This window comes from Phyllobates terribilis, unplaced genomic scaffold (genome assembly GCF_046119375.1).
Source record: "Phyllobates terribilis strain yellow unplaced genomic scaffold, ASM4611937v1 Scaffold_593__1_contigs__length_1005967, whole genome shotgun sequence".
NCBI classification, from domain to species: domain Eukaryota; kingdom Metazoa; phylum Chordata; class Amphibia; order Anura; family Dendrobatidae; genus Phyllobates; species Phyllobates terribilis.
Genome location: NW_027363353.1, coordinates 512,562 through 584,650, shown reverse-complemented (window position 1 = coordinate 584,650; position 72,089 = coordinate 512,562).

The window sequence follows — 72,089 nt, the reverse complement described above, 5'->3', positions numbered from 1 at the left end:
CCAAAGACAACCGCTTAACAGGCAATGCCATAAACCAAAGACAACTGCTTAACAGACAACACCATAAACTAAAGACAACTGCTTAGCAGACAACGCCATACACCAAAGACAACTGCTTAACAGGCAATGCCATACACTAAAGATAACTGCTTAGCAGACAATGCCATACACCAAAGACAACTGCTTAACAGACAATGCCATAAACTAAAGACAACTGCTTAGCAGACAATGCCATACACCAAAGACAACTGCTTAACAGGCAATGCCATACACCAAAGACAACTGCTTAACAGGCAATGCCATACACCAAAGACAACTGCTTAACAGGCAATGCCATACACCAAAGACAACTGCTTATCAGACACTGCCATACACCAAAGACAACTGCTTAACAGGCAATGCCATACACCAAAGACAACTGCTTAACAGACAATGCCATACACCAAAGACAACTGCTTAACAGGCAATGCCATACACCAAAGACAACTGCTTAACAGACAATGCCATACACCAAAGACAACTGCTTAACAGGCAATGCCATAAACTAAAGACAACTGCTTAGCAGACAATGCCATACACCAAAGACAACTGCTTAACAGACAATGCCATACACTAAAGACAACTGCTTAACAGGCAATGCCATAAACCAAAGACAACTGCTTAACAGACACTGCCATACACCAAAGACAACTGCTTAACAGGCAATGCCATACACCAAAGACAACTGCTTAACAGACAATGCCATACACCAAAGACAACTGCTTAACAGGCAATGCCATAAACTAAAGACTACTGCTTAGCAGACAATGCCATACACCAAAGACAACTGCTTAACAGGCAATGCCATACACCAAAAACAACTGCTTAACAGACACTGCCATACACCAAAGACAACTGCTTAACAGGCAATGCCATAAACTAAAGACAACTGCTTAGCAGACATTGCCATACACCAAAGACAACTGCTTAACAGACAATGCCATACACCAAAGACAACTGCTTAACAGACAATGCCATACACCAAAGACAACCGCTTAACAGGCAATGACATAAACCAAAGACAACTGCTTAACAGACAACGCCATAAACTAAAGACAGCTGCTTAGCAGACAATGCCATACACCAAAGACAACTGCTTAACAGCCAATGCCATACACCAAAGACAACCGCTTAACAGGCAATGCCATAAACCAAAGACAACTGCTTAACAGACAACACCATAAACTAAAGACAACTGCTTAGCAGACAACGCCATACACCAAAGACAACTGCTTAACAGGCAATGCCATACACTAAAGATAACTGCTTAGCAGACAATGCCATACACCAAAGACAACTGCTTAACAGACAATGCCATAAACTAAAGACAACTGCTTAGCAGACAATGCCATACACCAAAGACAACTGCTTAACAGGCAATGCCATACACCAAAGACAACTGCTTAACAGGCAATGCCATACACCAAAGACAACTGCTTAACAGGCAATGCCATACACCAAAGACAACTGCTTATCAGACACTGCCATACACCAAAGACAACTGCTTAACAGGCAATGCCATACACCAAAGACAACTGCTTAACAGACAATGCCATACACCAAAGACAACTGCTTAACAGGCAATGCCATACACCAAAGACAACTGCTTAACAGACAATGCCATACACCAAAGACAACTGCTTAACAGGCAATGCCATAAACTAAAGACAACTGCTTAGCAGACAATGCCATACACCAAAGACAACTGCTTAACAGACAATGCCATACACTAAAGACAACTGCTTAACAGGCAATGCCATAAACCAAAGACAACTGCTTAACAGACACTGCCATACACCAAAGACAACTGCTTAACAGGCAATGCCATACACCAAAGACAACTGCTTAACAGACAATGCCATACACCAAAGACAACTGCTTAACAGGCAATGCCATAAACTAAAGACTACTGCTTAGCAGACAATGCCATACACCAAAGACAACTGCTTAACAGGCAATGCCATACACCAAAAACAACTGCTTAACAGACACTGCCATACACCAAAGACAACTGCTTAACAGGCAATGCCATAAACTAAAGACAACTGCTTAGCAGACATTGCCATACACCAAAGACAACTGCTTAACAGACAATGCCATACACCAAAGACAACTGCTTAACAGACAATGCCATACACCAAAGACAACCGCTTAACAGGCAATGACATAAACCAAAGACAACTGCTTAACAGACAACGCCATAAACTAAAGACAGCTGCTTAGCAGACAATGCCATACACCAAAGACAACTGCTTAACAGCCAATGCCATACACCAAAGACAACCGCTTAACAGGCAATGCCATAAACCAAAGACAGCTGCTTAACAGACAACGCCATAAACTAAAGACAACTGCTTAGCAGACAACGCCATACACCAAAGACAACTGCTTAACAGACAATGCCATACACCAAAGACAACTGCTTAACAGGCAATGCCATACACCAAAGACAACTGCTTAACAGACAACGCCATAAACTAAAGACAGCTGCTCAGCAGACAATGCCATACACCAAAGACAACTGCTTAATAGGCAATGCCATAAACCAAAGACAACTGCTTAACAGACAACGCCATAAACTAAAGACAGCTGCTCAGCAGACAATGCCATACACCAAAGACAACTGCTTAACAGGCAATGCCATACACCAAAGACAACTGCTTAACAGACAATGCCATACACCAAAGACAACCGCTTAACAGGCAATGCCATAAACCAAAGACAACTGCTTAACAGACAATGCCATACACCAAAGACAACTGCTTAACAGGCAATGCCACACACCAAAGACAACTGCTTAACAGACAATGCCATACACCAAAGACAACTGTTTAACAGGTAATGCCGTAAACCAAAGACAACTGCTTAACAGACAATGCCATACACCAAAGACAACTGCTTAACAGGCAATGCCACACACCAAAGACAACTGCTTAACAGGCAATGCCATACACCAAAGACAACTGCTTAACAGACAATGCCATACACCAAAGACAACTGCTTAACAGACAATGCCATAAACTAAAGACAACTGCTTAGCAGACAATGCCATACACCAAAGACAACTGCTTAACAGGCAATGCCATACACCAAAGACAACTGCTTAACAGGCAATGCCATACACCAAAGACAACTGCTTAACACGCAATGCCATACACCAAAGACAACTGCTTATCAGACACTGCCATACACCAAAGACAACTGCTTAACAGGCAATGCCATACACCAAAGACAACTGCTTAACAGACAATGCCATACACCAAAGACAACTGCTTAACAGGCAATGCCATACACCAAAGACAACTGCTTAACAGACAATGCCATACACCAAAGACAACTGCTTAACAGGCAATGCCATAAACTAAAGACAACTGCTTAGCAGACAGTGCCATACACCAAAGACAACTGCTTAACAGACAATGCCATACACTAAAGACAACTGCTTAACAGGCAATGCCATAAACCAAAGACAACTGCTTAACAGACACTGCCATACACCAAAGACAACTGCTTAACAGGCAATGCCATACACCAAAGACAACTGCTTAACAGACAATGCCATACACCAAAGACAACTGCTTAACAGGCAATGCCATAAACTAAAGACTACTGCTTAGCAGACAATGCCATACACCAAAGACAACTGCTTAACAGGCAATGCCATACACCAAAAACAACTGCTTAACAGACACTGCCATACACCAAAGACAACTGCTTAACAGGCAATGCCATAAACTAAAGACAACTGCTTAGCAGACATTGCCATACACCAAAGACAACTGCTTAACAGACAATGCCATACACCAAAGACAACTGCTTAACAGACAATGCCATACACCAAAGACAACTGCTTAACAGGCAATGCCATACACCAAAGACAACTGCTTAACAGACAACGCCATAAACTAAAGACAGCTGATTAGCAGACAATGCCATACACCAAAGACAACTGCTTAACAGACAATGCCATACACCAAAGACAACTGCTTAACAGGCAATGCCATACACCAAAGACAACCGCTTAACAGGCAATGCCATAAACCAAAGACAACTGCTTAACAGACAACACCATAAACTAAAGACAACTGCTTAGCAGACAACGCCATACACCAAAGACAACTGCTTAACAGGCAATGCCATACACTAAAGACAACTGCTTAGCAGACAATGCCATACACCAAAGACAACTGCTTAACAGACAATGCCATAAACTAAAGACAACTGCTTAACAGACAACACCATAAACTAAAGACAACTGCTTAGCAGACAACGCCATACACCAAAGACAACTGCTTAACAGGCAATGCCATACACTAAAGATAACTGCTTAGCAGACAATGCCATACACCAAAGACAACTGCTTAACAGACAATGCCATAAACTAAAGACAACTGCTTAGCAGACAATGCCATACACCAAAGACAACTGCTTAACAGGCAATGCCATACACCAAAGACAACTGCTTAACAGGCAATGCCATACACCAAAGACAACTGCTTAACAGGCAATGCCATACACCAAAGACAACTGCTTATCAGACACTGCCATACACCAAAGACAACTGCTTAACAGGCAATGCCATACACCAAAGACAACTGCTTAACAGACAATGCCATACACCAAAGACAACTGCTTAACAGGCAATGCCATACACCAAAGACAACTGCTTAACAGACAATGCCATACACCAAAGACAACTGCTTAACAGGCAATGCCATAAACTAAAGACAACTGCTTAGCAGACAATGCCATACACCAAAGACAACTGCTTAACAGACAATGCCATACACTAAAGACAACTGCTTAACAGGCAATGCCATAAACCAAAGACAACTGCTTAACAGACACTGCTATACACCAAAGACAACTGCTTAACAGGCAATGCCATACACCAAAGACAACTGCTTAACAGACAATGCCATACACCAAAGACAACTGCTTAACAGGCAATGCCATAAACTAAAGACTACTGCTTAGCAGACAATGCCATACACCAAAGACAACTGCTTAACAGGCAATGCCATACACCAAAAACAACTGCTTAACAGACACTGCCATACACCAAAGACAACTGCTTAACAGGCAATGCCATAAACTAAAGACAACTGCTTAGCAGACATTGCCATACACCAAAGACAACTGCTTAACAGACAATGCCATACACCAAAGACAACTGCTTAACAGACAATGCCATACACCAAAGACAACCGCTTAACAGGCAATGACATAAACCAAAGACAACTGCTTAACAGACAACGCCATAAACTAAAGACAGCTGCTTAGCAGACAATGCCATACACCAAAGACAACTGCTTAACAGCCAATGCCATACACCAAAGACAACCGCTTAACAGGCAATGCCATAAACCAAAGACAGCTGCTTAACAGACAACGCCATAAACTAAAGACAACTGCTTAGCAGACAACGCCATACACCAAAGACAACTGCTTAACAGACAATGCCATACACCAAAGACAACTGCTTAACAGGCAATGCCATACACCAAAGACAACTGCTTAACAGACAACGCCATAAACTAAAGACAGCTGCTCAGCAGACAATGCCATACACCAAAGACAACTGCTTAATAGGCAATGCCATAAACCAAAGACAACTGCTTAACAGACAACGCCATAAACTAAAGACAGCTGCTCAGCAGACAATGCCATACACCAAAGACAACTGCTTAACAGGCAATGCCATACACCAAAGACAACTGCTTAACAGACAATGCCATACACCAAAGACAACCGCTTAACAGGCAATGCCATAAACCAAAGACAACTGCTTAACAGACAATGCCATACACCAAAGACAACTGCTTAACAGGCAATGCCACACACCAAAGACAACTGCTTAACAGACAATGCCATACACCAAAGACAACTGTTTAACAGGTAATGCCGTAAACCAAAGACAACTGCTTAACAGACAATGCCATACACCAAAGACAACTGCTTAACAGGCAATGCCACACACCAAAGACAACTGCTTAACAGGCAATGCCATACACCAAAGACAACTGCTTAACAGACAATGCCATACACCAAAGACAACTGCTTAACAGACAATGCCATAAACTAAAGACAACTGCTTAGCAGACAATGCCATACACCAAAGACAACTGCTTAACAGGCAATGCCATACACCAAAGACAACTGCTTAACAGGCAATGCCATACACCAAAGACAATTGCTTAACACGCAATACCATACACCAAAGACAACTGCTTATCAGACACTGCCATACACCAAAGACAACTGCTTAACAGGCAATGCCATACACCAAAGACAACTGCTTAACAGACAATGCCATACACCAAAGACAACTGCTTAACAGGCAATGCCATACACCAAAGACAACTGCTTAACAGACAATGCCATACACCAAAGACAACTGCTTAACAGGCAATGCCATAAACTAAAGACAACTGCTTAGCAGACAGTGCCATACACCAAAGACAACTGCTTAACAGACAATGCCATACACTAAAGACAACTGCTTAACAGGCAATGCCATAAACCAAAGACAACTGCTTAACAGACACTGCCATACACCAAAGACAACTGCTTAACAGGCAATGCCATACACCAAAGACAACTGCTTAACAGACAATGCCATACACCAAAGACAACTGCTTAACAGGCAATGCCATAAACTAAAGACTACTGCTTAGCAGACAATGCCATACACCAAAGACAACTGCTTAACAGGCAATGCCATACACCAAAAACAACTGCTTAACAGACACTGCCATACACCAAAGACAACTGCTTAACAGGCAATGCCATAAACTAAAGACAACTGCTTAGCAGACATTGCCATACACCAAAGACAACTGCTTAACAGACAATGCCATACACCAAAGACAACTGCTTAACAGACAATGCCATACACCAAAGACAACTGCTTAACAGGCAATGCCATACACCAAAGACAACTGCTTAACAGGCAATGCCATACACCAAAGACAACTGCTTAACAGACAACGCCATAAACTAAAGACAGCTGATTAGCAGACAATGCCATACACCAAAGACAACTGCTTAACAGGCAATGCCATACACCAAAGACAACTGCTTAACAGACAATGCCATACACCAAAGACAACTGCTTAACAGGCAATGCCATACACCAAAGACAACCGCTTAACAGGCAATGCCATAAACCAAAGACAACTGCTTAACAGACAACACCATAAACTAAAGACAACTGCTTAGCAGACAACGCCATACACCAAAGACAACTGCTTAACAGGCAATGCCATACACTAAAGACAACTGCTTAGCAGACAATGCCATACACCAAAGACAACTGCTTAACAGACAATGCCATAAACTAAAGACAACTGCTTAGCAGACAATGCCATACACCAAAGACAACTGCTTAACAGGCAATGCCATACACCAAAGACAACTGCTTAACAGGCAATGCCATACACCAAAGACAACTGCTTAACAGGCAATGCCATACACCAAAGACAACTGCTTATCAGACACTGCCATACACCAAAGACAACTGCTTAACAGGCAATGCCATACACCAAAGACAACTGCTTAACAGACAATGCCATACACCAAAGACAACTGCTTAACATGCAATGCCATACACCAAAGACAACTGCTTAACAGACAATGCCATACACCAAAGACAACTGCTTAACAGGCAATGCCATAAACTAAAGTCATCTGCTTAGCAGACAATGCCATACACCAAAGACAACTGCTTAACAGACAATGCCATACACTAAAGACAACTGCTTAACAGGCAATGCCATAAACCAAAGACAACTGCTTAACAGACACTGCCATACACCAAAGACAACTGCTTAACAGGCAATGCCATACACCAAAGACAACTGCTTAACAGACAATGCCATACACCAAAGACAACTGCTTAACAGGCAATGCCATAAACTAAAGACTACTGCTTAGCAGACAATGCCATACACCAAAGACAACTGCTTAACAGGCAATGCCATACACCAAAAACAACTGCTTAACAGACACTGCCATACACCAAAGACAACTGCTTAACAGGCAATGCCATAAACTAAAGACAACTGCTTAGCAGACATTGCCATACACCAAAGACAACTGCTTAACAGACAATGCCATACACCAAAGACAACTGCTTAACAGACAATGCCATACACCAAAGACAACTGCTTAACAGACAATGCCATACACCAAAAACAACCGCTTAACAGGCAATGACATAAACCAAAGACAACTGCTTAACAGACAACGCCATAAACTAAAGACAGCTGCTTAGCAGACAATGCCATACACCAAAGACAACTGCTTAACAGCCAATGCCATACACCAAAGACAACCGCTTAACAGGCAATGCCATAAACCAAAGACAGCTGCTTAACAGACAACGCCATAAACTAAAGACAATTGCTTAGCAGACAACGCCATACACCAAAGACAACTGCTTAACAGACAATGCCATACACCAAAGACAACTGCTTAACAGGCAATGCCATACACCAAAGACAACTGCTTAACAGACAACGCCATAAACTAAAGACAGCTGCTCAGCAGACAATGCCATACACCAAAGACAACTGCTTAATAGGCAATGCCATAAACCAAAGACAACTGCTTAACAGACAACGCCATAAACTAAAGACAGCTGCTCAGCAGACAATGCCATACACCAAAGACAACTGCTTAACAGGCAATGCCATACACCAAAGACAACTGCTTAACAGACAATGCCATACACCAAAGACAACCGCTTAACAGGCAATGCCATAAACCAAAGACAACTGCTTAACAGACAATGCCATACACCAAAGACAACTGCTTAACAGGCAATGGCACACACCAAAGACAACTGCTTAACAGACAATGCCATACACCAAAGACAACTGTTTAACAGGTAATGCCGTAAACCAAAGACAACTGCTTAACAGACAATGCCATACACCAAAGACAACTGCTTAACAGGCAATGCCACACACCAAAGACAACTGCTTAACAGGCAATGCCATACACCAAAGACAACTGCTTAACAGACAATGCCATACACCAAAGACAACTGCTTAACAGACAATGCCATAAACTAAAGACAACTGCTTAGCAGACAATGCCATACACCAAAGACAACTGCTTAACAGGCAATGCCATACACCAAAGACAACTGCTTAACAGGCAATGCCATACACCAAAGACAACTGCTTAACAGGCAATGCCATACACCAAAGACAACTGCTTATCAGACACTGCCATACACCAAAGACAACTGCTTAACAGGCAATGCCATACACCAAAGACAACTGCTTAACAGACAATGCCATACACCAAAGACAACTGCTTAACAGGCAATGCCATACACCAAAGACAACTGCTTAACAGACAATGCCATACACCAAAGACAACTGCTTAACAGGCAATGCCATAAACTAAAGACAACTGCTTAGCAGACAGTGCCATACACCAAAGACAACTGCTTAACAGACAATGCCATACACTAAAGACAACTGCTTAACAGGCAATGCCATAAACCAAAGACAACTGCTTAACAGACACTGCCATACACCAAAGACAACTGCTTAACAGGCAATGCCATACACCAAAGACAACTGCTTAACAGACAATGCCATACACCAAAGACAACTGCTTAACAGGCAATGCCATAAACTAAAGACTACTGCTTAGCAGACAATGCCATACACCAAAAACAACTGCTTAACAGGCAATGCCATACACCAAAAACAACTGCTTAACAGACACTGCCATACACCAAAGACAACTGCTTAACAGGCAATGCCATAAACTAAAGACAACTGCTTAGCAGACATTGCCATACACCAAAGACAACTGCTTAACAGACAATGCCATACACCAAAGACAACTGCTTAACAGACAATGCCATACACCAAAGACAACTGCTTAACAGACAACACCATAAACTAAAGACAACTGCTTAGCAGACAACGCCATACACCAAAGACAACTGCTTAACAGGCAATGCCATACACTAAAGACAACTGCTTAGCAGACAATGCCATACACCAAAGACAACTGCTTAACAGGTAATGCCATAAACCAAAGACAACTGGTTAACAGACAACGCCATAAACTAAAGACAGCTGCTCAGCAGACAATGCCATACACCAAAGACAACTGCTTAACAGGCAATGCCATACACCAAAGACAACTGCTTAACAGGCAATGCTATAAACTAAAGACAACTGCTTAGCAGACAATACGATACACCAAAGACAACTGCTTAACAGGCAATGCCATACACCAAAGACAACTGCTTAACAGACAATGCCATACACCAAAGACAACTGCTTAACAGGCAATGCCATACACCAAAGACAACTGCTTAACTGGCAATGCCATACACCAAAGACAACTGCTTAACAGACACTGCCATACACCAAAGACAACTGCTTAACAGACAATGCCATACACCAAAGACAACTGAATAACAGACACTGCCATACACGAAAGACAAATACTTAACAGACAATGCCATACACCAAAGACAACTGCTTAACAGACGATGCCATCCACCAAAGACAACTGCTTAACAGACAATGCCATCCACCAAAGACAACTGCTTAACAGGCAATGCCATCCACCAAAGACAACTGCTTAACAGACGATGCCATCCACCAAAGACAACTGCTTAACAGGCAATGCCATACACCAAAGACAACTGCTTAACAGGCAGTGCCATACACCAAAGACAACTGCTTAACAGACAATGCCATACACCAAAGACAACTGCTTAACAGGCAATGCCATACACCAAAGACAACTGCTTATCAGACACTGCCATACACCAAAGACAACTGCTTAACAGGCAATGCCATACACCAAAGACAACTGCTTAACAGACAATGCCATCCACCAAAGACAACTGCTTAACAGGCAATGCCATAAACCAAAGACAACTGCTTATCAGACACTGCCATACACCAAAGACAACTGCTTAACAGGCAATGCCATACACCAAAGACAACTGCTTAACAGACAATGCCATACACCAGAGACAACTGCTTAACAGACAATGCCATACACCAGAGACAACTGCTTAACAGGCAATGCCATACACCAAAGACAACTGCTTAACAGGCAATGCCATACACCAAAGACAACTGCTTAACAGACAATGCCATAAACTAAAGACAACTGCTTAACAGACAATGCCATACACCAAAGACAACTGCTTAACAGACAATGCCATACACCAAAGACAACTGCTTAACAGACAATGCCATCCACCAAAGACAACTGCTTAACAGGCAATGCCATAAACCAAAGACAACTGCTTAACAGACAATGCCATACACCAAAGACAACTGCTTAACAGGCAATGCCATACACCAAAGACAACTGCTTAACAGGCAACGCCATAAACTAAAGACAACTGCTTAGCAGACAATGCCATACACCAAAGACAACTGCTTAACAGGCAATGCCATACACCAAAGACAACTACTTAACAGGCAATGCCATACACCAAAGACAACTGCTTAACAGGCAATGCCATACACCAAAGACAACTGGTTAACAGTCAATGCCATAAACTAAAGACAACTGCTTAACAGGCAATGCCATACACCAAAGACAACTGGTTAACAGTCAATGCCATAAACTAAAGACAACTACTTAACAGGCAATGCCATACACCAAAGACAACTGCTTAACAGACAATGCCACACACCAAAGACAACTGCTTAACAGACAATGCCATACACCAAAGACAACTGCTTAACAGGCAATGCCATACACCAAAGACAACTGCTTAACAGACAATGCCATACACCAAAGACAACTGCTTAACAGACAATGCAATACAGCAAAGACAACTGCTTAACAGGCAATGCCATACACCAAAGACAACTGCTTAACAGGCAATACCATACATCAAAGACAACTGCTTAACTCACAATGCCATACACCAAAGACAACTGCTTAACAGGCAATGCTATACACCAAAGACAACTGCTTAACAGACAATGCCATACACCAAAGACAACTGCTTAACAGGCAATGCCATACACCAAAGACAACTGCTTAACTGGCAATGCCATACACCAAAGACAACTGCTTAACAGACACTGCCATACACCAAAGACAACTGCTTAACAGACAATGCCATACACCAAAGACAACTGAATAACAGACACTGCCATACACGAAAGACAACTACTTAACAGACAATGCCATACACCAAAGACAACTGCTTAACAGGCAATGCCATACACCAAAGACAACTGCTTAACAGACGATGCCATCCACCAAAGACAACTGCTTAACAGACAATGCCATCCACCAAAGACAACTGCTTATCAGACACTGCCATACACCAAAGACAACTGCTTAACAGGCAGTGCCATACACCAAAGACAACTGCTTAACAGACAATGCCATACACCAAAGACAACTGCTTAACAGGCAATGCCATACACCAAAGACAACTGCTTATCAGACACTGCCATACACCAAAGACAACTGCTTAACAGGCAATGCCATACACCAAAGACAACTGCTTAACAGACAATGCCATCCACCAAAGACAACTGCTTAACAGGCAATGCCATAAACCAAAGACAACTGCTTATCAGACAATGCCATACACCAAAGACAACTGCTTAACAGGCAATGCCATACACCAAAGACAACTGCTTAACAGACAATGCCATACACCAAAGACAACTGCTTAACAGGCAATGCCATACACCAAAGACAACTGCTTAACAGGCAATGCCATACACCAAAGACAACTGCTTAGCAGACAATGCCATAAACTAAAGACAACTGCTTAACAGACAATGCCATACACCAAAGACAACTGCATAACAGGCAATGCCATACACCAAAGACAACTGCTTAACAGACAATGCCATCCACCAAAGACAACTGCTTAACAGGCAATGCCATAAACCAAAGACAACTGCTTAACAGACAACGCCAGAAACTAAAGACAGCTGCTTAGCAGACAATGCCATAAACCAAAGACAAATGCTTAACAGACAACGCCATAAACTAAAGACAGCTGCTTAGCAGACAATGCCATACACCAAAGACAACTGCTTAACAGGCAATGCCATACACCAAAGACAACTGCTTAACAGGCAACGCCATAAACTAAAGACAACTGCTTAGCAGACAATGCCATACACCAAAGACAACTGCTTAACAGGCAATGCCATACACCAAAGACAACTACTTAACAGGCAATGCCATACACCAAAGACAACTGCTTAACAGGCAATGCCATACACCAAAGACAACTGCTTAGCAGACAATGCCATAAACTAAAGACAACTGCTTAACAGACAATGCCACACACCAAAGACAACTGCTTAACAGACAATGCCATACACCAAAGACAACTGCTTAACAGGCAATGCCATACACCAAAGACAACTGCTTAACAGGCAATGCCATACACCAAAGACAACTGCTTAGCAGACAATGCCATACACCAAAGACAACTGCTTAGCAGACAATGCCATAAACTAAAGACAACTGCTTAACAGACAATGCCATACACCAAAGACAACTGCTTAACAGGCAATGCCATACACCAAAGACAACTGCTTAACAGACAATGCCATCCACCAAAGACAACTGCTTAACAGGCAGTGCGATAAACTAAAGACAAATGCTTAACAGACAACGCCATAAACTAAAGACAGCTGCTTAGCAGACAATGCCATAAACCAAAGACAAATGCTTAACAGACAACGCCATAAACTAAAGACAGCTGCTTAGCAGACAATGCCATAAACCAAAGACAAATGCTTAACAGACAAAGCCATAAACTAAAGACAGCTGCTTAGCAGACAATGCCATACACCAAAGACAACTGCTTAACAGGCAATGCCATACACCAAAGACAACTGCTTAACAGGCAATGCCATACACCAAAGACAACTGCTTAACAGGCAATGCCATACACCAAAGACAACTGCTTAACAGGCAACGCCATAAACTAAAGACAACTGCTTAGCAGACAATGCCATACACCAAAGACAACTGCTTAACAGGCAATGCCATAAACCAAAGACAACTGCTTAACAGACAACGCCATACACCAAAGACAACTGCTTAACAGGCAATGCCATACACCAAAGACAACTGCTTAACAGACAATGCCACACACCAAAGACAACTGCTTAACAGGCAATGCCATAAACTAAAGACAACTGCTTAGGAGACAATGCCATACACCAAAGACAACTGCTTAACAGGCAACGCCATACACCAAAGACAACTGCTTAACAAGCAATGCCATACACCAAAGACAACTGCTTAACAGACAATGCAATACACCAAAGACAACTGCTTAACAGACAATGCCATACACCAAAGACAACTGCTTAACAGGCAATGCCATACCCCAAAGACAACTGCTTAACAGGCAATGCCATACACCAAAGACAACTGCTTAACAGGCAATGCCATAAACCAAAGACAACTGCTTAACAGACAATGCCATAAACCAAAGACAACTGCTTAACAGACAACGCCATAAACTAAAGACAACTGCTTAACAGACAATGCCATAAACCAAAGACAACTGCTTAACAGACAATGCCATACACCAAAGACAACTGCTTAACAGACAATGCCATACACCAAAGACAACTGCTTAACAGACAACGCCATACACCAAAGACAACTGCTTAACAGATAATGCCATACACCAAAGACAACTGCTTAACAGACAATGCCATACACCAAAGACAACTGCTTAACAGGCAATGCCATAAACTAAAGACAACTGCTTAGCAGACAATGCCATACACCAAAGACAACTGCTTAACAGGCAATGCCATAAACCAAAGACAACTGCTTAACAGACAATGCCATAAACCAAAGACAACTGCTTAACAGACAACGCCATAAACTAAAGACAACTGCTTAGCAGACAATGCCATACACCAAAGACAACTGCTTAACAGGCAATGCCATACACCAAAGACAACTGCTTATCAGACAATGCCATACACCAAAGACAACTGCTTAACAGACAATGCCATACACCAAAGACAACTGCTTAACAGGCAATGCCATAAACTAAAGACACCTGCTTAGCAGACAATGCCATACACCAAAGACAACTGCTTAACAGGCAATGCCATAAACCAAAGACAACTGCTTAACAGACAATGCCATAAACCAAAGACAACTGCTTAACAGACAACGCCATAAACTAAAGACAACTGCTTAGCAGACAATGCCATACACCAAAGACAACTGCTTAACAGGCAATGCCATACACCAAAGACAACTGCTTAACAGACAATGCCATACACCAAAGACAACTGCTTAACAGACAGTGCCATAAACTAAAGACAACTGCTTAGCAGACAATGCCATACACCAAAGACAACTGCTTAACAGGCAATGCCATAAACCAAAGACAACTGCTTAACAGACAATGCCATACACCAAAGACAACTGCTTAACAGACAACGCCATAAACCAAAGACAACTGCTTAACAGACACTGCCATACACCAAAGACAACTGCTTAACAGACACTGCCATACACCAAAGACAACTGCTTAACAGACACTGCCATACACCAAAGACAACTGCTTAACAGACAACGCCATAAACCAAAGACAACTGCTTAACAGACACTGCCATACACCAAAGACAACTGCTTAACAGGCAATGCCATACACCAAAGACAACTGCTTAACAGACAATGCCATACACCAAAGACAACCGCTTAACAGGCAATGCCATAAACCAAAGACAACTGCTTAACAGACAATGCCATACACCAAAGACAACTGCTTAACAGGCAATGCCACACACCAAAGACAACTGCTTAACAGACAATGCCATACACCAAAGACAACTGTTTAACAGGTAATGCCGTAAACCAAAGACAACTGCTTAACAGACAATGCCATACACCAAAGACAACTGCTTAACAGGCAATGCCACACACCAAAGACAACTGCTTAACAGGCAATGCCATACACCAAAGACAACTGCTTAACAGACAATGCCATACACCAAAGACAACTGCTTAACAGACAATGCCATAAACTAAAGACAACTGCTTATCAGACAATGCCATACACCAAAGACAACTGCTTAACAGGCAATGCCATACACCAAAGACAACTGCTTAACAGGCAATGCCATACACCAAAGACAACTGCTTAACAGGCAATGCCATACACCAAAGACAACTGCTTATCAGACACTGCCATACACCAAAGACAACTGCTTAACAGGCAATGCCATACACCAAAGACAACTGCTTAACAGACAATGCCATACACCAAAGACAACTGCTTAACAGGCAATGCCATACACCAAAGACAACTGCTTAACAGACAATGCCATACACCAAAGACAACTGCTTAACAGGCAATGCCATAAACTAAAGACAACTGCTTAGCAGACAATGCCATACACCAAAGACAACTGCTTAACAGACAATGCCATACACTAAAGACAACTGCTTAACAGGCAATGCCATAAACCAAAGACAACTGCTTAACAGACAATGCCATACACCAAAGACAACTGCTTAACAGGCAATGCCATACACCAAAGACAACTGCTTAACAGACAATGCCATACACCAAAGACAACTGCTTAACAGGCAATGCCATAAACTAAAGACTACTGCTTAGCAGACAATGCCATACACCAAAGACAACTGCTCAACAGGAAATGCCATACACCAAAAACAACTGCTTAACAGGCAATGCCATAAACTAAAGACAACTGCTTAGCAGACAATGCCATACACCAAAGACAACTGCTTAACAGGCAATGCCATACACCAAAGACAACTGCTTAACAGACAATGCCATACACCAAAGACAACTGCTTAACAGGCAATGCCATAAACTAAAGACTACTGCTTAGCAGACAATGCCATACACCAAAGACAACTGCTCAACAGGAAATGCCATACACCAAAAACAACTGCTTAACAGACACTGCCATACACCAAAGACAACTGCTTAACAGGCAATGCCATAAACTAAAGACAACTGCTTAGCAGACATTGCCATACACCAAAGACAACTGCTTAACAGACAATGCCATACAACAAAGACAACTGCTTAACAGGCAATGCCATACACCAAAGACAACTGCTTAACAGACAACGCCATAAACTAAAGACAGCTGATTAGCAGACAATGCCATACACCAAAGACAACTGCTTAACAGGCAATGCCATACACCAAAGACAACTGCTTAACAGACAATGCCATACACCAAAAACAACTGCTTAACAGACAATGCCATACACCAAAGACAACCGCTTAACAGGCAATGCCATAAACCAAAGACAACTGCTTAACAGACAACGCCATAAACTAAAGACAACTGCTTAGCAGACAACGCCATACACCAAAGACAACTGCTTAACAGGCAATGCCATACACTAAAGACAACTGCTTAGCAGACAATGCCATACACCAAAGACAACTGCTTAACAGGTAATGCCATAAACCAAAGACAACTGCTTAACAGACAACGCCATAAACTAAAGACAGCTGCTCAGCAGACAATGCCATACACCAAAGACAACTGCTTAACAGGCAATGCCATACACCAAAGACAACTGCTTAACAGGCAATGCCATACACCAAAGACAACTGCTTAACAGGCAATGCCATACACCAAAGACAACTGCTTAACCGACAATGCCATACACCAAAGACAACTGCTTAACAGACAATGCCATACACTAAAGACAACTGCTTAAAAGACAATGCCATTCACCAAAGACAACTGCTTAACAGACAATGCCATACACCAAAGACAACTGCTTAACAGGCAATGCCATACACCAAAGACAACTGCTTAACAGACACTGCCATACAACAAAGACAACTGCTTAACAGGCAATGCTATAAACTAAAGACAACTGCTTAGCAGACAATACGATACACCAAAGACAACTGCTTAACAGGCAATGCCATACACCAAAGACAACTGCTTAACAGACAATGCCATACACTAAAGACAACTGCTTAACAGGCAATGCCATACACCAAAGACAACTGCTTAACAGGCAACGCCATAAACTAAAGACAACTGCTTAGCAGACAATGCCATACACCAAAGACAACTGCTTAACAGGCAATGCCATACACCAAAGACAACTACTTAACAGGCAATGCCATACACCAAAGACAACTGCTTAACAGGCAATGCCATACACCAAAGACAACTGCTTAGCAGACAATGCCATAAGCTAAAGACAACTGCTTAACAGACAATGCCACACACCAAAGACAACTGCTTAACAGACAATGCCATACACCAAAGACAACTGCTTAACAGGCAATGCCATACACCAAAGACAACTGCTTAACAGGCAATGCCATACACCAAAGACAACTGCTTAGCAGACAATGCCATACACCAAAGACAACTGCTTAGCAGACAATGCCATAAACTAAAGACAACTGCTTAACAGACAATGCCATACACCAAAGACAACTGCTTAACAGGCAATGCCATACACCAAAGACAACTGCTTAACAGACAATGCCATCCACCAAAGACAACTGCTTAACAGGCAGTGCCATAAACTAAAGACAAATGCTTAACAGACAACGCCATAAACTAAAGACAGCTGCTTAGCAGACAATGCCATAAACCAAAGACAAATGCTTAACAGACAACGCCACAAACTAAAGACAGCTGCTTAGCAGACAATGCCATACACCAAAGACAACTGCTTAACAGGCAATGCCATACACCAAAGACAACTGCTTAACAGGCAACGCCATAAACTAAAGACAATTGCTTAGCAGACAATGCCATACAGCAAAGACAACTGCTTAACAGGCAATGCCATACACCAAAGACAACTGCTTAACAGGCAATGCCACACACCAAAGACAACTGCTTAACAGGCAATGCCATAAACTAAAGACAACTGCTTAACAGACAACGCCATACACCAAAGACAACTGCTTAACAGGCAATGCCACACACCAAAGACAACTGCTTAACAGGCAATGCCATAAACTAAAGACAACTGCTTAGGAGACAATGCCATACACCAAAGACAACTGCTTAACAGGCAACGCCATACACCAAAGACAACTGCTTAACAGGCAATGCCATACACCAAAGACAACTGCTTAACAGACAATGCAATACACCAAAGACAACTGCTTAACAGACAATGCCATACACCAAAGACAACTGCTTAACAGGCAATGCCATACACCAAAGACAACTGCTTAACAGGCAATGCCATACACCAAAGACAACTGCTTAACAGGCAATGCCATACACCAAAGACAACTGCTTAACAGGCAATGCCATAAACCAAAGACAACTGCTTAACAGACAATGCCATAAACCAAAGACAACTGCTTAACAGACAACGCCATAAACTAAAGACAACTGCTTAACAGACAATGCCTTAAACCAAAGACAACTGCTTAACAGACAATGCCATACACCAAAGACAACTGCTTAACAGACAATGCCATACACCAAAGACAACTGCTTAACAGACAACACCATACACCAAAGACAACTGCTTAATAGACAATGCCATACACCAAAGACAACTGCTTAACAGACAATGCCATACACCAAAGACAACTGCTTAACAGGCAATGCCATAAACTAAAGACAACTGCTTAGCAGACAATGCCATACACCAAAGACAACTGCTTAACAGGCAATGCCATAAACCAAAGACAACTGCTTAACAGACAATGCCATAAACCAAAGACAACTGCTTAACAGACAACGCCATAAACTAAAGACAACTGCTTAGCAGACAATGCCATACACCAAAGACAACTGCTTAACAGGCAATGCCATACACCAAAGACAACTGCTTATCAGACAATGCCATACACCAAAGACAACTGCTTAACAGACAATGCCATACACCAAAGACAACTGCTTAACAGGCAATGCCATAAACTAAAGACAACTGCTTAGCAGACAATGCCATACACCAAAGACAACTGCTTAACAGGCAATGCCATAAACCAAAGACAACTGCCTAACAGACAATGCCATAAACCAAAGACAACTGCTTAACAGACAACGCCATAAACTAAAGACAACTGCTTAGCAGACAATGCCATACACCAAAGACAACTGCTTAACAGGCAATGCCATACACCAAAGACAACTGCTTAACAGACAATGCCATACACCAAAGACAACTGCTTAACAGACAATGCCATAAACTAAAGACAACTGCTTCGCAGACAATGCCATACACCAAAGACAACTGCTTAACAGGCAATGCCATAAACCAAAGACAACTGCTTAACAGACAATGCCATACACCAAAAACAACTGATTAACAGACACTGCCATACACCAAAGACAACTGCTTAACAGACAACGCCATAAACCAAAGACAACTGCTTAACAGACACTGCCATACACCAAAGAACACTGCTTAACAGGCAATGCCATAAACCAAAGACAACTGCTTAACAGACACTGCCATACACCAAAGACAACTGCTTAACAGACAATGCCATACACCAAAGACAACTGCTTAACAGACAATGCCATACACCAAAGACAACTGCTTAACAGGCAATGCCATACACCAAAGACAACTGCTTAACAGACAATGCCATACACCAAAGACAACTGCTTAACAGGCAATGCCATAAACTAAAGACAACTGCTTAGCAGACAATGCCATACACCAAAGACAACTGCTTAACAGACAATGCCATACACTAAAGACAACTGCTTAACAGGCAATGCCATAAACCAAAGACAACTGCTTAACAGGCAATGCCATACACCAAAGACAACTGCTTAACAGACAATGCCATACACCAAAGACAACTGCTTAACAGCCAATGCCATAAACTAAAGAAAACTGCTTAGCAGACAATGCCATACACCAAAGACAACTGCTTAACAGGCAATGCCATACACCAAAGACAACTGCTTAACAGACAATGCCATACACCAAAGACAACCGCTTAACAGGCAATGACATAAACCAAAGACAACTGCTTAACAGACAACGCCATAAACTAAAGACAGCTGCTTAGCAGACAATGCCATACACCAAAGACAACTGCTTAACAGCCAATGCCATACACCAAAGACAACCGCTTAACAGGCAATGCCATAAACCAAAGACAGCTGCTTAACAGACAACGCCATAAACTAAAGACAACTGCTTAGCAGACAACGCCATACACCAAAGACAACTGCTTAACAGGCAATGCCATACATTAAAGACAACTGCTTAACAGGCAATGCCATACACCAAAGACAACTGCTTAACAGACAACGCCATAAACTAAAGACAGCTGCTCAGCAGACAATGCCATACACCAAAGACAACTGCTTAACAGGCAATGCCATAAAGCAAAGACAACTGCTTAACAGACAACGCCATAAACTAAAGACAGCTGCTCAGCAGACAATGCCATACACCAAAGACAACTGCTTAACAGGCAATGCCATACACCAAAGACAACTGCTTAACAGACAATGCCATACACCAAAGACAACCGCTTAACAGGCAATGCCATAAACCAAAGACAACTGCTTAACAGACAATGCCATACACCAAAGACAACTGCTTAACAGGCAATGCCACACACCAAAGACAACTGCTTAACATACAATGCCATACACCAAAGACAACTGTTTAACAGGTAATGCCGTAAACCAAAGACAACTGCTTAACAGACAATGCCATACACCAAAGACAACTGCTTAACAGGCAATGCCACACACCAAAGACAACTGCTTAACAGGCAATGCCATACACCAAAGACAACTGCTTAACAGACAATGCCATACACCAAAGACAACTGCTTAACAGACACTGCCATACACCAAAGACAACTGTTTAACAGACAATGCCATAAACCAAAGACAACTGCTTAACAGACAATGCCATACACCAAAGACAACTGCTTAACAGGCAATGCCATACACCAAAGACAACTGCTTAACAGGCAATGCCATACACCAAAGACAACTGCTTAACAGGCAATGCCATACACCAAAGACAACTGCTTAACCGACAATGCCATACACCAAAGACAACTGCTTAACAGACAATGCCATACACTAAAGACAACTTCTTAACAGACAATGCTATACACCAAAGACAACTGCTTAACAGGCAATGCCATACACCAAAGACAACTGCTTAACAGGCAATGCCACACACCAAAGACAACTGCTTAACAGGCAATGCCATACACCAAAGACAACTGCTTAACAGACAATGCCATACACCAAAGACAACTGCTTAACAGACACTGCCATACACCAAAGACATCTGCTTAACAGACAATGCCATAAACCAAAGACAACTGCTTAACAGACAATGCCATACACCAAAGACAACTGCTTAACAGGCAATGCCATACACCAAAGACAACTGCTTAACAGGCAATGCCATACACCAAAGACAACTGCTTAACAGGCAATGCCATACACCAAAGACAACTGCTTAACCGACAATGCCATACACCAAAGACAACTGCTTAACAGACAATGCCATACACTAAAGACAACTTCTTAACAGACAATGCTATACACCAAAGACAACTGCTTAACAGGCAATGCCATACACCAAAGACAACTGCTTAACAGACACTGCCATACAACAAAGACAACTGCTTAACAGGCAATGCCATACACCAAAGACAGCTGCTTAACAGACAATGCCATACACTAAAGACAACTGCTTAACAGACAATGCCATACACCAAAGACAACTGCTTAACAGACACTGCCATACACCAAAGACAACTGCTTAACAGACAATGCCATAAACCAAAGACAACTGCTTAACAGACAATGCCATACACCAAAGACAACTGCTTAACAGGCAATGCCATACACCAAAGACAACTGCTTAACAGGCAATGCCATACACCAAAGACAACTGCTTAACAGGCAATGCCATACACCAAAGACAACTGCTTAACAGACACTGCCATACACCAAAGACAACTGCTTAACAGACACTGCCATACACCAAAGACAACTGCTTAACAGACAATGCCATACACCAAAGACAACTGCTTAACAGACAATGCAATACACCAAAGACAACTGCTTAACAGGCAATGCCATACACCAAAGACAACTGCTTAACAGGCAATGCCATACATCAAAGACAACTGCTTAACTCACAATGCCATACACCAAAGACAACTGCTTAACAGGCAATGCTATACACCAAAGACAACTGCTTAACAGACAATGCCATACACCAAAGACAACTTCTCAACAGGCAATGCCATACACCAAAGACAACTGCTTAGCTGGCAATGCCATACACCAAAGACAACTGCTTAACAGACACTGCCATACACCAAAGACAACTGCTTAACAGACAATGCCATACACCAAAGACAACTGAATAACAGACACTGCCATACACGAAAGAAAACTACTTAACAGACAATGCCATACACCAAAGACAACTGCTTAACAGGCAATGCCATACACCAAAGACAACTGCTTAACAGACGATGCCATCCACCAAAGACAACTGCTTAACAGGCAATGCCATACACCAAAGACAACTGCTTAACAGGCAGTGCCATACACCAAAGACAACTGCTTAACAGACAATGCCATACACCAAAGACAACTGCTTAACAGACAATGCCATCAACCAAAGACAATTGCTTAACAGGCAATGCCATAAACCAAAGACAACTGCTTAACAGGCAATGCCATAAACCAAAGACAACTGCTTAACAGACAATGCCATACACCAGAAACAACTGATTAACAGACACTGCCATACACCAAAGACAACTGCTTAACAGACAACGCCATAAACCAAAGACAACTGCTTAACAGACACTGCCATACACCAAAGAACACTGCTTAACAGGCAATGCCATAAACCAAAGACAACTGCTTAACAGACACTGCCATACACCAAAGACAACTGCTTAACAGACAATGCCATACACCAAAGACAACTGCTTAACAGACAATGCCATACACCAAAGACAACTGCTTAACAGGCAATGCCATACACCAAAGACAACTGCTTAACAGACAATGCCATACACCAAAGACAACTGCTTAACAGGCAATGCCATAAACTAAAGACAACTGCTTAGCAGACAATGCCATACACCAAAGACAACTGCTTAACAGACAATGCCATACACTAAAGACAACTGCTTAACAGGCAATGCCATAAACCAAAGACAACTGCTTAACAGGCAATGCCATACACCAAAGACAACTGCTTAACAGACAATGCCATACACCAAAGACAACTGCTTAACAGCCAATGCCATAAACTAAAGAAAACTGCTTAGCAGACAATGCCATACACCAAAGACAACTGCTTAACAGGCAATGCCATACACCAAAGACAACTGCTTAACAGACAATGCCATACACCAAAGACAACTGCTTAACAGACAATGCCATACACCAAAGACAACCGCTTAACAGGCAATGACATTAACCAAAGACAACTGCTTAACAGACAACGCCATAAACTAAAGACAGCTGCTTAGCAGACAATGCCATACACCAAAGACAACTGCTTAACAGCCAATGCCATACACCAAAGACAACCGCTTAACAGGCAATGCCATACACCAAAGACAACCGCTTAACAGCCAATGCCATAAACCAAAGACAGCTTCTTAACAGACAACGCCATAAACTAAAGACAACTGCTTAGCAGACAACGCCATACACCAAAGACAACTGCTTAACAGGCAATGCCATACACTAAAGACAACTGCTTAACAGGCAATGCCATACACCAAAGACAACTGCTTAACAGACAACGCCATAAACTAAAGACAGCTTCTCAGCAGACAATGCCATACACCAAAGACAACTGCTTAACAGGCAATGCCATAAAGCAAAGACAACTGCTTAACAGACAACGCCATAAACTAAAGACAGCTGCTCAGCAGACAATGCCATACACCAAAGACAACTGCTTAACAGGCAATGCCATACACCAAAGACAACTGCTTAACAGACAATGCCATACACCAAAGACAACCGCTTAACAGGCAATGCCATAAACCAAAGACAACTGCTTAACAGACAATGCCATACACCAAAGACAACTGCTTAACAGGCAATGCCACACACCAAAGACAACTGCTTAACATACAATGCCATACACCAAAGACAACTGTTTAACAGGTAATGCCGTAAACCAAAGACAACTGCTTAACAGACAATGCCATACACCAAAGACAACTGCTTAACAGGCAATGCCACACACCAAAGACAACTGCTTAACAGGCAATGCCATACACCAAAGACAACTGCTTAACAGACAATGCCATACACCAAAGACAACTGCTTAACAGACACTGCCATACACCAAAGACAACTGTTTAACAGACAATGCCATAAACCAAAGACAACTGCTTAACAGACAATGCCATACACCAAAGACAACTGCTTAACAGGCAATGCCATACACCAAAGACAACTGCTTAACAGGCAATGCCATACACCAAAGACAACTGCTTAACAGGCAATGCCATACACCAAAGACAACTGCTTAACCGACAATGCCATACACCAAAGACAACTGCTTAACAGACAATGCCATACACTAAAGACAACTTCTTAACAGACAATGCTATACACCAAAGACAACTGCTTAACAGGCAATGCCATACACCAAAGACAACTGCTTAACAGGCAATGCCACACACCAAAGACAACTGCTTAACAGGCAATGCCATACACCAAAGACAACTGCTTAACAGACAATGCCATACACCAAAGACAACTGCTTAACAGACACTGCCATACACCAAAGACAACTGCTTAACAGACAATGCCATACACCAAAGACAACTGCTTAACAGGCAATGCCATACACCAAAGACAACTGCTTAACAGGCAATGCCATACACCAAAGACAACTGCTTAACCGACAATGCCATACACCAAAGACAACTGCTTAACAGACAATGCCATACACTAAAGACAACTTCTTAACAGACAATGCTATACACCAAAGACAACTGCTTAACAGACAATGCCATACACCAAAGACAACTGCTTAACAGACACTGCCATACAACAAAGACAACTGCTTAACAGGCAATGCCATACACCAAAGACAGCTGCTTAACAGACAATGCCATACACTAAAGACAACTGCTTAACAGGCAATGCCATACACCAAAGACAACTGCTTAACAGACACTGCCATACACCAAAGACAACTGCTTAACAGACAATGCCATAAACCAAAGACAACTGCTTAACAGACAATGCCATACACCAAAGACAACTGCTTAACAGGCAATGCCATACACCAAAGACAACTGCTTAACAGGCAATGCCATACACCAAAGACAACTGCTTAACAGGCAATGCCATACACCAAAGACAACTGCTTAACAGACACTGCCATACACCAAAGACAACTGCTTAACAGACACTGCCATACACCAAAGACAACTGCTTAACAGACAATGCCATACACCAAAGACAACTGCTTAACAGACAATGCAATACACCAAAGACAACTGCTTAACAGGCAATGCCATACACCAAAGACAACTGCTTAACAGGCAATGCCATACATCAAAGACAACTGCTTAACTCACAATGCCATACACCAAAGACAACTGCTTAACAGGCAATGCTATACACCAAAGACAACTGCTTAACAGACAATGCCATACACCAAAGACAACTGCTTAACAGGCAATGCCATACACCAAAGACAACTGCTTAACTGGCAATGCCATACACCAAAGACAACTGCTTAACAGACACTGCCATACACCAAAGACAACTGCTTAACAGACAATGCCATACACCAAAGACAACTGAATAACAGACACTGCCATACACGAAAGAAAACTACTTAACAGACAATGCCATACACCAAAGACAACTGCTTAACAGGCAATGCCATACACCAAAGACAACTGCTTAACAGACGATGCCATCCACCAAAGACAACTGCTTAACAGACAATGCCATCCACCAAAGACAACTGCTTAACAGGCAATGCCATACACCAAAGACAACTGCTTAACAGACGATGCCATCCACCAAAGACAACTGCTTAACAGGCAATGCCATACACCAAAGACAACTGCTTAACAGGCAGTGCCATACACCAAAGACAACTGCTTAACAGACAATGCCATACACCAAAGACAACTGCTTAACAGACAATGCCATCAACCAAAGACAATTGCTTAACAGGCAATGCCATAAACCAAAGACAACTGCTTATCAGACACTGCCATACACCAAAGACAACTGCTTAACAGGCAATGCCATACACCAAAGACAACTGCTTAACAGACAATGCCATACACCAGAGACAACTGCTTAACAGGCAATGCCATACACCAGAGACAACTGCTTAATAGGCAATGCCATACACCAGAGACAACTGCTTAACAGGCAATGCCATACACCAAAGACAACTGCTTATCAGACACTGCCATACACCAAAGACAACTGCTTAACAGGCAATGCCATACACCAAAGACAACTGCTTAACAGACAATGCCATAAACCAAAGACAACTGCTTATCAGACACTGCCATACACCAAAGACAACTGCTTAACAGGCAATGCCATACACCAAAGACAACTGCTTAACAGACAATGCCATACACCAGAGACAACTGCTTAACAGGCAATGCCATACACCAGAGACAACTGCTTAATAGGCAATGCCATACACCAGAGACAACTGCTTAACAGGCAATGCCATACACCAAAGACAACTGCTTAACAGGCAATGCCATACACCAAAGACAACTGCTTAGCAGACAATGCCATAAACTAAAGACAACTGCTTAACAGACAATGCCATACACCAAAGACAACTGCTTAACAGGCAATGCCATACACCAAAGACAACTGCTTAACAGACAATGCCATCCACCAAAGACAACTGCTTAACAGGCAATGCCATAAACCAAAGACAACTGCTTAACAGACAACGCCAGAAACTAAAGACAGCTGCTTAGCAGACAATGCCATACACCAAATACAACTGCTTAACAGGCAATGCCATACACCAAAGACAACTGCTTAACAGGCAACGACATAAACTAAAGACAACTGCTTAGCAGACAATGCCATACACCAAAGACAACTGCTTAACAGGCAATGCCATACACCAAAGACAACTACTTAACAGGCAATGCCATACACCAAAGACAACTGCTTAACAGGCAATGCCATACACCAAAGACAACTGGTTAACAGTCAATGCCATAAACTAAAGACAACTGCTTAACAGACAATGCCACACACCAAAGACAACTGCTTAACAGACAATGCCATACACCAAAGACAACTGCTTAACAGGCAATGCCATACACCAAAGACAACTGCTTAACAGGCAATGCCATACACCAAAGACAACTGCTTAGCAGACAATGCCATACACCAAAGACAACTGCTTAGCAGACAATGCCATAAACTAAAGACAACTGCTTAACAGACAATGCCATACACCAAAGACAACTGCTTAACAGGCAATGCCATACACCAAAGACAACTGCTTAACAGACAATGCCATCCACCAAAGACAACTGCTTAACAGGCAGTGCCATAAACTAAAGACAACTGCTTAACAGGCAACGCCATACACCAAAGACAACTGCTTAACAGACAACGCCATAAACTAAAGACAGCTGCTTAGCAGACAATGCCATAAACCAAAGACAAATGCTTAACAGACAACGCCATAAACTAAAGACAGCTGCTTAGCAGACAATGCCATACACCAAAGACAACTGCTTAACAGGCAATGCCATACACCAAAGACAACTGCTTAACAGGAAACGCCATAAACTAAAGACAACTGCTTAGCAGACAATGCCATACACCAAAGACAACTGCTTAACAGGCAATGCCATAAACCAAAGACAACTGCTTAACAGACAACGCCATAAACTAAAGACAACTGCTTAGCAGACAATGCCATACACCAAAGACAACTGCTTAACAGGCAATGCCATACACCAAAGACAACTGCTTAACAGACAATGCCACACACCAAAGACAACTGCTTAACAGGCAATGCCATAAACTAAAGACAACTGCTTAGGAGACAATGCCATACACCAAAGACAACTGCTTAACAGGCAACGCCATACACCAAAGACAACTGCTTAACAGACAATGCCATACACCAAAGACAACTGCTTAACAGACAACACCATACACCAAAGACAACTGCTTAATAGACAATGCCATACACCAAAGACAACTGCTTAACAGACAATGCCATACACCAAAGACAACTGCTTAACAGGCAATGCCATAAACTAAAGACAACTGCTTAGCAGACAATGCCATACACCAAAGACAACTGCTTAACAGGCAATGCCATAAACCAAAGACAACTGCTTAACAGACAATGCCATAAACCAAAGACAACTGCTTAACAGACAACGCCATAAACTAAAGACAACTGCTTAGCAGACAATGCCATACACCAAAGACAACTGCTTAACAGGCAATGCCATACACCAAAGACAACTGCTTATCAGACAATGCCATACACCAAAGACAACTGCTTAACAGACAATGCCATACACCAAAGACAACTGCTTAACAGGCAATGCCATAAACTAAAGACAACTGCTTAGCAGACAATGCCATACACCAAAGACAACTGCTTAACAGGCAATGCCATAAACCAAAGACAACTGCCTAACAGACAATGCCATAAACCAAAGACAACTGCTTAACAGACAACGCCATAAACTAAAGACAACTGCTTAGCAGACAATGCCATACACCAAAGACAACTGCTTAACAGGCAATGCCATACACCAAAGACAACTGCTTAACAGACAATGCCATACACCAAAGACAACTGCTTAACAGACAATGCCATAAACTAAAGACAACTGCTTCGCAGACAATGCCATACACCAAAGACAACTGCTTAACAGGCAATGCCATAAACCAAAGACAACTGCTTAACAGACAATGCCATACACCAAAAACAACTGATTAACAGACACTGCCATACACCAAAGACAACTGCTTAACAGACAACGCCATAAACCAAAGACAACTGCTTAACAGACACTGCCATACACCAAAGAACACTGCTTAACAGGCAATGCCATAAACCAAAGACAACTGCTTAACAGACACTGCCATACACCAAAGACAACTGCTTAACAGACAATGCCATACACCAAAGACAACTGCTTAACAGACAATGCCATACACCAAAGACAACTGCTTAACAGGCAATGCCATACACCAAAGACAACTGCTTAACAGACAATGCCATACACCAAAGACAACTGCTTAACAGGCAATGCCATAAACTAAAGACAACTGCTTAGCAGACAATGCCATACACCAAAGACAACTGCTTAACAGACAATGCCATACACTAAAGACAACTGCTTAACAGGCAATGCCATAAACCAAAGACAACTGCTTAACAGGCAATGCCATACACCAAAGACAACTGCTTAACAGACAATGCCATACACCAAAGACAACTGCTTAACAGCCAATGCCATAAACTAAAGAAAACTGCTTAGCAGACAATGCCATACACCAAAGACAACTGCTTAACAGGCAATGCCATACACCAAAGACAACTGCTTAACAGACAATGCCATACACCAAAGACAACCGCTTAACAGGCAATGACATAAACCAAAGACAACTGCTTAACAGACAACGCCATAAACTAAAGACAGCTGCTTAGCAGACAATGCCATACACCAAAGACAACTGCTTAACAGCCAATGCCATACACCAAAGACAACCGCTTAACAGGCAATGCCATAAACCAAAGACAGCTGCTTAACAGACAACGCCATAAACTAAAGACAACTGCTTAGCAGACAACGCCATACACCAAAGACAACTGCTTAACAGGCAATGCCATACATTAAAGACAACTGCTTAACAGGCAATGCCATACACCAAAGACAACTGCTTAACAGACAACGCCATAAACTAAAGACAGCTGCTCAGCAGACAATGCCATACACCAAAGACAACTGCTTAACAGGCAATGCCATAAAGCAAAGACAACTGCTTAACAGACAACGCCATAAACTAAAGACAGCTGCTCAGCAGACAATGCCATACACCAAAGACAACTGCTTAACAGGCAATGCCATACACCAAAGACAACTGCTTAACAGACAATGCCATACACCAAAGACAACCGCTTAACAGGCAATGCCATAAACCAAAGACAACTGCTTAACAGACAATGCCATACACCAAAGACAACTGCTTAACAGGCAATGCCACACACCAAAGACAACTGCTTAACATACAATGCCATACACCAAAGACAACTGTTTAACAGGTAATGCCGTAAACCAAAGACAACTGCTTAACAGACAATGCCATACACCAAAGACAACTGCTTAACAGGCAATGCCACACACCAAAGACAACTGCTTAACAGGCAATGCCATACACCAAAGACAACTGCTTAACAGACAATGCCATACACCAAAGACAACTGCTTAACAGACACTGCCATACACCAAAGACAACTGTTTAACAGACAATGCCATAAACCAAAGACAACTGCTTAACAGACAATGCCATACACCAAAGACAACTGCTTAACAGGCAATGCCATACACCAAAGACAACTGCTTAACAGGCAATGCCATACACCAAAGACAACTGCTTAACAGGCAATGCCATACACCAAAGACAACTGCTTAACCGACAATGCCATACACCAAAGACAACTGCTTAACAGACAATGCCATACACTAAAGACAACTTCTTAACAGACAATGCTATACACCAAAGACAACTGCTTAACAGGCAATGCCATACACCAAAGACAACTGCTTAACAGGCAATGCCACACACCAAAGACAACTGCTTAACAGGCAATGCCATACACCAAAGACAACTGCTTAACAGACAATGCCATACACCAAAGACAACTGCTTAACAGACACTGCCATACACCAAAGACAACTGCTTAACAGACAATGCCATAAACCAAAGACAACTGCTTAACAGACAATGCCATACACCAAAGACAACTGCTTAACAGGCAATGCCATACACCAAAGACAACTGCTTAACAGGCAATGCCATACACCAAAGACAACTGCTTAACAGGCAATGCCATACACCAAAGACAACTGCTTAACCGACAATGCCATACACCAAAGACAACTGCTTAACAGACAATGCCATACACTAAAGACAACTTCTTAACAGACAATGCTATACACCAAAGACAACTGCTTAACAGGCAATGCCATACACCAAAGACAACTGCTTAACAGACACTGCCATACAACAAAGACAACTGCTTAACAGGCAATGCCATACACCAAAGACAGCTGCTTAACAGACAATGCCATACACTAAAGACAACTGCTTAACAGACAATGCCATACACCAAAGACAACTGCTTAACAGACACTGCCATACACCAAAGACAACTGCTTAACAGACAATGCCATAAACCAAAGACAACTGCTTAACAGACAATGCCATACACCAAAGACAACTGCTTAACAGGCAATGCCATACACCAAAGACAACTGCTTAACAGGCAATGCCATACACCAAAGACAACTGCTTAACAGGCAATGCCATACACCAAAGACAACTGCTTAACAGACACTGCCATACACCAAAGACAACTGCTTAACAGACACTGCCATACACCAAAGACAACTGCTTAACAGACAATGCCATACACCAAAGACAACTGCTTAACAGACAATGCAATACACCAAAGACAACTGCTTAACAGGCAATGCCATACACCAAAGACAACTGCTTAACAGGCAATGCCATACATCAAAGACAACTGCTTAACTCACAATGCCATACACCAAAGACAACTGCTTAACAGGCAATGCTATACACCAAAGACAACTGCTTAACAGACAATGCCATACACCAAAGACAACTTCTCAACAGGCAATGCCATACACCAAAGACAACTGCTTAGCTGGCAATGCCATACACCAAAGACAACTGCTTAACAGACACTGCCATACACCAAAGACAACTGCTTAACAGACAATGCCATACACCAAAGACAACTGAATAACAGACACTGCCATACACGAAAGAAAACTACTTAACAGACAATGCCATACACCAAAGACAACTGCTTAACAGGCAATGCCATACACCAAAGACAACTGCTTAACAGACGATGCCATCCACCAAAGACAACTGCTTAACAGGCAATGCCATACACCAAAGACAACTGCTTAACAGGCAGTGCCATACACCAAAGACAACTGCTTAACAGACAATGCCATACACCAAAGACAACTGCTTAACAGACAATGCCATCAACCAAAGACAATTGCTTAACAGGCAATGCCATAAACCAAAGACAACTGCTTAACAGGCAATGCCATAAACCAAAGACAACTGCTTAACAGACAATGCCATACACCAAAAACAACTGATTAACAGACACTGCCATACACCAAAGACAACTGCTTAACAGACAACGCCATAAACCAAAGACAACTGCTTAACAGACACTGCCATACACCAAAGAACACTGCTTAACAGGCAATGCCATAAACCAAAGACAACTGCTTAACAGACACTGCCATACACCAAAGACAACTGCTTAACAGACAATGCCATACACCAAAGACAACTGCTTAACAGACAATGCCATACACCAAAGACAACTGCTTAACAGGCAATGCCATACACCAAAGACAACTGCTTAACAGACAATGCCATACACCAAAGACAACTGCTTAACAGGCAATGCCATAAACTAAAGACAACTGCTTAGCAGACAATGCCATACACCAAAGACAACTGCTTAACAGACAATGCCATACACTAAAGACAACTGCTTAACAGGCAATGCCATAAACCAAAGACAACTGCTTAACAGGCAATGCCATACACCAAAGACAACTGCTTAACAGACAATGCCATACACCAAAGACAACTGCTTAACAGCCAATGCCATAAACTAAAGAAAACTGCTTAGCAGACAATGCCATACACCAAAGACAACTGCTTAACAGGCAATGCCATACACCAAAGACAACTGCTTAACAGACAATGCCATACACCAAAGACAACTGCTTAACAGACAATGCCATACACCAAAGACAACCGCTTAACAGGCAATGACATTAACCAAAGACAACTGCTTAACAGACAACGCCATAAACTAAAGACAGCTGCTTAGCAGACAATGCCATACACCAAAGACAACTGCTTAACAGCCAATGCCATACACCAAAGACAACCGCTTAACAGGCAATGCCATACACCAAAGACAACCGCTTAACAGCCAATGCCATAAACCAAAGACAGCTTCTTAACAGACAACGCCATAAACTAAAGACAACTGCTTAGCAGACAACGCCATACACCAAAGACAACTGCTTAACAGGCAATGCCATACACTAAAGACAACTGCTTAACAGGCAATGCCATACACCAAAGACAACTGCTTAACAGACAACGCCATAAACTAAAGACAGCTTCTCAGCAGACAATGCCATACACCAAAGACAACTGCTTAACAGGCAATGCCATAAAGCAAAGACAACTGCTTAACAGACAACGCCATAAACTAAAGACAGCTGCTCAGCAGACAATGCCATACACCAAAGACAACTGCTTAACAGGCAATGCCATACACCAAAGACAACTGCTTAACAGACAATGCCATACACCAAAGACAACCGCTTAACAGGCAATGCCATAAACCAAAGACAACTGCTTAACAGACAATGCCATACACCAAAGACAACTGCTTAACAGGCAATGCCACACACCAAAGACAACTGCTTAACATACAATGCCATACACCAAAGACAACTGTTTAACAGGTAATGCCGTAAACCAAAGACAACTGCTTAACAGACAATGCCATACACCAAAGACAACTGCTTAACAATCAATGCCACACACCAAAGACAACTGCTTAACAGGCAATGCCATACACCAAAGACAACTGCTTAACAGACAATGCCATACACCAAAGACAACTGCTTAACAGACACTGCCATACACCAAAGACAACTGTTTAACAGACAATGCCATAAACCAAAGACAACTGCTTAACAGACAATGCCATACACCAAAGACAACTGCTTAACAGGCAATGCCATACACCAAAGACAACTGCTTAACAGGCAATGCCATACACCAAAGACAACTGCTTAACAGGCAATGCCATACACCAAAGACAACTGCTTAACCGACAATGCCATACACCAAAGACAACTGCTTAACAGACAATGCCATACACTAAAGACAACTTCTTAACAGACAATGCTATACACCAAAGACAACTGCTTAACAGGCAATGCCATACACCAAAGACAACTGCTTAACAGGCAATGCCACACACCAAAGACAACTGCTTAACAGGCAATGCCATACACCAAAGACAACTGCTTAACAGACAATGCCATACACCAAAGACAACTGCTTAACAGACACTGCCATACACCAAAGACAACTGCTTAACAGACAATGCCATACACCAAAGACAACTGCTTAACAGGCAATGCCATACACCAAAGACAACTGCTTAACAGGCAATGCCATACACCAAAGACAACTGCTTAACCGACAATGCCATACACCAAAGACAACTGCTTAACAGACAATGCCATACACTAAAGACAACTTCTTAACAGACAATGCTATACACCAAAGACAACTGCTTAACAGACAATGCCATACACCAAAGACAACTGCTTAACAGACACTGCCATACAACAAAGACAACTGCTTAACAGGCAATGCCATACACCAAAGACAGCTGCTTAACAGACAATGCCATACACTAAAGACAACTGCTTAACAGGCAATGCCATACACCAAAGACAACTGCTTAACAGACACTGCCATACACCAAAGACAACTGCTTAACAGACAATGCCATAAACCAAAGACAACTGCTTAACAGACAATGCCATACACCAAAGACAACTGCTTAACAGGCAATGCCATACACCAAAGACAACTGCTTAACAGGCAATGCCATACACCAAAGACAACTGCTTAACAGGCAATGCCATACACCAAAGACAACTGCTTAACAGACACTGCCATACACCAAAGACAACTGCTTAACAGACACTGCCATACACCAAAGACAACTGCTTAACAGACAATGCCATACACCAAAGACAACTGCTTAACAGACAATGCAATACACCAAAGACAACTGCTTAACAGGCAATGCCATACACCAAAGACAACTGCTTAACAGGCAATGCCATACATCAAAGACAACTGCTTAACTCACAATGCCATACACCAAAGACAACTGCTTAACAGGCAATGCTATACACCAAAGACAACTGCTTAACAGACAATGCCATACACCAAAGACAACTGCTTAACAGGCAATGCCATACACCAAAGACAACTGCTTAACTGGCAATGCCATACACCAAAGACAACTGCTTAACAGACACTGCCATACACCAAAGACAACTGCTTAACAGACAATGCCATACACCAAAGACAACTGAATAACAGACACTGCCATACACGAAAGAAAACTACTTAACAGACAATGCCATACACCAAAGACAACTGCTTAACAGGCAATGCCATACACCAAAGACAACTGCTTAACAGACGATGCCATCCACCAAAGACAACTGCTTAACAGACAATGCCATCCACCAAAGACAACTGCTTAACAGGCAATGCCATACACCAAAGACAACTGCTTAACAGACGATGCCATCCACCAAAGACAACTGCTTAACAGGCAATGCCATACACCAAAGACAACTGCTTAACAGGCAGTGCCATACACCAAAGACAACTGCTTAACAGACAATGCCATACACCAAAGACAACTGCTTAACAGACAATGCCATCAACCAAAGACAATTGCTTAACAGGCAATGCCATAAACCAAAGACAACTGCTTATCAGACACTGCCATACACCAAAGACAACTGCTTAACAGGCAATGCCATACACCAAAGACAACTGCTTAACAGACAATGCCATACACCAGAGACAACTGCTTAACAGGCAATGCCATACACCAGAGACAACTGCTTAATAGGCAATGCCATACACCAGAGACAACTGCTTAACAGGCAATGCCATACACCAAAGACAACTGCTTATCAGACACTGCCATACACCAAAGACAACTGCTTAACAGGCAATGCCATACACCAAAGACAACTGCTTAACAGACAATGCCATAAACCAAAGACAACTGCTTATCAGACACTGCCATACACCAAAGACAACTGCTTAACAGGCAATGCCATACACCAAAGACAACTGCTTAACAGACAATGCCATACACCAGAGACAACTGCTTAACAGGCAATGCCATACACCAGAGACAACTGCTTAATAGGCAATGCCATACACCAGAGACAACTGCTTAACAGGCAATGCCATACACCAAAGACAACTGCTTAACAGGCAATGCCATACACCAAAGACAACTGCTTAGCAGACAATGCCATAAACTAAAGACAACTGCTTAACAGACAATGCCATACACCAAAGACAACTGCTTAACAGGCAATGCCATACACCAAAGACAACTGCTTAACAGACAATGCCATCCACCAAAGACAACTGCTTAACAGGCAATGCCATAAACCAAAGACAACTGCTTAACAGACAACGCCAGAAACTAAAGACAGCTGCTTAGCAGACAATGCCATACACCAAATACAACTGCTTAACAGGCAATGCCATACACCAAAGACAACTGCTTAACAGGCAACGACATAAACTAAAGACAACTGCTTAGCAGACAATGCCATACACCAAAGACAACTGCTTAACAGGCAATGCCATACACCAAAGACAACTACTTAACAGGCAATGCCATACACCAAAGACAACTGCTTAACAGGCAATGCCATACACCAAAGACAACTGGTTAACAGTCAATGCCATAAACTAAAGACAACTGCTTAACAGACAATGCCACACACCAAAGACAACTGCTTAACAGACAATGCCATACACCAAAGACAACTGCTTAACAGGCAATGCCATACACCAAAGACAACTGCTTAACAGGCAATGCCATACACCAAAGACAACTGCTTAGCAGACAATGCCATACACCAAAGACAACTGCTTAGCAGACAATGCCATAAACTAAAGACAACTGCTTAACAGACAATGCCATACACCAAAGACAACTGCTTAACAGGCAATGCCATACACCAAAGACAACTGCTTAACAGACAATGCCATCCACCAAAGACAACTGCTTAACAGGCAGTGCCATAAACTAAAGACAACTGCTTAACAGGCAACGCCATACACCAAAGACAACTGCTTAACAGACAACGCCATAAACTAAAGACAGCTGCTTAGCAGACAATGCCATAAACCAAAGACAAATGCTTAACAGACAACGCCATAAACTAAAGACAGCTGCTTAGCAGACAATGCCATACACCAAAGACAACTGCTTAACAGGCAATGCCATACACCAAAGACAACTGCTTAACAGGAAACGCCATAAACTAAAGACAACTGCTTAGCAGACAATGCCATACACCAAAGACAACTGCTTAACAGGCAATGCCATAAACCAAAGACAACTGCTTAACAGACAACGCCATAAACTAAAGACAACTGCTTAGCAGACAATGCCATACACCAAAGACAACTGCTTAACAGGCAATGCCATACACCAAAGACAACTGCTTAACAGACAATGCCACACACCAAAGACAACTGCTTAACAGGCAATGCCATAAACTAAAGACAACTGCTTAGGAGACAATGCCATACACCAAAGACAACTGCTTAACAGGCAACGCCATACACCAAAGACAACTGCTTAACAGACAATGCCATACACCAAAGACAACTGCTTAACAGACAATGCCATACACCAAAGACAACTGCTTAACAGGCAATGCCATACACCAAAGACAACTGCTTAACAGACAATGCAATACACCAAAGACAACTGCTTAACAGACAATGCCATACACCAAAGACAACTGCTTAACAGGCAATGCCATACACCAAAGACAACTGCTTAACAGGCAATGCCATACACCAAAGACAACTGCTTAACAGGCAATGCCATAAACCAAAGACAACTGCTTAACAGACAATGCCATAAACCAAAGACAACTGCTTAACAGACAACGCCATAAACTAAAGACAACTGCTTAACAGACAATGCCATAAACCAAAGACAACTGCTTAACAGACAATGCCATACACCAAAGACAACTGCTTAACAGACAATGCCATACACCAAAGACAACTGCTTAACAGACAACGCCATACACCAAAGACAACTGCTTAACAGACAATGCCATACACCAAAGACAACTGCTTAACAGACAATGCCATACACCAAAGACAACTGCTTAACAGGCAATGACATAAACTAAAGACAACTGCTTAGCAGACAATGCCATACACCAAAGACAACTGCTTAACAGGCAATGCCATAAACCAAAGACAACTGCTTAACAGACAATGCCATAAACCAAAGACAACTGCTTAACAGACAACGCCATAAACTAAAGACAACTGCTTAGCAGACAATGCCATACACCAAAGACAACTGCTTAACAGGCAATGCCATACACCAAAGACAACTGCTTAACAGACAATGCCATAAACCAAAAACAACTGCTTAACAGACAACGCCATAAACTAAAGACAACTGCTTAACAGACAATGCCATAAACCAAAGACAACTGCTTAACAGACAACGCCATAAACTAAAGACAACTGCTTAACAGACAATGCCATAAACCAAAGACAACTGCTTAACAGACAATGCCATACACCAAAGACAACTGCTTAACAGACAATGCCATACACCAAAGACAACTGCTTAACAGACAACGCCATACACCAAAGACAACTGCTTAACAGACAATGCCATACACCAAAGACAACTGCTTAACAGACAATGCCATACACCAAAGACAACTGCTTAACAGGCAATGCCATAAACTAAAGACAACTGCTTAGCAGACAATGCCATACACCAAAGACAACTGCTTAACAGGCAATGCCATAAACCAAAGACAACTGCTTAACAGACAATGCCATAAACCAAAAACAACTGCTTAACAGACAACGCCATAAACCAAAGACAACTGCTTAACAGACACTGCCATACACCAAAGACAACTGCTTAACAGACAATGCCATACACCAAAGACAACTGCTTAACAGGCAATGCCATACACCAAAGACAACTGCTTAACAGACAATGCCATACACCAAAGACAACTGCTTAACAGGCAATGCCATAAACTAAAGACAACTGCTTAGCAGACAATGCCATACACCAAAGACAACTGCTTAACAGACAATGCCATACACTAAAGACAACTGCTTAACAGGCAATGCCATAAACCAAAGACAACTGCTTAACAGACACTGCCATACACCAAAGACAACTGCTTAACAGGCAATGCCATACACCAAAGACAACTGCTTAACAGACAATGCCATACACCAAAGACAACTGCTTAACAGGCAATGCCATAAACTAAAGACAACTGCTTAACAGACAATGCCATACACCAAAGACAACTGCTTAACAGACAATGCCATACACCAAAGACAACTGCTTAACAGGCAATGCCATACACCAAAGACAACTGCTTAACAGACAACGCCATAAACTAAAGACAGCTGATTAGCAGACAATGCCATACACCAAAGACAACTGCTTAACAGGCAATGCCATACACCAAAGACAACTGCTTAACAGGCAATGCCATACACCAAAGACAACTGCTTAACAGACAATGCCATACACCAAAGACAACTGCTTAACAGACAATGCCATACACCAAAGACAACCGCTTAACAGGCAATGCCATAAACCAAAGACAACTGCTTAACAGACAACGCCATAAACTAAAGACAGCTGCTTAGCAGACAATGCCATACACCAAAGACAACTGCTTAACAGGCAATGCCATACACCAAAGACAACCGCTTAACAGGCAATGCCATAAACCAAAGACAACTGCTTAACAGACAACGCCATAAACTAAAGACAACTGCTTAGCAGACAACGCCATACACCAAAGACAACTGCTTAACAGGCAATGCCATACACTAAAGACAACTGCTTAGCAGACAATGCCATACACCAAAGACAACTGCTTAACAGGCAATGCCATAAACCAAAGACAACTGCTTAACAGACAACGCCATAAACTAAAGATAGCTGCTCAGCAGACAATGCCATACACCAAAGACAACTGCTTAACAGACAATGCCATACACCAAAGACAACCGCTTAACAGGCAATGCCATAAACCAAAGACAACTGCTTAACAGACAATGCCATACACCAAAAACAACTGCTTAACAGGCAATGCCATACACCAAAGACAACTGCTTAACAGGCAATGCCATAAACCAAAGACAACTGCATAACAGACACTGCCATACACCAAAGACAACTACTTAACAGACAATGCCATACACCAAAGACAACTGCTTAACAGACAATGTCATACACCAAAGACAACTGCTTAACAGGCAATGCCATACACCAAAGACAACTGCTTAACAGACAATGCCATACACCAAAGACAACTGCTTAACAGGCAATGCCATACACCAAAGACAACTGCTTAACAGACAATGCCATACACCAAAGACAACCGCTTAACAGGCAATGCCATAAACCAAAGACAACTGCTTAACAGACAATGCCATACACCAAAGACAACTGCTTAACAGGCAATGCCATAAACCAAAGACAACTGCTTAACAGAAAATGCCATACACCAAAGACAACTGCTTAACAGGCAATGCCATACACCAAAGACAACCGTTTAACAGGCAATGCCGTAAACCAAAGACAACTGCTGAACAGACAATGCCATACACCAAAGACAACTGCTTAACAGGCAATGCCACACACCAAAGACAACTGCTTAACAGGCAATGCCATAAACTAAAGACAACTGCTTAGCAGACAATGCCATACACCAAAGACAACTGCTTAACAGACAATGCCATACACCAAAGACAACTGCTTATCAGACACTGCCATACACCAAAGACAACTGCTTAACAGGCAATGCCATACACCAAAGACAACTGCTTAACAGACACTGCCATACACCAAAGACAACTGCTTAACAGACAATGCCATACACCAAAGACAACTGCTTATCAGACACTGCCATACACCAAAGACAACTGCTTAACAGACAATGCCATACACCAAAGACATCTGCTTAACAGACCCTGCCATACACCAAAGACAAATGTTTAACAGACCCTGCCATACACCAAAGACAACTGCTTAACAGGCAATGCCATACACCAAAGACAACTGCTTAACAGACACTGCCATACACCAAAGACAACTGTTTAACAGACAATGCCATACACCAAAGACAACTGCTTATCAGACACTGCCATACACCAAAGACAACTGCTTAACAGACAATGCCATACACCAAAGACATCTGCTTAACAGACCCTGCCATACACCAAAGACAAATGTTTAACAGACACTGCCATACACCAAAGACAACTGCTTAACAGACAATGCCATACACCAAAGACAACTGCTTAACAGACACTGCCATACACCAAAGACAACTGCTTAACAGACACTGCCATACACCAAAGACAACTGCTTAACAGACACTGCCATACACCAAAGACAACTGCTTAACAGACACTGCCATACACCAAAGACAACTGCTTAATAGGCAATGCCATACACCAAAGACAACTGCTTAACAGACAATGCCATACACCAAAGACAACTGCTTAACAGACAATGCCATACACCAAAGACAACTGCTTAACAGACACTGCCATACACCAAAGACAACTGCTTAACAGACAATGCCATACACCAAAGACAACTGCTGAACGGACAATGCCATACACCAAAGACAACTGCTTAACAGGCAATGCCATAAACCAAAGACAACTGCTTAACAGACACTGCCATACACCAAAGACAACTGCTTAACAGACAATGCCATACACCAAAGACAACTGCTTAACAGACAATGCCATATACCAAAGACAACTACTTAACAGACCCTGCCATACACCAAAGACAACTGCTTAACAGACAATGCCATACACCAAAGACAACTGCTTAACAGGCAATGCCATACACCAAAGACAACTGCTTAACTGGCAATGCCATACACCAAAGACAACTGCTTAACAGACACTGCCATACACCAAAGACAACTGCTTAACAGACAATGCCATACACCAAAGACAACTGCATAACAGACACTGCCATACACCAAAGACAACTACTTAACAGACAATGCCATACACCAAAGACAACTGCTTAACAGGCAATGCCATACACCAAAGACAACTGCTTAACAGACAATGCCATAAATTAAAGACAACTGCTTAACAGACAATGCCATACACCAAAGACAACTGCTTAACAGGCAATGCCATACACCAAAGACAACTGCTTAACAGACAATGCCATACACCAAAGACAACTGCTTAACAGACAATGCCATCCACCAAAGACAACTGCTTAACAGGCAATGCCATAAACCAAAGACAACTGCTTAACAGACAACGCCATACACTAAAGACAGCTGCTTAGCAGACAATGCCATACACCAAAGACAACTGCTTAACAGGCAATGCCATACACCAAAGACAACTGCTTAACAGGCAACGCCATAAACTAAAGACAACTGCTTAGCAGACAATGCCATACACCAAAGACAACTGCTTAACAGGCAATGCCATAAACCAAAGACAACTGCTTAACAGACAACGCCATAAACTAAAGACAACTGCTTAGCAGACAATGCCATACACCAAAGACAACTGCTTAACAGGCAATGCCATACACCAAAGACAACTGCTTAACAGACAATGCCACACACCAAAGACAACTGCTTAACAGGCAATGCCATAAACTAAAGACAACTGCTTAGCAGACAATGCCATACACCAAAGACAACTGCTTAACAGGCAATGCCATAAACCAAAGACAACTGCTTAACAGACAATGCCATAAACCAAAGACAACTGCTTAACAGACAACGCCATAAACTAAAGACAACTGCTTAACAGACAATGCCATAAACCAAAGACAACTGCTTAACAGACAATGCCATACACCAAAGACAACTGCTTAACAGACAAAGCCATACACCAAAGACAACTGCTTAACAGACAATGCCATACACCAAAGACAACTGCTTAACAGACAATGCCATACACCAAAGACAACTGCTTAACAGGCAATGCCATAAACTAAAGACAACTGCTTAGCAGACAATGCCATACACCAAAGACAACTGCTTAACAGGCAATGCCATAAACCAAAGACAACTGCTTAACAGACAATGCCATAAACCAAAGACAACTGCTTAACAAACAACGCCATAAACTAAAGACAACTGCTTAGCAGACAATGCCATACACCAAAGACAACTGCTTAACAGGCAATGCCATACACCAAAGACAACTGCTTAACAGACAATGCCATACACCAAAGACAACTGCTTAACAGACAATGCCATACACCAAAGACAACTGCTTAACAGGCAATGCCATAAACTAAAGACAACTGCTTAGCAGACAATGCCATAAACCAAAGACAACTGCTTAACAGGCAATGCCATAAACCAAAGACAACTGCTTAACAGACAATGCCATAAACCAAAGACAACTGCTTAACAGACAATGCCATACAACAAAGACAACTGCTTAACAGACACTGCCATAAACCAAAGACAACTGCTTAACAGGCAATGCCATAAACCAAAGACAACTGCTTAACAGACAATGCCATAAACCAAAGACAACTGCTTAACAGACAATGCCATACACCAAAGACAACTGCTTAACAGACAACGCCATAAACCAAAGACAACTGCTTAACAGACACTGCCATACACCAAAGAACACTGCTTAACAGGCAATGCCATAAACCAAAGACAACTGCTTAACAGACACTGCCATACACCAAAGACAACTGCTTAACAGACAATGCCATACACCAAAGACAACTGCTTAACAGACAATGCCATACACCAAAGACAACTGCTTAACAGGCAATGCCATACACCAAAGACAACTGCTTAACAGACAATGCCATACACCAAAGACAACTGCTTAACAGGCAATGCCATAAACTAAAGACAACTGCTTAGCAGACAATGCCATACACCAAAGACAACTGCTTAACAGACAATGCCATACACTAAAGACAACTGCTTAACAGGCAATGCCATAAACCAAAGACAACTGCTTAACAGGCAATGCCATACACCAAAGACAACTGCTTAACAGACAATGCCATACACCAAAGACAACTGCTTAACAGGCAATGCCATAAACTAAAGACAACTGCTTAGCAGACATTGCCATACAGCAAAGACAACTGCTTAACAGGCAATGCCATACACCAAAGACAACTGCTTAACAGACAATGCCATACACCAAAGACAACTGCTTAACAGACAATGCCATACACCAAAGACAACCGCTTAACAGGCAATGCCATAAACCAAAGACAACTGCTTAACAGACAACGCCATAAACTAAAGACAGCTGCTTAGCAGACAATGCCATACACCAAAGACAACTGCTTAACAGGCAATGCCATACACCAAAGACAACCGCTTAACAGGCAATGCCATAAACCAAAGACAGCTGCTTAACAGACAACGCCATAAACTAAAGACAACTGCTTAGCAGACAACGCCATACACCAAAGACAACTGCTTAACAGGCAATGCCATACACTAAAGACAACTGCTTAGCAGACAATGCCATACACCAAAGACAACTGCTTAACAGGCAATGCCATAAACCAAAGACAACTGCTTAACAGACAACGCCATAAACTAAAGACAGCTGCTCAGCAGACAATGCCATACACCAAAGACAACTGCTTAACAGGCAATGCCATACACCAAAGACAACTGCTTAACAGACAATGCCATACACCAAAGACAACCGCTTAACAGGCAATGCCATAAACCAAAGACAACTGCTTAACAGACAATGCCACACACCAAAGACAACTGCTTAACAGACACTGCCATACACCAAAGACAACTGTTTAACAGGTAATGCCGTAAACCAAAGACAACTGCTTAACAGGCAATGCCACACACCAAAGACAACTGCTTAACAGGCAATGCCATACACCAAAGACAACTGCTTAACAGACACTGCCATACACCAAAGACAACTGCTTAACAGACAATGCCATAAACTAAAGACAACTGCTTAGCAGACAATGCCATACACCAAAGACAACTGCTTAACAGACAATGCCATACACCAAAGACAACTGCTTAACAGACAATGCCATACACCAAAGACAACTGCTTAACAGACAATGCCATACACCAAAGACAACTGCTTAACAGACACTGCCATACACCAAAGACAACTGCTTAACAGACAATGCCATACACCAAAGACAACTGCTTAACAGGCAATGCCATACACCAAAGACAACTGCTGAACGGACAATGCCATACACCAAAGACAACTGCTTAACAGGCAATGCCATACATCAAAGACAACTGCTTAACTCACAATGCGATACACCAAAGACAACTGCTTAACAGGCAATGCCATACACCAAAGACAACTGCTTAACAGACAATGCCATACACCAAAGACAACTGCTTAACAGGCAATGCCATACACCAAAGACAACTGCTTATCAGACACTGCCATACACCAAAGACAACTGCTTAACAGACAATGCCATACACCAAAGACAACTGCTTAACAGGCAATGCCATACACCAAAGACAACTGCTTAACTGGCAATGCCATACACCAAAGACAACTGCTTAACAGACACTGCCATACACCAAAGACAACTGCTTAACAGACAATGCCATACACCAAAGACAACTGCATAACAGACACTGCCATACACCAAAGACAACTACTTAACAGACAATGCCATAAACCAAAGACAACTGCTTAACACTCAATGCCATACACCAAAGACAACTGCTTAACAGACAATGCCATCCACCAAAGACAACTGCTTAACAGACAATGCCATAAACCAAAGACAACTGCTTATCAGACACTGCCATACACCAAAGACAACTGCTTAATAGGCAATGCCATACACCAAAGACAACTGCTTAACAGGCAATGCCATACACCAAAGACAACTGCTTAACAGGCAATGCCATACACCAAAGACAACTGCTTATCAGACACTGCCATACACCAAAGACAACTGCTTAACAGGCAATGCCATACACCAAAGACAACTGCTTAACAGACAATGCCATCCACCAAAGACAACTGCTTAACAGGCAATGCCATAAACCAAAGACAACTGCTTATCAGACACTGCCATACACCAAAGACAACTGCTTAACAGGCAATGCCATACACCAAAGACAACTGCTTAACAGACAATGCCATACACCAAAGACAACTGCTTAACAGGCAATGCCATACACCAAAGACAACTGCTTAACAGGCAATGCCATACACCAAAGACAACTGCTTAGCAGACAATGCCATAAACTAAAGACAACTGCTTAACAGACAATGCCATACACCAAAGACAACTGCTTAACAGGCAATGCCATACACCAAAGACAACTGCTTAACAGACAATGCCATCCACCAAAGACAACTGCTTAACAGGCAATGCCATAAACCAAAGACAACTGCTTAACAGACAATGCCATCCACCAAAGACAACTGCTTAACAGGCAATGCCATAAACCAAAGACAACTGCTTAACAGACAACGCCATAAACTTAAGACAGCTGCTTAGCAGACAATGCCATACACCAAAGACAACTGCTTAACAGGCAATGCCATACAACAAAGACAACTGCTTAACAGGCAACGCCATAAACTAAAGACAACTGCTTAGCAGACAATGCCATACACCAAAGACAACTGCTTAACAGACAATGCCATACACCAAAGACAACTGCTTAACAGACACTGCCATACACCAAAGACAACTGCTTAACAGGCAATGCCATACACCAAAGACAACTGCTTAACAGACAATGCCATACACCAAAGACAACTGCTTAACAGACACTGCCATACACCAAAGACAACTGCTTAACAGGCAATGCCATACACCAAAGACAACTGCTTAACAGACAATGCCATACACCAAAGACAACTGCTTAACAGGCAATGCCATACACCAAAGACAACTGCTTAACAGACAATGCCATACACCAAAGACAACTGCTTAACAGGCAATGCCATACACCAAAGACAACTGCTTAACAGATAATGCCATACACCAAAGACAACTGCTTAACAGACAATGCCATACACCAAAGACAACTGCTTAACAGACACTGCCATACACCAAAGACAACTGCTTAACAGGCAATGCCATACACCAAAGACAACTGCTTAACAGACAATGCCATACACCAAAGACAACTGCTTAACAGGCAATGCCATAAACTAAAGACTACTGCTTAGCAGACAATGCCATACACTAAAGACAACTGCTTAACAGGCAATGCCATAAACCAAAGACAACTGCTTAATAGGCAATGCCATACACCAAAGACAACTGCTTAACAGACAATGCCATACACCAAAGACAACTGCTTAACAGACAATGCCATACACCAAAGACAACTGCTTAACAGACACTGCCATACACCAAAGACAACTGCTTAACAGACAATGCCATACACCAAAGACAACTGCTGAACGGACAATGCCATACACCAAAGACAACTGCTTAACAGGCAATGCCATAAACCAAAGACAACTGCTTAACAGACACTGCCATACACCAAAGACAACTGCTTAACAGACAATGCCATACACCAAAGACAACTGCTTAACAGACAATGCCATATACCAAAGACAACTACTTAACAGACCCTGCCATACACCAAAGACAACTGCTTAACAGACAATGCCATACACCAAAGACAACTGCTTAACAGGCAATGCCATACACCAAAGACAACTGCTTAACTGGCAATGCCATACACCAAAGACAACTGCTTAACAGACACTGCCATACACCAAAGACAACTGCTTAACAGACAATGCCATACACCAAAGACAACTGCATAACAGACACTGCCATACACCAAAGACAACTACTTAACAGACAATGCCATACACCAAAGACAACTGCTTAACAGGCAATGCCATACACCAAAGACAACTGCTTAACAGACAATGCCATAAATTAAAGACAACTGCTTAACAGACAATGCCATACACCAAAGACAACTGCTTAACAGGCAATGCCATACACCAAAGACAACTGCTTAACAGACAATGCCATACACCAAAGACAACTGCTTAACAGACAATGCCATCCACCAAAGACAACTGCTTAACAGGCAATGCCATAAACCAAAGACAACTGCTTAACAGACAACGCCATACACTAAAGACAGCTGCTTAGCAGACAATGCCATACACCAAAGACAACTGCTTAACAGGCAATGCCATACACCAAAGACAACTGCTTAACAGGCAACGCCATAAACTAAAGACAACTGCTTAGCAGACAATGCCATACACCAAAGACAACTGCTTAACAGGCAATGCCATAAACCAAAGACAACTGCTTAACAGACAACGCCATAAACTAAAGACAACTGCTTAGCAGACAATGCCATACACCAAAGACAACTGCTTAACAGGCAATGCCATACACCAAAGACAACTGCTTAACAGACAATGCCACACACCAAAGACAACTGCTTAACAGGCAATGCCATAAACTAAAGACAACTGCTTAGCAGACAATGCCATACACCAAAGACAACTGCTTAACAGGCAATGCCATAAACCAAAGACAACTGCTTAACAGACAATGCCATAAACCAAAGACAACTGCTTAACAGACAACGCCATAAACTAAAGACAACTGCTTAACAGACAATGCCATAAACCAAAGACAACTGCTTAACAGACAATGCCATACACCAAAGACAACTGCTTAACAGACAAAGCCATACACCAAAGACAACTGCTTAACAGACAATGCCATACACCAAAGACAACTGCTTAACAGACAATGCCATACACCAAAGACAACTGCTTAACAGGCAATGCCATAAACTAAAGACAACTGCTTAGCAGACAATGCCATACACCAAAGACAACTGCTTAACAGGCAATGCCATAAACCAAAGACAACTGCTTAACAGACAATGCCATAAACCAAAGACAACTGCTTAACAAACAACGCCATAAACTAAAGACAACTGCTTAGCAGACAATGCCATACACCAAAGACAACTGCTTAACAGGCAATGCCATACACCAAAGACAACTGCTTAACAGACAATGCCATACACCAAAGACAACTGCTTAACAGACAATGCCATACACCAAAGACAACTGCTTAACAGGCAATGCCATAAACTAAAGACAACTGCTTAGCAGACAATGCCATAAACCAAAGACAACTGCTTAACAGGCAATGCCATAAACCAAAGACAACTGCTTAACAGACAATGCCATAAACCAAAGACAACTGCTTAACAGACAATGCCATACAACAAAGACAACTGCTTAACAGACACTGCCATAAACCAAAGACAACTGCTTAACAGGCAATGCCATAAACCAAAGACAACTGCTTAACAGACAATGCCATAAACCAAAGACAACTGCTTAACAGACAATGCCATACACCAAAGACAACTGCTTAACAGACAACGCCATAAACCAAAGACAACTGCTTAACAGACACTGCCATACACCAAAGAACACTGCTTAACAGGCAATGCCATAAACCAAAGACAACTGCTTAACAGACACTGCCATACACCAAAGACAACTGCTTAACAGACAATGCCATACACCAAAGACAACTGCTTAACAGACAATGCCATACACCAAAGACAACTGCTTAACAGGCAATGCCATACACCAAAGACAACTGCTTAACAGACAATGCCATACACCAAAGACAACTGCTTAACAGGCAATGCCATAAACTAAAGACAACTGCTTAGCAGACAATGCCATACACCAAAGACAACTGCTTAACAGACAATGCCATACACTAAAGACAACTGCTTAACAGGCAATGCCATAAACCAAAGACAACTGCTTAACAGGCAATGCCATACACCAAAGACAACTGCTTAACAGACAATGCCATACACCAAAGACAACTGCTTAACAGGCAATGCCATAAACTAAAGACAACTGCTTAGCAGACATTGCCATACAGCAAAGACAACTGCTTAACAGGCAATGCCATACACCAAAGACAACTGCTTAACAGACAATGCCATACACCAAAGACAACTGCTTAACAGACAATGCCATACACCAAAGACAACCGCTTAACAGGCAATGCCATAAACCAAAGACAACTGCTTAACAGACAACGCCATAAACTAAAGACAGCTGCTTAGCAGACAATGCCATACACCAAAGACAACTGCTTAACAGGCAATGCCATACACCAAAGACAACCGCTTAACAGGCAATGCCATAAACCAAAGACAGCTGCTTAACAGACAACGCCATAAACTAAAGACAACTGCTTAGCAGACAACGCCATACACCAAAGACAACTGCTTAACAGGCAATGCCATACACTAAAGACAACTGCTTAGCAGACAATGCCATACACCAAAGACAACTGCTTAACAGGCAATGCCATAAACCAAAGACAACTGCTTAACAGACAACGCCATAAACTAAAGACAGCTGCTCAGCAGACAATGCCATACACCAAAGACAACTGCTTAACAGGCAATGCCATACACCAAAGACAACTGCTTAACAGACAATGCCATACACCAAAGACAACCGCTTAACAGGCAATGCCATAAACCAAAGACAACTGCTTAACAGACAATGCCACACACCAAAGACAACTGCTTAACAGACACTGCCATACACCAAAGACAACTGTTTAACAGGTAATGCCGTAAACCAAAGACAACTGCTTAACAGGCAATGCCACACACCAAAGACAACTGCTTAACAGGCAATGCCATACACCAAAGACAACTGCTTAACAGACACTGCCATACACCAAAGACAACTGCTTAACAGACAATGCCATAAACTAAAGACAACTGCTTAGCAGACAATGCCATACACCAAAGACAACTGCTTAACAGACAATGCCATACACCAAAGACAACTGCTTAACAGACAATGCCATACACCAAAGACAACTGCTTAACAGACAATGCCATACACCAAAGACAACTGCTTAACAGACACTGCCATACACCAAAGACAACTGCTTAACAGACAATGCCATACACCAAAGACAACTGCTTAACAGGCAATGCCATACACCAAAGACAACTGCTGAACGGACAATGCCATACACCAAAGACAACTGCTTAACAGGCAATGCCATACATCAAAGACAACTGCTTAACTCACAATGCGATACACCAAAGACAACTGCTTAACAGGCAATGCCATACACCAAAGACAACTGCTTAACAGACAATGCCATACACCAAAGACAACTGCTTAACAGGCAATGCCATACACCAAAGACAACTGCTTATCAGACACTGCCATACACCAAAGACAACTGCTTAACAGACAATGCCATACACCAAAGACAACTGCTTAACAGGCAATGCCATACACCAAAGACAACTGCTTAACTGGCAATGCCATACACCAAAGACAACTGCTTAACAGACACTGCCATACACCAAAGACAACTGCTTAACAGACAATGCCATACACCAAAGACAACTGCATAACAGACACTGGCATACACCAAAGACAACTACTTAACAGACAATGCCATACACCAAAGACAACTGCTTAACACTCAATGCCATACACCAAAGACAACTGCTTAACAGACAATGCCATCCACCAAAGACAACTGCTTAACAGACAATGCCATAAACCAAAGACAACTGCTTATCAGACACTGCCATACACCAAAGACAACTGCTTAATAGGCAATGCCATACACCAAAGACAACTGCTTAACAGGCAATGCCATACACCAAAGACAACTGCTTAACAGGCAATGCCATACACCAAAGACAACTGCTTATCAGACACTGCCATACACCAAAGACAACTGCTTAACAGGCAATGCCATACACCAAAGACAACTGCTTAACAGACAATGCCATCCACCAAAGACAACTGCTTAACAGGCAATGCCATAAACCAAAGACAACTGCTTATCAGACACTGCCATACACCAAAGACAACTGCTTAACAGGCAATGCCATACACCAAAGACAACTGCTTAACAGACAATGCCATACACCAAAGACAACTGCTTAACAGGCAATGCCATACACCAAAGACAACTGCTTAACAGGCAATGCCATACACCAAAGACAACTGCTTAGCAGACAATGCCATAAACTAAAGACAACTGCTTAACAGACAATGCCATACACCAAAGACAACTGCTTAACAGGCAATGCCATACACCAAAGACAACTGCTTAACAGACAATGCCATCCACCAAAGACAACTGCTTAACAGGCAATGCCATAAACCAAAGACAACTGCTTAACAGACAATGCCATCAACTTAAGACAGCTGCTTAGCAGACAATGCCATACACCAAAGACAACTGCTTAACAGGCAATGCCATACAACAAAGACAACTGCTTAACAGGCAACGCCATAAACTAAAGACAACTGCTTAGCAGACAATGCCATACACCAAAGACAACTGCTTAACAGACAATGCCATACACCAAAGACAACTGCTTAACAGACACTGCCATACACCAAAGACAACTGCTTAACAGGCAATGCCATACACCAAAGACAACTGCTTAACAGACAATGCCATACACCAAAGACAACTGCTTAACAGACACTGCCATACACCAAAGACAACTGCTTAACAGGCAATGCCATACACCAAAGACAACTGCTTAACAGACAATGCCATACACCAAAGACAACTGCTTAACAGGCAATGCCATACACCAAAGACAACTGCTTAACAGACAATGCCATACACCAAAGACAACTGCTTAACAGGCAATGCCATACACCAAAGACAACTGCTTAACAGATAATGCCATACACCAAAGACAACTGCTTAACAGACAATGCCATACACCAAAGACAACTGCTTAACAGACACTGCCATACACCAAAGACAACTGCTTAACAGGCAATGCCATACACCAAAGACAACTGCTTAACAGACAATGCCATACACCAAAGACAACTGCTTAACAGGCAATGCCATAAACTAAAGACTACTGCTTAGCAGACAATGCCATACACTAAAGACAACTGCTTAACAGGCAATGCCATAAACCAAAGACAACTGCTTAACAGACACTGCCATACACCAAAGACAACTGCTTAACAGGCAATGCCATACACCAAAGACAACTGCTTAACAGATAATGCCATACACCAAAGACAACTGCTTAACAGGCAATGCCATAAACTAAAGACTACTGCTTAGCAGACAATGCCATACACCAAAGACAACTGCTTAACAGGCAATGCCATACACCAAAGACAACTGCTTAACAGACAATGCCATACACCAAAGACAACTGCTTAACAGGCAATGCCATAAACTAAAGACAACTGCTTAGCAGACAATGCCATACACCAAAGACAACTGCTTAACAGACAATGCCATACACCAAAGACAACTGCTTAACAGACAATGCCATAAACCAAAGACAACTGCTTAACAGACAACGCCATAAACTAAAGACAGCTGCTTAGCAGACAATGCCATACACCAAAGACAACTGCTTAACAGGCAATGCCATACAACAAAGACAACTGCTTAACAGGCAACGCCATAAACTAAAGACAACTGCTTAGCAGACAATGCCATACACCAAAGACAACTGGTTAACAGGCAATGCCATACACCAAAGACAACTGCTTAACAGGCAATGACATACACCAAAGACAACTGGTTAACAGGCAATGCCATACACCAAAGACAACTGCTTAGCAGACAATGCTATCAACTAAAGACAACTGCTTAACAGACAATGCCACACACCAAAGACAACTGCTTAACAGACAATGCCATACACCAAAGACAACTGCTTAACAGGCAATGCCATACACCAAAGACAACTGCTTAACAGGCAATGCCATACACCAAAGACAACTGCTTAGCAGACAATGCCATAAACTAAAGACAACTGCTTAACAGACAATGCCATAAACCAAAGACAACTGCTTAACAGACAATGCCATACACCAAAGAAAACTGCTTAACAGACAATGCCATACACCAAAGACAACTGCTTAACAGGCAATGCCATAAACTAAAGACAACTGCTTAGCAGACAATGCCATACACCAAAGACAACTGCTTAACAGGCAATGCCATAAACCAAAGACAACTGCTTAACAGACAATGCCATAAACCAAAGACAACTGCTTAACAGACAACGCCATAAACTAAAGACAACTGCTTAGCAGACAATGCCATACACCAAAGACAACTGCTTAACAGGCAATGCCATACACCAAAGACAACTGCTTAACAGACAATGCCATACACCAAAGACAACTGCTTAACAGACAATGCCATACACCAAAGACAACTGCTTAACAGGCAATGCCATAAACTAAAGACAACTGCTTAGCAGACAATGCCATACACCAAAGACAACTGCTTAACAGGCAATGCCATAAACCAAAGACAACTGCTTAACAGACAATGCCATAAACCAAAGACAACTGCTTAACAGACAATGCCATACAACAAAGACAACTGCTTAACAGACAATTCCATACACCAAAGACAACTGCTTAACAGACAATGCCATACACCAAAGACAACTGCTTAACAGACAACGCCATAAACCAAAGACAACTGCTTAACAGACAACGCCATAAACCAAAGACAACTGCTTAACAGACAACGCTATAAACTAAAGACAACTGCTTAGCAGACAACGGCATACACCAAAGACAACTGCTTAACAGGCAATGCCATACACTAAAGACAACTGCTTAGCAGACAATGCCATACACCAAAGACAACTGCTTAACAGGTAATGCCATAAACCAAAGACAACTGCTTAACAGACAACGCCATAAACTAAAGACAGCTGCTCAGCAGACAATGCCATACACCAAAGACAACTGCTTAACAGGCAATGCCATACACCAAAGACAACTGCTTAACAGGCAATGCTATAAACTAAAGACAACTGCTTAGCAGACAATACGATACACCAAAGACAACTGCTTAACAGGCAATGCCATACACCAAAGACAACTGCTTAACAGACAATGCCATACACTAAAGACAACTGCTTAACAGGCAATGCCATACACCAAAGACAACTGCTTAACAGACACTGCCATACACCAAAGACAACTGCTTAACAGACAATGCCATAAACCAAAGACAACTGCTTAACAGACAATGCCATACACCAAAGACAACTGCTTAACAGACAATGCCATAAACCAAAGACAACTGCTTAACAGAAAATGCCATACAACAAAGACAACTGCTTAACAGGCAATGCCATACACCAAAGACAACTGCTTAACAGGCAATGCCATACACCAAAGACAACTGCTTAACAGACAATGCCATACACCAAAGACAACTGCTTAACAGGCAATGCCATACAAAAAAGACAACTGCTTAATCGACGATGCCATACACCAAAGACAAATGCTTAACAGACAATGCCATACACTAAAGACAACTGCTTAACAGACAATGCCATACACCAAAGACAACTGCTTAACAGGCAATGCCATACACCAAAGACAACTGCTTAACAGGCAATGCCATACACCAAAGACAACTGCTTAACAGGCAATGCCATACACCAAAGACAACTGCTTAACAGGCAATGCCATAAACCAAAGACAACTGCTTAACAGACAATGCCATAAACCAAAGACAACTGCTTAACAGACAACGCCATAAACTAAAGACAACTGCTTAACAGACAATGCCATAAACCAAAGACAACTGCTTAACAGACAATGCCATACACCAAAGACAACTGCTTAACAGACAATGCCATACACCAAAGACAACTGCTTAACAGACAACGCCATACACCAAAGACAACTGCTTAACAGACAATGCCATACACCAAAGACAACTGCTTAACAGACAATGCCATACACCAAAGACAACTGCTTAACAGGCAATGACATAAACTAAAGACAACTGCTTAGCAGACAATGCCATACACCAAAGACAACTGCTTAACAGGCAATGCCATAAACCAAAGACAACTGCTTAACAGACAATGCCATAAACCAAAGACAACTGCTTAACAGACAACGCCATAAACTAAAGACAACTGCTTAGCAGACAATGCCATACACCAAAGACAACTGCTTAACAGGCAATGCCATACACCAAAGACAACTGCTTAACAGACAATGCCATAAACCAAAAACAACTGCTTAACAGACAACGCCATAAACTAAAGACAACTGCTTAACAGACAATGCCATAAACCAAAGACAACTGCTTAACAGACAACGCCATAAACTAAAGACAACTGCTTAACAGACAATGCCATAAACCAAAGACAACTGCTTAACAGACAATGCCATACACCAAAGACAACTGCTTAACAGACAATGCCATACACCAAAGACAACTGCTTAACAGACAACGCCATACACCAAAGACAACTGCTTAACAGACAATGCCATACACCAAAGACAACTGCTTAACAGACAATGCCATACACCAAAGACAACTGCTTAACAGGCAATGCCATAAACTAAAGACAACTGCTTAGCAGACAATGCCATACATCAAAGACAACTGCTTAACAGGCAATGCCATAAACCAAAGACAACTGCTTAACAGACAATGCCATAAACCAAAAACAACTGCTTAACAGACAACGCCATAAACCAAAGACAACTGCTTAACAGACACTGCCATACACCAAAGACAACTGCTTAACAGACAATGCCATACACCAAAGACAACTGCTTAACAGGCAATGCCATACACCAAAGACAACTGCTTAACAGACAATGCCATACACCAAAGACAACTGCTTAACAGGCAATGCCATAAACTAAAGACAACTGCTTAGCAGACAATGCCATACACCAAAGACAACTGCTTAACAGACAATGCCATACACTAAAGACAACTGCTTAACAGGCAATGCCATAAACCAAAGACAACTGCTTAACAGACACTGCCATACACCAAAGACAACTGCTTAACAGGCAATGCCATACACCAAAGACAACTGCTTAACAGACAATGCCATACACCAAAGACAACTGCTTAACAGGCAATGCCATAAACTAAAGACAACTGCTTAGCATACAATGCCATACACCAAAGACAACTGCTTAACAGGCAATGCCATACACCAAAAACAACTGCTTAACAGACAATGCCATACACCAAAGACAACTGCTTAACAGGCAATGCATAAACTAAATACAACTGCTTAACAGACAATGCCATACACCAAAGACAACTGCTTAACAGACAATGCCATACACCAAAGACAACTGCTTAACAGGCAATGCCATACACCAAAGACAACTGCTTAACAGACAACGCCATAAACTAAAGACAGCTGATTAGCAGACAATGCCATACACCAAAGACAACTGCTTAACAGGCAATGCCATACACCAAAGACAACTGCTTAACAGGCAATGCCATACACCAAAGACAACTGCTTAACAGACAATGCCATACACCAAAGACAACTGCTTAACAGACAATGCCATACACCAAAGACAACCGCTTAACAGGCAATGCCATAAACCAAAGACAACTGCTTAACAGACAACGCCATAAACTAAAGACAGCTGCTTAGCAGACAATGCCATACACCAAAGACAACTGCTTAACAGGCAATGCCATACACCAAAGACAACCGCTTAACAGGCAATGCCATAAACCAAAGACAACTGCTTAACAGACAACGCCATAAACTAAAGACAACTGCTTAGCAGACAACGCCATACACCAAAGACAACTGCTTAACAGGCAATGCCATACACTAAAGACAACTGCTTAGCAGACAATGCCATACACCAAAGACAACTGCTTAACAGGCAATGCCATAAACCAAAGACAACTGCTTAACAGACAACGCCATAAACTAAAGATAGCTGCTCAGCAGACAATGCCATACACCAAAGACAACTGCTTAACAGACAATGCCATACACCAAAGACAACCGCTTAACAGGCAATGCCATAAACCAAAGACAACTGCTTAACAGACAATGCCATACACCAAAAACAACTGCTTAACAGGCAATGCCATACACCAAAGACAACTGCTTAACAGGCAATGCCATAAACCAAAGACAACTGCATAACAGACACTGCCATACACCAAAGACAACTACTTAACAGACAATGCCATACACCAAAGACAACTGCTTAACAGACAATGTCATACACCAAAGACAACTGCTTAACAGGCAATGCCATACACCAAAGACAACTGCTTAACAGACAATGCCATACACCAAAGACAACTGCTTAACAGGCAATGCCATACACCAAAGACAACTGCTTAACAGACAATGCCATACACCAAAGACAACCGCTTAACAGGCAATGCCATAAACCAAAGACAACTGCTTAACAGACAATGCCATACACCAAAGACAACTGCTTAACAGGCAATGCCATAAACCAAAGACAACTGCTTAACAGAAAATGCCATACACCAAAGACAACTGCTTAACAGGCAATGCCATACACCAAAGACAACCGTTTAACAGGCAATGCCGTAAACCAAAGACAACTGCTGAACAGACAATGCCATACACCAAAGACAACTGCTTAACAGGCAATGCCACACACCAAAGACAACTGCTTAACAGGCAATGCCATAAACTAAAGACAACTGCTTAGCAGACAATGCCATACACCAAAGACAACTGCTTAACAGACAATGCCATACACCAAATACAACTGCTTATCAGACACTGCCATACACCAAAGACAACTGCTTAACAGGCAATGCCATACACCAAAGACAACTGCTTAACAGACACTGCCATACACCAAAGACAACTGCTTAACAGACAATGCCATACACCAAAGACAACTGCTTATCAGACACTGCCATACACCAAAGACAACTGCTTAACAGACAATGCCATACACCAAAGACATCTGCTTAACAGACCCTGCCATACACCAAAGACAAATGTTTAACAGACCCTGCCATACACCAAAGACAACTGCTTAACAGGCAATGCCATACACCAAAGACAACTGCTTAACAGACACTGCCATACACCAAAGACAACATGTTTAACAGACAATGCCATACACCAAAGACAACTGCTTATCAGACACTGCCATACACCAAAGACAACTGCTTAACAGACAATGCCATACACCAAAGACATCTGCTTAACAGACCCTGCCATACACCAAAGACAAATGTTTAACAGACACTGCCATACACCAAAGACAACTGCTTAACAGACAATGCCATACACCAAAGACAACTGCTTAACAGACACTGCCATACACCAAAGACAACTGCTTAACAGACACTGCCATACACCAAAGACAACTGCTTAACAGACACTGCCATACACCAAAGACAACTGCTTAACAGACACTGCCATACACCAAAGACAACTGCTTAATAGGCAATGCCATACACCAAAGACAACTGCTTAACAGACAATGCCATACACCAAAGACAACTGCTTAACAGACAATGCCATACACCAAAGACAACTGCTTAACAGACACTGCCATACACCAAAGACAACTGCTTAACAGACAATGCCATACACCAAAGACAACTGCTGAACGGACAATGCCATACACCAAAGACAACTGCTTAACAGGCAATGCCATAAACCAAAGACAACTGCTTAACAGACACTGCCATACACCAAAGACAACTGCTTAACAGACAATGCCATACACCAAAGACAACTGCTTAACAGACAATGCCATATACCAAAGACAACTACTTAACAGACCCTGCCATACACCAAAGACAACTGCTTAACAGACAATGCCATACACCAAAGACAACTGCTTAACAGGCAATGCCATACACCAAAGACAACTGCTTAACTGGCAATGCCATACACCAAAGACAACTGCTTAACAGACACTGCCATACACCAAAGACAACTGCTTAACAGACAATGCCATACACCAAAGACAACTGCATAACAGACACTGCCATACACCAAAGACAACTACTTAACAGACAATGCCATACACCAAAGACAACTGCTTAACAGGCAATGCCATACACCAAAGACAACTGCTTAACAGACAATGCCATAAATTAAAGACAACTGCTTAACAGACAATGCCATACACCAAAGACAACTGCTTAACAGGCAATGCCATACACCAAAGACAACTGCTTAACAGACAATGCCATACACCAAAGACAACTGCTTAACAGACAATGCCATACACCAAAGACAACTGCTTAACAGGCAATGCCATAAACCAAAGACAACTGCTTAACAGACAACGCCATACACTAAAGACAGCTGCTTAGCAGACAATGCCATACACCAAAGACAACTGCTTAACAGGCAATGCCATACACCAAAGACAACTGCTTAACAGGCAACGCCATAAACTAAAGACAACTGCTTAGCAGACAATGCCATACACCAAAGACAACTGCTTAACAGGCAATGCCATAAACCAAAGACAACTGCTTAACAGACAACGCCATAAACTAAAGACAACTGCTTAGCAGACAATGCCATACACCAAAGACAACTGCTTAACAGGCAATGCCATACACCAAAGACAACTGCTTAACAGACAATGCCACACACCAAAGACAACTGCTTAACAGGCAATGCCATAAACTAAAGACAACTGCTTAGCAGACAATGCCATACACCAAAGACAACTGCTTAACAGGCAATGCCATAAACCAAAGACAACTGCTTAACAGACAATGCCATAAACCAAAGACAACTGCTTAACAGACAACGCCATAAACTAAAGACAACTGCTTAACAGACAATGCCATAAACCAAAGACAACTGCTTAACAGACAATGCCATACACCAAAGACAACTGCTTAACAGACAAAGCCATACACCAAAGACAACTGCTTAACAGACAATGCCATACACCAAAGACAACTGCTTAACAGACAATGCCATACACCAAAGACAACTGCTTAACAGGCAATGCCATAAACTAAAGACAACTGCTTAGCAGACAATGCCATACACCAAAGACAAATGCTTAACAGGCAATGCCATAAACCAAAGACAACTGCTTAACAGACAATGCCATAAACCAAAGACAACTGCTTAACAGACAATGCCATACAACAAAGACAACTGCTTAACAGTCAATGCCATAAACTAAAGACAACTGCTTAGCAGACAATGCCATACACCAAAGACAACTGCTTAACAGGCAATGCCATACACCAAAGACAACTGCTTAACAGACAATGCCATACACCAAAGACAACTGCTTAACAGACAATGCCATACACCAAAGACAACTGCTTAACAGGCAATGCCATAAACTAAAGACAACTGCTTAGCAGACAATGCCATAAACCAAAGACAACTGCTTAACAGGCAATGCCATAAACCAAAGACAACTGCTTAACAGACAATGCCATAAACCAAAGACAACTGCTTAACAGACAATGCCATACAACAAAGACAACTGCTTAACAGACACTGCCATACACCAAAGACAACTGCTTAACAGACAACGCCATAAACCAAAGACAACTGCTTAACAGACACTGCCATACACCAAAGAACACTGCTTAACAGGCAATGCCATAAACCAAAGACAACTGCTTAACAGACACTGCCATACACCAAAGACAACTGCTTAACAGACAATGCCATACACCAAAGACAACTGCTTAACAGACAATGCCATACACCAAAGACAACTGCTTAACAGGCAATGCCATACACCAAAGACAACTGCTTAACAGACAATGCCATACACCAAAGACAACTGCTTAACAGGCAATGCCATAAACTAAAGACAACTGCTTAGCAGACAATGCCATACACCAAAGACAACTGCTTAACAGACAATGCCATACACTAAAGACAACTGCTTAACAGGCAATGCCATAAACCAAAGACAACTGCTTAACAGGCAATGCCATACACCAAAGACAACTGCTTAACAGACAATGCCATACACCAAAGACAACTGCTTAACAGGCAATGCCATAAACTAAAGACAACTGCTTAGCAGACATTGCCATACAGCAAAGACAACTGCTTAACAGGCAATGCCATACACCAAAGACAACTGCTTAACAGACAATGCCATACACCAAAGACAACTGCTTAACAGACAATGCCATACACCAAAGACAACCGCTTAACAGGCAATGCCATAAACCAAAGACAACTGCTTAACAGACAACGCCATAAACTAAAGACAGCTGCTTAGCAGACAATGCCATACACCAAAGACAACTGCTTAACAGGCAATGCCATACACCAAAGACAACCGCTTAACAGGCAATGCCATAAACCAAAGACAGCTGCTTAACAGACAACGCCATAAACTAAAGACAACTGCTTAGCAGACAACGCCATACACCAAAGACAACTGCTTAACAGGCAATGCCATACACTAAAGACAACTGCTTAGCAGACAATGCCATACACCAAAGACAACTGCTTAACAGGCAATGCCATAAACCAAAGACAACTGCTTAACAGACAACGCCATAAACTAAAGACAGCTGCTCAGCAGACAATGCCATACACCAAAGACAACTGCTTAACAGGCAATGCCATACACCAAAGACAACTGCTTAACAGACAATGCCATACACCAAAGACAACCGCTTAACAGGCAATGCCATAAACCAAAGACAACTGCTTAACAGACAATGCCACACACCAAAGACAACTGCTTAACAGACACTGCCATACACCAAAGACAACTGTTTAACAGGTAATGCCGTAAACCAAAGACAACTGCTTAACAGGCAATGCCACACACCAAAGACAACTGCTTAACAGGCAATGCCATACACCAAAGACAACTGCTTAACAGACACTGCCATACACCAAAGACAACTGCTTAACAGACAATGCCATAAACTAAAGACAACTGCTTAGCAGACAATGCCATACACCAAAGACAACTGCTTAACAGACAATGCCATACACCAAAGACAACTGCTTAACAGACAATGCCATACACCAAAGACAACTGCTTAACAGACAATGCCATACACCAAAGACAACTGCTTAACAGACACTGCCATACACCAAAGACAACTGCTTAACAGACAATGCCATACACCAAAGACAACTGCTTAACAGGCAATGCCATACACCAAAGACAACTGCTGAACGGACAATGCCATACACCAAAGACAACTGCTTAACAGGCAATGTCATACACCAAAGACAACTGCTGAACGGACAATGCCATACACCAAAGACAACTGCTTAACAGGCAATGCCATAAACCAAAGACAACTGCTTAACAGACACTGCCATACACCAAAGACAACTGCTTAACAGACAATGCCATACACCAAAGACAACTGCTTAACAGACAATGCCATATACCAAAGACAACTACTTAACAGACCCTGCCATACACCAAAGACAACTGCTTAACAGACAATGCCATACACCAAAGACAACTGCTTAACAGGCAATGCCATACACCAAAGACAACTGCTTAACTGGCAATGCCATATACCAAAGACAACTGCTTAACAGACACTGCCATACACCAAAGACAACTGCTTAACAGACAATGCCATACACCAAAGACAACTGCTTAACAGACAATGCCATAAACTAAAGACAACTGCTTAGCAGACAATGCCATACACCAAAGACAACTGCTTAACAGACAATGCCATACACCAAAGACAACTGCTTAACAGACACTGCCATACACCAAAGACAACTGCTTAACAGGCAATGCCATACACCAAAGACAACTGCTTAACAGACAATGCCATACACCAAAGACAACTGCTTAACAGACACTGCCATACACCAAAGACAACTGCTTAACAGGCAATGCCATACACCAAAGACAACTGCTTAACAGACAATGCCATACACCAAAGACAACTGCTTAACAGGCAATGCCATACACCAAAGACAACTGCTTAACAGACAATGCCATACACCAAAGACAACTGCTTAACAGGCAATGCCATAAACTAAAGACAACTGCTTAGCAGACAATGCCATACACCAAAGACAACTGCTTAACAGACAATGCCATACACCAAAGACAACTGCTTAACAGACACTGCCATACACCAAAGACAACTGCTTAACAGGCAATGCCATACACCAAAGACAACTGCTTAACAGACAATGCCATACACCAAAGACAACTGCTTAACAGACAATGCCATACACCAAAGACAACTGCTTAACAGGCAATGCCATACACCAAAGACAACTGCTTAACAGACAACGCCATAAACTAAAGACAACTGCTTAGCAGACAACGCCATACACCAAAGACAACTGCTTAACAGGCAATGCCATACACTAAAGACAACTGCTTAGCAGACAATGCCATACACCAAAGACAACTGCTTAAGAGGTAATGCCATAAACCAAAGACAACTGCTTAACAGACAACGCCATAAACTAAAGACAGCTGCTCAGCAGACAATGCCATACACCAAAGACAACTGCTTAACAGGCAATGCCATACACCAAAGACAACTGCTTAACAGGCAATGCTATAAACTAAAGACAACTGCTTAGCAGACAATACGATACACCAAAGACAACTGCTTAACAGGCAATGCCATACACCAAAGACAACTGCTTAACAGACAATGCCATACACTAAAGACAACTGCTTAACAGGCAATGCCATACACCAAAGACAACTGCTTAACAGACACTGCCATACACCAAAGACAACTGCTTAACAGACAATGCCATAAACCAAAGACAACTGCTTAACAGACAATGCCATAGACCAAAGACAACTGCTTAACAGGCAATGCCATACACCAAAGACAACTGCTTAACAGGCAATGCCATACACCAAAGACAACTGCTTAACAGGCAATGCCATACACCAAAGACAACTGCTTAACAGACAATGCCATACACCAAAGACAACTGCTTAACAGGCAATGCCATACAAAAAAGACAACTGCTTAACCGACAATGCCATACACCAAAGACAACTGCTTAACAGACAATGCCATACACTAAAGACAACTGCTTAACAGACAATGCCATTCACCAAAGTCAACTGCTTAACAGACAATGCCATACACCAAAGACAACTGCTTAACAGGCAATGCCATACACCAAAGACAACTGCTTAACAGACAATGCCATAAACCAAAGACAACTGCTTAACAGACAATGCCATACACCAAAGACAACTGCTTAACAGGCAATGCCATACACCAAAGACAACTGCTTAACAGACAATGCAATACACCAAAGACAACTGCTTAACAGGCAATGCCATACACCAAAGACAACTGCTTAACAGTCAATGCCATACAACAAAGACAACTGCTTAACAGGCAATGCCATACACCAAAGACAACTGCTTAACAGACAATGCAATACACCAAAGACAACTGCTTAACAGGCAATGCCATACACCAAAGACAACTGCTTAACAGGCAATGCCATACATCAAAGACAACTGCTTAACTCACAATGCCATACACCAAAGACAACTGCTTAACAGGCAATGCCATACACCAAAGACAACTGCTTAACAGACAATGCCATACACCAAAGACAACTGCTTAACAGGCAATGCCATACACCAAAGACAACTGCTTATCAGACACTGCCATACACCAAAGACAACTGCTTAACAGACAATGCCATACACCAAAGACAACTGCTTAACAGGCAATGCCATACACCAAAGACAACTGCTTAACTGGCAATGCCATACACCAAAGACAACTGCTTAACAGACACTGCCATACACCAAAGACAACTGCTTAACAGACAATGCCATACACCAAAGACAACTGCATAACAGACACTGCCATACACCAAAGACAACTACTTAACAGACAATGCCATACACCAAAGACAACTGCTTAACACTCAATGCCATACACCAAAGACAACTGCTTAACAGACAATGCCATCCACCAAAGACAACTGCTTAACAGACAATGCCATAAACCAAAGACAACTGCTTATCAGACACTGCCATACACCAAAGACAACTGCTTAACAGGCAATGCCATACACCAAAGACAACTGCTTAACAGACAATGCCATACACCAAAGACAACTGCTTAACAGGCAATGCCATACACCAAAGACAACTGCTTATCAGACACTGCCATACACCAAAGACAACTGCTTAACAGACAATGCCATACACCAAAGACAACTGCTTAACAGACAATGCCATCCACCAAAGACAACTGCTTAACAGGCAATGCCATAAACCAAAGACAACTGCTTATCAGACACTGCCATACACCAAAGACAACTGCTTAACAGGCAATGCCATACACCAAAGACAACTGCTTAACAGACAATGCCATACACCAAAGACAACTGCTTAACAGGCAATGCCATACACCAAAGACAACTGCTTAACAGGCAATGCCATACACCAAAGACAACTGCTTAGCAGACAATGCCATAAACTAAAGACAACTGCTTAACAGACAATGCCATACACCAAAGACAACTGCTTAACAGGCAATGCCATACACCAAAGACAACTGCTTAACAGACAATGCCATCCACCAAAGACAACTGCTTAACAGGCAATGCCATAAACCAAAGACAACTGCTTAACAGACAATGCCATCCACCAAAGACAACTGCTTAACAGGCAATGCCATAAACCAAAGACAACTGCTTAACAGACAACGCCATAAACTTAAGACAGCTGCTTAGCAGACAATGCCATACACCAAAGACAACTGCTTAACAGGCAATGCCATACAACAAAGACAACTGCTTAACAGGCAACGCCATAAACTAAAGACAACTGCTTAGCAGACAATGCCATACACCAAAGACAACTGCTTAACAGACAATGCCATACACCAAAGACAACTGCTTAACAGACACTGCCATACACCAAAGACAACTGCTTAACAGGCAATGCCATACACCAAAGACAACTGCTTAACAGACAATGCCATACACCAAAGACAACTGCTTAACAGACACTGCCATACACCAAAGACAACTGCTTAACAGGCAATGCCATACACCAAAGACAACTGCTTAACAGACAATGCCATACACCAAAGACAACTGCTTAACAGGCAATGCCATACACCAAAGACAAATGCTTAACAGACAATGCCATACACCAAAGACAACTGCTTAACAGGCAATGCCATAAACTAAAGACAACTGCTTAGCAGACAATGCCATACACCAAAGACAACTGCTTAACAGACAATGCCATACACCAAAGACAACTGCTTAACAGACACTGCCATACACCAAAGACAACTGCTTAACAGGCAATGCCATACACCAAAGACAACTGCTTAACAGACAATGCCATACACCAAAGACAACTGCTTAACAGGCAATGCCATAAACTAAAGACTACTGCTTAGCAGACAATGCCATACACTAAAGACAACTGCTTAACAGGCAATGCCATAAACCAAAGACAACTGCTTAACAGACACTGCCATACACCAAAGACAACTGCTTAACAGGCAATGCCATACACCAAAGACAACTGCTTAACAGATAATGCCATACACCAAAGACAACTGCTTAACAGGCAATGCCATAAACTAAAGACTACTGCTTAGCAGACAATGCCATACACCAAAGACAACTGCTTAACAGGCAATGCCATACACCAAAGACAACTGCTTAACAGACAATGCCATACACCAAAGACAACTGCTTAACAGGCAATGCCATAAACTAAAGACAACTGCTTAGCAGACAATGCCATACACCAAAGACAACTGCTTAACAGACAATGCCATACACCAAAGACAACTGCTTAACAGACAATGCCATAAACCAAAGACAACTGCTTAACAGACAACGCCATAAACTAAAGACAGCTGCTTAGCAGACAATGCCATACACCAAAGACAACTGCTTAACAGGCAATGCCATACAACAAAGACAACTGCTTAACAGGCAACGCCATAAACTAAAGACAACTGCTTAGCAGACAATGCCATACACCAAAGACAACTGGTTAACAGGCAATGCCATACACCAAAGACAACTGCTTAACAGGCAATGACATACACCAAAGACAACTGGTTAACAGGCAATGCCATACACCAAAGACAACTGCTTAGCAGACAATGCTATCAACTAAAGACAACTGCTTAACAGACAATGCCACACACCAAAGACAACTGCTTAACAGACAATGCCATACACCAAAGACAACTGCTTAACAGGCAATGCCATACACCAAAGACAACTGCTTAACAGGCAATGCCATACACCAAAGACAACTGCTTAGCAGACAATGCCATAAACTAAAGACAACTGCTTAACAGACAATGCCATAAACCAAAGACAACTGCTTAACAGACAATGCCATACACCAAAGACAACTGCTTAACAGACAATGCCATACACCAAAGACAACTGCTTAACAGGCAATGCCATAAACTAAAGACAACTGCTTAGCAGACAATGCCATACACCAAAGACAACTGCTTAACAGGCAATGCCATAAACCAAAGACAACTGCTTAACAGACAATGCCATAAACCAAAGACAACTGCTTAACAGACAACGCCATAAACTAAAGACAACTGCTTAGCAGACAATGCCATACACCAAAGACAACTGCTTAACAGGCAATGCCATACACCAAAGACAACTGCTTAACAGACAATGCCATACACCAAAGACAACTGCTTAACAGACAATGCCATACACCAAAGACAACTGCTTAACAGGCAATGCCATAAACTAAAGACAACTGCTTAGCAGACAATGCCATACACCAAAGACAACTGCTTAACAGGCAATGCCATAAACCAAAGACAACTGCTTAACAGACAATGCCATAAACCAAAGACAACTGCTTAACAGACAATGCCATACAACAAAGACAACTGCTTAACAGACAATTCCATACACCAAAGACAACTGCTTAACAGACAATGCCATACACCAAAGACAACTGCTTAACAGACAACGCCATAAACCAAAGACAACTGCTTAACAGACAACGCCATAAACCAAAGACAACTGCTTAACAGACAACGCCATAAACTAAAGACAACTGCTTAGCAGACAACGGCATACACCAAAGACAACTGCTTAACAGGCAATGCCATACACTAAAGACAACTGCTTAGCAGACAATGCCATACACCAAAGACAACTGCTTAACAGGTAATGCCATAAACCAAAGACAACTGCTTAACAGACAACGCCATAAACTAAAGACAGCTGCTCAGCAGACAATGCCATACACCAAAGACAACTGCTTAACAGGCAATGCCATACACCAAAGACAACTGCTTAACAGGCAATGCTATAAACTAAAGACAACTGCTTAGCAGACAATACGATACACCAAAGACAACTGCTTAACAGGCAATGCCATACACCAAAGACAACTGCTTAACAGACAATGCCATACACTAAAGACAACTGCTTAACAGGCAATGCCATACACCAAAGACAACTGCTTAACAGACACTGCCATACACCAAAGACAACTGCTTAACAGACAATGCCATAAACCAAAGACAACTGCTTAACAGACAATGCCATACACCAAAGACAACTGCTTAACAGACAATGCCATAAACCAAAGACAACTGCTTAACAGAAAATGCCATACAACAAAGACAACTGCTTAACAGGCAATGCCATACACCAAATACAACTGCTTAACAGGCAATGCCATACACCAAAGACAACTGCTTAACAGACAATGCCATACACCAAAGACAACTGCTTAACAGGCAATGCCATACAAAAAAGACAACTGCTTAATCGACGATGCCATACACCAAAGACAAATGCTTAACAGACAATGCCATACACTAAAGACAACTGCTTAACAGACAATGCCATACACCAAAGACAACTGCTTAACAGGCAATGCCATACACCAAAGACAACTGCTTAACAGGCAATGCCATACACCAAAGACAACTGCTTAACAGGCAATGCCATACACCAAAGACAACTGCTTAACAGGCAATGCCATAAACCAAAGACAACTGCTTAACAGACAATGCCATAAACCAAAGACAACTGCTTAACAGACAACGCCATAAACTAAAGACAACTGCTTAACAGACAATGCCATAAACCAAAGACAACTGCTTAACAGACAATGCCATACACCAAAGACAACTGCTTAACAGACAATGCCATACACCAAAGACAACTGCTTAACAGACAACGCCATACACCAAAGACAACTGCTTAACAGACAATGCCATACACCAAAGACAACTGCTTAACAGACAATGCCATACACCAAAGACAACTGCTTAACAGGCAATGACATAAACTAAAGACAACTGCTTAGCAGACAATGCCATACACCAAAGACAACTGCTTAACAGGCAATGCCATAAACCAAAGACAACTGCTTAACAGACAATGCCATAAACCAAAGACAACTGCTTAACAGACAACGCCATAAACTAAAGACAACTGCTTAGCAGACAATGCCATACACCAAAGACAACTGCTTAACAGGCAATGCCATACACCAAAGACAACTGCTTAACAGACAATGCCATAAACCAAAAACAACTGCTTAACAGACAACGCCATAAACTAAAGACAACTGCTTAACAGACAATGCCATAAACCAAAGACAACTGCTTAACAGACAACGCCATAAACTAAAGACAACTGCTTAACAGACAATGCCATAAACCAAAGACAACTGCTTAACAGACAATGCCATACACCAAAGACAACTGCTTAACAGACAATGCCATACACCAAAGACAACTGCTTAACAGACAACGCCATACACCAAAGACAACTGCTTAACAGACAATGCCATACACCAAAGACAACTGCTTAACAGACAATGCCATACACCAAAGACAACTGCTTAACAGGCAATGCCATAAACTAAAGACAACTGCTTAGCAGACAATGCCATACACCAAAGACAACTGCTTAACAGGCAATGCCATAAACCAAAGACAACTGCTTAACAGACAATGCCATAAACCAAAAACAACTGCTTAACAGACAACGCCATAAACCAAAGACA